Here is a 72,089-nt window from a genome sequence, read left to right as displayed (position 1 = left end):
GAGCGTTCGAGGAGCTTTAAAAAAAAAAACAAATTTACAACCTCGCCTTTCAACCAAAGCCATCTCTCTGTCTGATCCGTCTCTGCTTTCGTCTCTCTCTCTCCCCGCTGAAGTCTACTGAAGCCAAAAATATACACAGATGGATGAGGGGAGGAAGGAAAGAGAGCGAGGGAGGATGGAGAGGATAGAGAGAACAGGAGAACGGAGGGGGAGATTTGAAACCAAATAATAATGATCTATCGATACAGCTGGAGAGGTGGCAGTGAGGAGCGCGTTTGCTCGGCGTCGGAAAAACGAAACAACATGCTTTTTTTTTTTCAGCTGGAGAAAAAAAAAACTCGATGAGGGCAGGGATGAGAAGACAAATGAAACTGTGTGTGAAAGAGGGGTGGCAAAAAGAAAAGGAAAGACTTTTTTAACAAGCCTGGAAAGTCGTGTGGTTGCAACCAAATAGAGAAAACGAGACGCTAGAAGGGAAACACACAAAGACAAAAATGACAAACATGCCAAAATCTCCAAATACCAAAATACCAAAAACTGAAAACCAAAAAAAAAAAAAAACAACAAACGGAGAGAAAAGCTTTAGTTCAAAAGACTTTTAAATCCTGATCTGTCCAGGATCCGTTCAGTACTCCATTCTACTACATGCCAAACTTCATCCATTTCACTCAGGATTTCTGTTTTCTGTTTATTTTTGGTTTATCATTTACCAAACAAATATTTTTCTATTTCTATTGTTTTTGTATTCATCATTCTTTAGGGTGTTTCTTGCCAAATGCATACGGTTTGATGTTAATGTTTTACAGCTGATCCCACATGCAGAATATCTACCTACCTCTCTCTTAACAGCTTTACACTTCTAAACCTACTTCATATCAAAACTGTGTCAGGTGGTGTTTGTTTTAACCAGCCTGGTGTACCAGATGGGTGGGGTTTGCTACATCAGGACTATGCAGAGAGTGCCAGGTAAGATGTCAACCCCTGAAAAGTATAAAAATGTACTTTTAAATACTTTCCTGTGATTGCCTGAGCTTTCTGGCACTTGTTAAATTGTACTATGTGGCAAACTCCACCCATCTGGCACATGAGGAGAATAAAACAAACCATAAAATGTGTTTGCAAACTCCCATCTGACCCAGGTTTTCTTTAAGTTAAAGTTACTACAATGGTCAAATTCATGTTACTTTCATGTTACATGTTACTGTTATATTGTACACAACAATTTATGGATTATTTATTTCTTCATTTTCCTGCCATTTGTCGCTGTTTAAAACAAACGTATTTATCAGGATCTTCATCATCATCATCATTATCATAAACGCTATCAAAATCGTCATCATTCTTTTAAACATTTGTTCCAACAGAAGACATAGTAGATACTCTGAACAGTGTTTATACTGCCTGCAACGAGCATACTCACTCACACACACACACACACACGCGCACACACTACAGACGACCGTGGGGAGGTACTGAAACCAAAATAATTGTCTCGCCTTTCTCCATATTTATTTGCCTTGTTTTTATTTGACATCCTTCCATACATACCCCATACCACCATCACCATGTCATTTTCCAGACTGCTCACCCACCACCAGACAGTCACTCTTGGATACCAAAGCATCGCCTCTGGCAGCGTTGTCTCTGGATTCGCCCGGGAGACGAGTGTCCAGACAAAACCTCAGCAGTGTCAAAGGAAAAAAAAAGCAAAACAAAAAAAAACCAAAACACACCACAAGCATAAGAAAGAGTCCAAACCAAAAAAAAAACAACAAAACAAAGAGGTGAAGCGGCGGCGTTCCCCCTACTGCCCCCAAACCCCTGCCCTCCATCCCTCCCTCCCATCTGCCCCTCTCCTTTGCCTCCAAAGATCAGATCAAAGGGCCAAAAAAAAAAGAGAAGAAGAAGAGGAGGAGGAGTAGCGGTCAGGATGGAGGAGCCAAAGGTATGAAAAGCTGCAGGGGAAACCGAGGGGAGGAGGAGAAGAAGAAGGAGGAGGAGGAGGAGGAGGAGGAGCGCTTGAAGCGGCGGACCAAAAAACCAAAAAGTAAACCCAAACCAAAACCTACTGATACTGCTACTAGTTATGTATGAGTGACTGAAGCGATCCGCAAACCAAACCAAATACAAGACGTGAACAAAGAGGAGGAGGAGGAGGAGAAGAGGAAGAGAAGGAGGCGCTGTCTGTCTGTTCGTCTTTAACTGTGATTGCTGTTCTTGTAATAGGCAGACAGAGAAGAGCTCGCTCCTTCCCTCGCTCCCTCGGCTTTGTTCACACTTTCTTTTCCTGGATGGATAAAATATGGAATAACCTCAACAAACTTTGACTTTAAGAATATATATTTTTCGTTTTTGCTTTCCATAGTGTGTCTGTTAATGATAATGTATGAATTTGTCTCATTGCTTTCTACTTATTATGCGGTGGGTGGGAGGGGTCGGGGTGGAGGGGGAGGGGGGGTGTATTGCCTATTTTCATATCTTCTCGTCCCTTTGGTTGTGCTCTGGGTTTTATTTTATTTTATGGTTGGAAATAACTGTGAAAATGTAGCTTCCAAAAAAAATATGTTTTAGTTGATCCAGAATGTTGTGAAAAAAAATAAGCCAAAACTGAATACCAAAAGCAAACCTTTTTAGACATACAACCATACCAAATAGAACAACCAAACCAATGCACAATGATAGGAGTGGGCCAGCTCAAGTGTGTGCACCTGAGTGTGTGTGTGTGTGTGCGTTTGCATGTGTGTGTATACGCATACGTGCATGTATGCGTGTGTGCTTGTGTGCGTGCGTGACTGCGTAGAGATAGTTCTCTAACATATAAACCAAACCATAAAATACACAACACACACACTCTTTCTGTCACAGGAACGTGTTGGACAAAAAAAGTGGGAGTCATAGCTGAACTGAGAACGTTTAAAGAACCTTCCCGTCTTTTTTCCATCATACCGATCGATTCTGACCAAAACCTCGTCATTTGCTTCACGACAGAGCTGCTAACGTCTTGCTTGCCAGGGTGCGGCTCTCCAATACAGTCTTGTAGGGCCAGTGGACGCTCAAAAAATCTCGAGTCTTTTCCAACATCTTGACACTCTGTAAAAAGACGTACATATTTAGTTTTCAGTTTATCCATGATTTGACAACTTTCACTATTTTGCACTAGCCTACTTTACGCAGCGGAGCATGTAGTCAGGCAGCTGCAGCCGGCCGGCAAAGAGGAAACAAGGAAAGACTTAATGTAAATTGGCCTTATTCACATGGCGGCCATTTTGAACACATATAAAGTTAGCGTTACTTCAACACATAAGCAAGGAGTTCAGATTGACTGAACAGTTCTCAAATTAGCGAGCAATCTTGGGAACAACAACCACAACTTGAATTTAGCAGGGAAGTTAGTTAGCTAGCTTACTAGTTAGCTACTAGCTATCTAGGCTTAGACTAGTAAACATGTGCCAAATATATTAAAATGTGAGCATCCCTGTTGATTCTTGAGATCGATTTGTTTCTAATATGTTTTTCAGTGGAGAATCTGTGAAATGCTAAATGTTTGTGTGATATGCATCTTGGTACACAACAGTCCGACATAGCTGGGCTGGACTCCCACCCCGAGTGTTCAAAATGGCTGCCGTGTGAATAAGCTCAATATAAAAACTTACTTAAACTTCAGTGTTCAGAGAGGCTTAACAGTTATCAAATTAGCCAGAAGTCTTGGGAACAACGACCACAGCGACCGCTTAAAGTCAGCATCAAAGTTAGTTACCTAGCTTACTAATTAGTAAGCTACTAGCTAGCTATAAGCTAGACTCTGGTAGCTAACGATAATGGGCCAAATACATTAAAATGTGTCAATAAGAGTGAGCAATCAATGTGTTGAAAAAGTCACACTTTGGGTGCTTTTGGGGTTTATTTTTGGAGTGTGTATTGTCCCATTAGGCTGTAGCCTATTGGAGAGCCACTACTCAAGTGAGACTTAAGTAGCTCTACAGTAAAACAAGTGATGAGGTTTTGGTCGATAGGATGGAATAAGATGGGAAAATAGCGTCCAGGTCAGAAATGTCCGGAGTTATGCTTTACTGTAAATGGTCACAGGCACTGAAGGCAACCAATGATGAGGACGATGGGGGGAGGGAGTGGGGGGGTGGGGGGGCGTCTAAGCTGGAATAAAGGCTGGCGACGCCCACTTTTAGAGGGAATGTATCCATTAGTTCTTCTATAGATTTTGTAGGGGGAAAATCTATGTTCCACCGCTCTTACTTGTTGCTCATGTATAAAAAGGCTGGGATTTTATCCTTCGATGACGACTGATGACGATGACTTGATTTTAGAACCAAAAGCTTTAAAACTCTTTATCTCTCATGGGCTCTTTGTTGGAAAAAATATTTGTATTTATTGTATGAGGGAGGTGTGTGCTTTTTTCGGGTGGGGGGGGAAATGGTCATTTGTATTTTATGAACTTGTCTCTCGCCTTGTTAATTTATTGATTTAATTTATGTATTTATTGGATTCTATTTAAGGTTTTCTGGATCTTTGTAATAGTTTTGGGGGGTTGTTGTGAGGCTTGTATCTGCATAGAGAGGTGTTCTTGAGATCAAGACAAGAATAGAAGATGCCAAACGAATGTTTCAAACCAAAACCAAACCTAAAGACTGTTGCAACACGAGACGCAGAGAGAGAGACAGCAGCAGGGAAACACTGACGGAGGAAATTACTGTTTTGATTGCTTTAATATTTGGTCTCCGGATGTTCACCGCTATATTTGGAAGATGGACACTCCCAGCTGGTTAACATACTGTATGTATTTCTTGACTTATTTCTCTGTTCAGTGAATTTCCTCCAGTCACGTTTCCTCCTTTGCTCTGGTAAACCTCTCTGATTTCCTCTCTCCCACTTCAGGACGAGGGCTTGACTCATACCTCTGATACTCTGATGAAAAACCAAATAGACATTCAAGCTTTAATTAAAAAAAAATAAACAAAAGACGTGACTTGTCTGAACTCAGGAGTGAGGGATTTGAAACTGGCCCTAGCAAGTTAGTTTGATGAACTAGTTGACAAAAAAAAAACAGAAAAACAAAGATTTTCATTATTACTACCAGTTGTTCTTATGGCTTTAAACCTCAGAATACACCACCACTCCTTTTCCTCTCCTTTTCACTGTGCTTGTCCCTTTCTGTGGCGGAGCCGGGAGTCAGGAGGGGTGCTGTGGATGTATGGCAATGTTTTCTAGAGGGGAGTATGTGTGTGTGTATCGCTGCTGTCGGGTAAAAGCCTCGTAACTCTGATTTTGCTGTTTTTCTTATTTGGTTATTTACGTGCTGGGTGACCTTTGGGCCTTTGCAGCCTGTTAAAAACCCACTCCAGCATTTCAAAACTACGTTTCCGTCCAAATGAAATAAGAAAAGAAGCGTTGATTTTGTCTTCATTTATGAAAAACGGACTTTTTGGAGATACTGTATGTGCTTTTTGATCCGACAGCAGCAGTTCTGTATGTGCAGACTGCTGTGGTGGACAGAGAATGATACCAAAGTTAAAAACTACCACAGTGAGGCGCTACACATAAACGCAACACACACACACACACACACACACAGTCATTCCATGTGTATATAAACATTCAGGACTCTTGATAGGGACTGTAATTGCTAAAATAAAGGTATCCAACGCCTGTGGTTAATATCAAAAGACTGTCAAAATAAGAGCACTTCGGGCCGTGACGGTTTTTCTACTGTAGTTCTTCTGTGGCTGTGAATGTTAACTTTACTACTCTGCGCATATTGATGAAATCCTCAACTTTCAAAGTCACCATGAAACATAAGAGATCCTTTTTTTGGCCTTGAGAACACAAACAAAACGTAATATCTGAATACCAGAACGGATAGAGTGAAAAAAAACAAAAACAAAAAAAAACACGAGAGAATAACTTCAGTCGATATTGTTTGCCCCATGTTATCCTTCATTTATTTGGGAGAAATTTAAAAGAAAAAAAAAAAAAAGAAAACATTTTCCTTTCTATTTTTTCTACAATGCAGCTTAAATCCAAAGGTTGATAAGAGGACAGCAAAGATAGATTTTACTGCTAAAGAAAAAAAAAACCTCAATAGTGAAAACCAAAGAGCTCCACTGTATCTTCTCACCTTAATTTTCTTTTCTCCGCATTGTACAACTCCCACATTTTTATGACAGTTGTAAAAGCAACTCCAAAGGTGTTCTTTAATATAGCCTAATGATGATGATGATGACGACGATGAACATAAAAGATGAAGCAAACACTGCTCTGTAAGCTTTAGTATCTGTTTTTTGGGTCCTTTTCTGTTTTAAAGTATGCTTACAATATGCTGTTTTTTGACCTCAAGGCTCTCTCTGTCTGAGTTGACGATATAACCTGATTCTGTTGGAAATGTTTGGGTTTTAAACTGTTCTCTACTGTCCCTTACTCATCGCTATCTGTGTGCCTGTTGTTTTGGGGCCTGGGGAAAGGGGACAAAACAAACCAGTAAGTGTTAGGAATAAAGTGCGAATTTAGACCAAAGCCTGCTCTTGTGTCTTTTTTTTTTTTTTAATTCATTTACTTTATTTAAGAAGATGTTTGTGTGTAAAAAACAAAAAAAGGAAGGACTGACGATGTAATAGCAAAAAAAAGAGACCGGACATCCAACAAAAGAAAAGAAGAAGAAGAAGTGTTAGGAAATATAATATAAATATATCGGTTTGTCAATATATCGATCTGATATTGGCCTTTTATTACACATTTTAAATCTGATATCGACCAGTCAGTGTCGTCCAATATGATGCAGTTTGTTTGATTATATATTTATTGTAGAATTGATCAATACTACACTCGTTGCCTATGGGAAGCCATTCAAATGATTCTAATGCAACATTTTTATTATTTTATGTATGAATGTGTAATTATTCTGATTATTATGGGTTTCAATGGAGAGTTTTAGTGTCCCGTAATGGTCTAAATGGTGTTTCAGAGGCTTTTCCATCTTGGCAAGGACACTTTTACACTGAATTTTGAAAATGGTCAAATTTAAAGATACCGAATATCGACACAATACATCCGCTATCTGTAGCTCCAGGGGCGGACTTAGTGACTTGGGGGCCCTAAACAAAGGTAAGCATGGGGCCCCCCTGAATTCCAACTCTCTCGCTTATTAATCCATCCTTTCTATATGTAAACTTGGGTAGCTTTGCTTATTTTCATTTTTTAACTTCTCTCTCAGCTACTGATGCAGTGGCAAGGAAAATGAGCTTAAAGTCAACTGGCAAAATCTCAGTAGAAGTGGAATAGCCCACTATAGCTTGACTGAGTAGGGGGGTGACCATGACTCACGACTGAAGTAATTTATTGTAACAAAAAGAGGGGGGTTTTTCAAAAAGCACATTTCTTTTAAATTGATTAAAAATAGGTTTACATTAGTTGTATGCTTGTCTTTTGGGGGGCCTTCTTCTGCTGGGGCCCAAGGCAGTCGCCTGCCTTTGCCTAATGGTAAGTCCGCTCCAATCCAGACATACTGGTGTATCTTTAGATTGGTATCAGATATCAGTCAAACCCTAATTTAGACGAAACTGTCTGCTTTCTTTGTTTCTCAGGTGTTTTAGAATAACATCAACATAAAGTATTTTCAAATGCAAACACGTTCAAACCTAAACACTTTACTCTTGCGCTAACATGGTCAGGAGATTCATTCCCACTGAAGACACCCATGTTAAAAAAGCAGGCCCTCATAGTGCAGTAAGGTGCTTTGGATAAAAGCTTTGGCCAAATGACGCATGTTGTGCTGTGTTGCACATGCAGCTGGTTGCTGTGTGGGCGGAACTGAGGCAGTGGCACAGTGTTTTGGAAAGTGAAATCTAATCTCTCTGACTCCTACTTTCCCCTTCACTTTCACACATGCTTTTTTTTTTTAGAAACTATGTCCAAGTATGTCCAAACCATATCTATTTCAACCACAGCCAACCAGTGGAAGAGGAAAACTTCAAAGCAGGGTCATTCTGTTAGAAACACTATATGTCTTCGTTCTGTCTCGAAGATTTCCCCTCCAGGGTCGTCCTGGTGGCTCAAACATACCTCGTCTGTCAACTATCAAAAACAAAATCCTGTCAAATTTTTTGGGTTTGTTGAAAAGAGCCGAGTCACAAAATGGAGGAATAAAGTAAAGTTTTTTCATTCTTTCAGAGTTCAGCACTGCATTGCTTTGCATTCATACAGTTACAGAGGTGGGGACTCGAGTCACATGACTTGGACTCAAGTAATTGCTTGAGACTTGATCTGATGCATGAAGAGAAGACTTGAGATTTGACTTGACTTGGGTTCTGGTGACTTGGGACTTGACTTTGACTTGACTTTGACTTGTACTTTGACGACTTGAAAAGGTTTCTAAAGTCTTGACTTGAGATCTTGTATTTGTGTAAATGACTCAGATTGAAAGTGATGAGATTTGTTCCACCAGACGACTGAATTTAAATTCTGTTTTCTGAATTTGATTTCTATAATCAGTTTCAGCTTCAATAAATTCAATCATTCCATACAAACTCATGATGCTCTTACCAAGTTTTTATCCTATTAAAACCATATTGCATTGAAAAGTCCAAGATATTTAGTTTTCTTTGAGATATTAAATTGATACTGGACTCTTGATTTGTTCTGACTTGACTTGCTGTTCTACATTTAGACTTGAGACTTGACATTAACGACATGGACTTGACTTGGACTTGACTTGAGTCCTGTGCCTCAAGACTTAAGACTGACCTGGGACTCGAGCAAAATTTCTACTTGTGGATTTTCTTCTTTTTTTGTTCTTGAGTTGGAGCCACAGCTGTGTGCTGCTTTGTAAAATCACCACACCAACCCCCCCACAGCCACAGCACACAGCTCCTCCCATCTAAATCATACCAGTGCACACATCAAACCGACCTCACATGCAAATCAAGCTACAGTATAAATCAGAACTAAGTCTGCACTGTTCATATTATCACATTGCATGTTAAAGCACGGGGTAAAAGTTGCAGTGATGACGGGCGACATGAAAACATTCTGCACTGTTTCACCTGCACATGCTGTTTTGTTGGTCATATGTAAAGTCAACATGGTCTATTTGCACTCTAATATCTTGGTTTGATTTTTTTTCTTCCATTGGTGAGTGTTTAGTTTAGTTTATTTGCACATATAAAAACAAACAAACAAACAAATAAATTAAGAGACTTACCAAAGAAAGAAAGGTAAATAAATGTACATGTGCAGTTGAGGTAAAAAGACCAAGATGAGCTTATATCAAAACCTCACTGAGGTTATTAATGAAGTTACAATCATTGAAAGTTCATTTTAAGTAGTTACTAAAATACAATTACTGAAATGTAGTTACATAACAGAGATTAGTAAACTGGTACAGCAAATATTACTAAATCATATCAATCTCCAGGATATTAGGTAAGCGATCAAATGTAAAACTGAGAGCATTAGCAGCTGTCAGAAATCCAAACCTCTTTTATTTTTCTTTTAAATACATTTAAGGAGGGAGACGAAGCTGCTAAATAAGAAAATTTATTCCAAACTGAACTCCTCTTGCATCTGCAGCCAACAACAGCAAAATAACTCTGCAGACTCCCGGTGAATATGTCTGATACTGGGATGGTGTCTCTCTGTGGTTGGAGTTAGATGATTCAAACTCCCTGTCAGCCGAATCATTGGACGCTTCACCCTGTATTTAGATTGACTTTGTCTCAGGATTATGAAGCGCTTTCTGACGTCAGCTGTCAGCTGTGGTGAAATAAAAGGCAAAATGACAAATTTGAGGTTTCTTTGGGAAGCTGACGATATGTAGCTTGACATTTGTTTGGTGTTGCCTCCCTGGGGGAAGATATCTCATGAACTTATCATACTGGTATTGGTCTTGGGTGGTAAAGGTCTGGGTGGCCTAGTGTGTGTGTGTGTGTGTGTGTGTGTGTGTGTGTGTGTGTGTGTGTGTGTGTTTGTGTGTGTGCGTGTGTGTGTGTGTGTGTGTGTGCTTCCAGTCAGTCCCAGCCCAGATGCTCCTCTCTTCTGGGAACTCTTGTTTATCCTAACATGTTGTAACCCACATGTCCCTTCGGTCGGGCTTCGCTGCGAGGAAGACGCTAACACAATCCACACACACACACACACTCTCTCTCACACACACACACACACACAGTCCTAACTCCCGTCTTCACTCTCACATGCTCAGTAACCATGAATAACCCTCTCTGTTTGCACCTTTACACACTCTGCATGCCAGGCGTGAACGAGCCAAAACCAAAGTGAAACAGCGGCTCATAAACAGCCAGGAAACCAGCAGCTTCAGTTTGACCAGAGAACGAGAGAGCAGCAGAGGAGACGGTACAGTAGATCAGAAAAACTGATTTGTTTGGGGCACCTGAGGATTTTGTCTCTAAAATGCTATACCTCCATTTTGGAAGAAAAAAAAAACCATTACCTCAAGTTTATCATTCAATATCTCTAAAATATAGAGGATCCAATCTTTTGTCAGCCAAGGACTGAGTTACTATAAGTCACATTTTTTACTTTTGGATTTTGTGCTTCCCTTAAACCTGCTTGAGTTTTAGTTTTAGTTTAGTTTATTTGACAATAGAAAGCAAGATAGACACAATAAAAAAAAAAGCATCTCATCTATTTCCATTGTGGTCCTTGAAAGCAGGTGTGACCTTTTTCTTCAATTGGTGGATATTTAATTTTGAGTGAAAAGTCTTTCCTTCATGACCCAGAGAGAGTCACACTGTGGTAATCCTCAGTGTGGCTGGAGGTTGAGTTGCAGTTTCTCTCTCACAGCACCAGGTGGCGCCCCTCACTAAAGAAGCTGATGATGACATGAGGGACACACACATTGTTCAGTGGGGACAGAGCAGCTCCCTTCAGCTGCTCCTGTGGCTCTGTCGGGACCTTTTGTTGCTCCTCATCCTCTCTCTCCCCAAACCTTCCTGTCACGTAACACTGGATCTAGAGCAGCAGAATGCCTGAAAATAACCTTAAAGGTGCTGCATGTAGCATCAATATATCATTATAAAATTAATTGTGGTACCTTGGTATAATTACAGTAAACAAATGAGATCATGGTGGAGATACTGGCAGTCTCTATCTCACACCAGTGGTGGGTCTTTTTTTCTTGGGTCAAAGACTAAAGAGAATCAACATGTTGGAAGAGATTTTTTTCCATCTTGCCAGAAACTCTTTCAGCTTTAGCTCCGTTTGCTCTGGAAGAACAGAACCTCTTCCTGTTTTGTGCCGTAAAGCGATCCAGCAGATTTCCCTCCAGATCCACAATGGAAAATGCAGAGTAGAGGCTGATAGAGGCTGACAGGCTCCTCTGCGATGGTCTTGTTTGTTCACGGTAATTATACTAATGTCTCAACAGTAATGCGGTAATGAGTGATTGATGTCAAAATGCTGATGTCCTCCTCTTCCAAATCGTCCTCCCCTATTCTGTTCTAAATTGCTCTGATCCAGAGGATTCAAAAACACTTTTTACCCTCTGTCCTTAGTTTTTTATTTCTCTTATTCCTTTTCCAAGCACTTCTTTTTTAACCGATCATTCTGGGCTCACAGGAATATAGTCATGGCAGCGTATCTCTGACCTTTGACCTCCATATTGGTGTCATTTAATATTTAGTAATCTAGGAACTGAAGCCTATTTTACTGCTTCACTCATTGTACGTCTCTGGATGAGACGGCTGCAGAATACGAACAAGGGAAAGCACAATTTATACTAATTGATAGAAAGCCATATTTTATATTTTTATGCCATATACATTTTCTCATAGTGACTCATTACAATGCTGAGTGATTATGAGTGAAACTATTATTTCTTTTCCTTTCTTTTCCATGTCAAAGTGAAGGCCAACAACCTTTATCCTTGTTTTTTCTTTTGTTTTTTTTCATCCGTGTTTGAGGCTGACATGGTAGCAGTTGGTGTGTTCTGCTACATTTCACATGTAAATTCTCTCTTCAACAGTTTAACTGTCTGCACCGCAAAACCGGTACAACCGTGTCGTGCTGGTGCGCGCTATTTTGAATAAATATTATAATGACTGGGCAAACAGTTCGGGCTGCTGTTCCACGAGCACGTGCTGTTGATTTTGTTGTTTTTCTGGTGTTTGTTTAGTCAGAGGTGTTTATTTAAGATCTATCTCACGGTGTTTATGCTTCATTTACACAGAGGTGAAGCGATGTGAGGGACGTGTGACAAGTGTCCTGGATTTCAAACACACAACGTTGCTGATGCAGATCCTGACTGTGCAAAGTTTCTGAGAGCATAATGAAGGGTCAAGTGATTAATAGAGTCTTGTTGACAAAACAGATTCAGAACAAAAGCAATTGTTTTCTTTGTTCATACTGCTGGTTGTTTGCTTTATGGTGAGGTGGAGGTCATAGTTTTACCGTTACATTGCCCTCCATAAAGTGTTTTTCCCTTTAATTAGACTCAGAATTACTTTTATTCACAGAGAACAAAGAGGCACACAGGGAATCTGACCTGGTTAATTGGTGCTGAATCTTTATAAGACAAACATGACAGGAGATTAAACACAAACACACTGCAAGTAGACATTCAGTGGAGCAGCATTAATATATTTGTTAACAGGAGTGAGGAGTGTAGTGAGCGTCTGATAGTCCAGTGAACCAGATTGAACCATGATGATGTTTTTATTTAAGTTACTGATAATGCATTTATGTGTTATTATGTATTCTGTAACTGAGAAATTGTCATGTTCGATACATTTTAGAGGTTAAGTAATCCGAAGGTACCTTAAAGTACCTTAGACATTGTTAAATTAGATGAATCCAGTGGTTTAAATTACTGATGACACTTTGAAAGTATCCTTCCCAACCTGTGTCCCAGACAGCTGAAGCCTGGTGGGTGAGCTGGTGGTCAGAGAGACCGTCCCGTCTGTGAATCCCTACCTGCTCACTCTTTGTAAGACTTTTAAAATCCTAACCGATTTTGAAAACGCATTGCATCAAACATATAATGACGGATTTCACAGATTTTCTTTGTCTCTCAGTCAGTATATATGCTCACACCAGACGATTAAGACGTCAGGGCCTCGTAATCTTGTGGGTACTCACACCATCCAGCATGAATCGAGATCTGCAGCTGAAAACAAACCAAAGAAAGAACACAAAGAGAGAGTTTGGGTAAAGCTGCGGCTGGAGAGACTCAGTCACTGTGGGCCGGACACTTTTTAGTGTTTCGTGTTTAGTGTTTTTAGTGTTGTGGTTAAGGCTGAATGTGTAAACCTCTCCCACTACCAGACAATCTGTTTGGACCTTCAGTCCCGACCAAGCCTCAGAGCGGGGTTTCCCCTGCTGATTGTCAGGATGGATGAATGTGGTGTTTCTGGGCCTGATGATCCTCCAGTGCGTCCTCAGCCTCTCTCTGGTCTCTCTGGCTTAGAGCGTCAGCTGCTCGTCTGAAATGTAAACGTACGAGCCGACACGACGCCACATCTGCCTCTGACGTGCGACCGTCTCCAGAGGTTCCACCATCCAGACACCTCCAGACACAACGTCCCTCCGTAACCGCGGTGATGCAGACAGTCGCTCCGTAACTATAGAAACCAAATTGCGCGCTCGGGGTGTGTGGTAGGTGGCCGGCTGCTTGCGGTCGGTCGGTCGGTCGGTCGGTTGGCGCGTTGGTGCGACGTCTGCTGCCATCACGCTCCTCGCTGCAGCCAAGGGGAGCGTCTCTGTGCAGCATACTGCTCGGTCTATAGGCTGCGCTCCAGCCAAACCTAGACAAACACAATGCCAGCCAATCTCAACCTAACTCAGACAAACTCAGTCTCAATCCAAACCCATCCAAGCGCAACTGTGTGCAGCCAAGCCCACCACACTCCACCCAGCCCCAGCCCAACATCTGATATTTTATACTCTAGACACGATTTAGCTGACGCTCTTCTGCGGAGCGACTCGCAGTAAGTGCAAACAGTGGAATAAATCACCATAATTGCAAGTGGCAGGACGGCCCGGTGGTTAGAGAGAGCGTCTCGTAACTAAAAGGTCACAGGTTTGATCCTAGCAGCGACCGACGTTTCTATCTACGGCCGATCTCCTGTCCGAGTGTTTGAGGAAGACACTGAACCCCAACCTGCTCACTCAATCCAAGAGCGTCAGCTATAATGTGAATTGCAAATAGATGAAGAAGTGACAAAGGGGACAAAAATTCAATCCAATTAACTAGAAAAGGACAGAGGGGTGGTTTGTTTTATTAGGGGAAAAACCAAGAGCACTAAACTTAGCCCAGCCAAGCTCAACCTGGGATGTGATTTTTAAGCTTTTAATGTCAGGATTTCAGGGTTTTGGGACATACAACAACCATTCGTTTGTAATTTTTTCCTGCTATTTGTGTTCCTGATAATATTCCACAGGACCAGCAAAGACTCCTTCACACTTTGTCATTTTATTTAAGAAGTTCAGTGAGGAAAGGACCAGGACCAGGACTAGTTTTTTTTTATTCAAACAGCGAAGAAACGGATTTGGGGAAAAAAACTGCAGAAATCAGAATCAGATCGTGAGTGGACAGCAGGGCCTCACATACCTGTATAGTGACAGTGCAAGACAGTAGACTATACATGTCAGCCTACATGTATACACCATATTCAAACAATGAAGACAGGGAAGGTTGAGGTAAAAAAAAAGGTTTAAAAAAAAAAGAAGTGATGAGCTGTTGGAGCGGAGTGGAGTGGAAACAGAGCAGAGGAGGAACAGAGTGATGAAGAACAGAAAAGGGGAGAAAAAGAAGATGAAACAGACGAGGAAGTGAAGGAGGGAAGAGAGTAAGAAGGGAGTGTGTGAGAGAGGAGAGGATAGATAGGGAGACGTGGGAAACAGCGAGCAAGAAAAAGAGCTCAGCAAACCTTCCCAGGAACATAAAGGTTTAAAACGTTTTTCTGATACGCACACAGCAGGAAAAACACACCAAGGTACACACTCGTTCCCCACTCTCCACTTCCCATCCAAGCCACAGACTTCTAGATCAACACCGAACCAAATCTAAGCATCTACTTAGTATTTTGGTTGGCCCGTCGCGACGTTCGCCGCGTCGGCTTTTACATACTTTGCCGTCTCCGCTGTCAACAGACAGTCAAACGGTATGAATTAACAGCTTTGAGATGCTAACAGGCAGAAAGAGAGAGCGACTGTTAGCATCGCTAGCACTGCTACATTTACATTTTTATTTTTTTATTTGATTCATTTAGCTGATGCGCTGAGCCAGAGCGGCTTACGAGTGCTGCTTACATTCCTGAACAACCAACTTAAAGGAAAAATCCACCTGATATCACTTGAACACTGTAAAAAAAAAAAAACAGTTACTGGTGATGCACATTGCATTCCTGGGTCTATTTTGTTGTTTGGCGGTGTATTTTTCTCATTCCTGTGCACAACTAGCCAAACGTAAATGTAAAAGATATTGTTTCATAGCATTTAGAAAGAAAACAAAACTAAAACATCAGCGGTAAACGTCAGGTTTTGGTGTCAGCCCCACAGAATCAAAGAGCGAGGGCTTCTTTCTGGAGCCGCCATTTTGGATCGACGCTCAACAGTCGCACAGGGAGAAATCCATCGTAGAAGAGACAGAGAGAGACCAATTTCTCCTCCCGACAGTATCCTCAATAGACCAGAATGCAATGCAGCTGCAAGACATTTGAGTTAAGTATTTATTTACACGCCCCAACATTTGACTGAAAGCAACAAGTTCAGGCACGTTGGCAGGCAGTTGTCGAAAGGCATTCTGGGAAACGTAGGAACTCACAAGTAAATTACGCACAAAATGACTCCTGGAATGCGTTGAACACGACAGTCTGATGATATCTAACAGAGCATCTTAAAGTGGATTTTTCCCTTTTGACATGCAGGCGGTGTGTCTGTAGCGGGAGGAGGTGCAGCAGGAGAGTGTGTGTGTGTGTGTGTGTGTGTGTGTGTGTGTGTGTGTCGACTGGGGAGTGTATTTTGGGAGGAAGCGGTGCATAGTGCCAATAGGAATAGGAAGAGGGAGTTCCTGCAGTGATAGACAGAGGAGACTGTTAACACATACACACTGAGCTCTATATAGACTGACACCGTTCCACACATACCTCCGCCTCACTCCATAACCCCCCCCCCCCCCGCCTCCTCCTCTTTCTCTCTCTCTTTTTACTCTTTCACACTGTCGACTGTCTTTCCTCCTCTTTCTCTCACTTCTCCCTCTCTCTCCCTCTCTCTCTTTCTCTCTTTCTGCCTTGCCAACTCACACTTCTCTCCTTCGCTCACTTCTTCCCCTCGTCTGTGTACTTTGCCTCTCAGGTTTCCCTTACTCATGTTCCCCCCTCCTCTCCCTCTCTCTCTCTCTCTCTCTCTCCACTCTCTCTCTCTCCATTACAGACTTGGCGCAGAGCCGCAAATAGGTCAGATATAACTCTCGCATTCCTCTCTGCAGTCCCTCTTCCTCTTCAAGGATTGAATGTGGCCTCTCTCTCTCTTTCCCCACATGAAAACTTTATTGAAAGTGCTTCCACTCTCTCTCTCTCTCTCTCTTTCTCTCTCTCTCTCTCTATCTACAGAAGAAGAGTTGACTTGCACCTAATTAAACGCCCGCTTCTTTCAAGTTTTCACCGCTTTGCCGACTCTGGCAGCTCGAGCTCCTTATTTTTCGGAGCAATGAAGAACACTGGAAGACTTTTAATTGATAATGTAAAGAGACAGATGTGAGATTAGCAAGTGCAGTTCATTCTGATGGGATGTTTTTTCCATATTTGGGGGTTGTACCGCGCTGTATGCAGATACGGGTTGAATGGGGCTGTCCTCCCTGAAATTCAAATGAGCCTAAAATGTCCCCTCTGACCTCCCGTAGTCTAATAACAAGCTAATGGAAAGAGCGCTCCCACCCCTCTTTCTTTTTCCCCCTATACATTTGTTTTCCTTTTCAACAGCCACCGCTCTCTCCTCCCCCCTCAACCTTCCCCTTTTTAACCCCCACTCTCTCTCTCTCTCTCTCTCTCTCTCTCTTTCTCTCTCTCTCCTCCCCCATTTCTTCCATGGCTTCATCCCCTCTTCCCTCCATTTCTGTCCTCTCCTCCCTGGCACAAGAGCGTGTTAATCCCATTACACATGTGTGAATACCAGCTGGAGGAGAGAGGGGGAGAGAGAGAGAGAGAGAGAGAGAGAGAGAGAGAGAGAGAGACATAGAGGGGGAAGGCAGAGGGGGAGAAGTGAACAGAGGGTGTTTGTGTCTGAGTGAGAGCAGGACTGTGTCTGCCTGATCCAAAATCCCCTAATGCAATGTAATGAAATGTACGGTAATATAATATAATGTCATGTAATGTAATGCTGGAGGTCAGGTGCTCAGCTAGTGCAATGCCTTGCCGAAATAATAGTATGTATTGTAATGTGATTGTCCATAATACATAGTATATATTTTGAATTGAAGAAAAAATGTTTTAAATTGAATTAGGGATATGTTAAAGTAGGCTGATAATAAATAGCAGTTAAACGAATGTAAAATGTTCTTAAAAAGTGATAAAGTATCTGTTCCACTAGTACAAAATTCAAATATTTTAAAAGTATTTGACTACACTGAATTTCAAATCCACTTAATGAGCCAGAGAGAAACATCAAGAGAGCTTGTTTTGACTCAATTTGAATGCAACATAATTTTTAAGCCTGTTCAAGTAGCTGGGAAGACGAACCAAGCGCTCCTGAAGTCTTTTACATATTACATTTTGCATGTTTTTTTCATAGTTTTTCATTATTTTTTGCTTTCTTTGAGTGAGAGGGCAGGAGGCTGGGATGTTGGGGAGGAGATGAGGAAAAAAGGTCAAAACAAAACAAGAAAACAAGAAATAAGGAGCACTTATTTAGCTGATTTCACTCATATCGCCACTTCTTACACTGTTCAAGAGCTTGGGAAGACAAACCAAGCGCTCCTCGAGTGTTTCAAATATGTGAAACACAGTTTTCAATTATTTTTTGTTCTGCTTGAGTGAGAGGGCAGCCAGGTCGACGAGGAAGAAAAGGAAAACAAAATACAGAAGTGAGAGTCGCACATGGGAAGCGCTTGTTTTAGCTCGATTCTGAACACAGTATTCTCTACTTCTGACATTTTGACACACTGTTAAAGTGCCGGGGGAAGTTGAAACAAGCGCACCTCGAGCTTTTCAAATGTTTGAAACGTCATCTTCCATCTTGTTTGTTGTTTTCTGGATGCTGTGTGGGGCCGGAGGCGGGTTCCGGGTTCTTCGGGGGTTCAGGGTTAGGGGTTCGGGGCCCGGGTGGAGCTAGGGTTCGGGGGTTCGGGGCCTGGGCTCCTCTCCGGGGTTCAGCGGCGGTTGCTGGGATGCCGGGGAGGCGATGAGGACGCGAGCTAGACAGCGCAGACAGCCCCAATGTGGCTCCTGAAGAGTTCAAGCGCCAAGAAAATAAACAAGCCTTTTGATCACAAAGGGCCCATTCACTCTCTCTCTCTCTCTCTACCTCTTTCTTCCCCTCCTCCTCCCCCTCTCTCCCTCTCCCCCCTCCCCCTCTACTTAGCCTTGGTACTCCTCGCTGCCTCTCCTCTCCTGACCCCTCTTTTCTAATCCTTTTCCCTCCTTCAAAAACCTCTCCGTCTCTGTCTCTTCCCTCTTCCCCCCAGTTTCAGCTCTCTTCTCCTTGGCTGCTCGCTCTCTGCAGTCCGTCTTGTTTTGTGTTTTTTGTTTTTTTCCCCCCTCCTCATCTTGTCTGTCTTGTACGAACACTATATCCTCGGGGCTTTTCGTTTCGCTGGAAGGGAAGGAGGGAGACAGACAGACTGGCAGAGAGAGACAGACAGACATCATCTGACCAGCCGATGGGCAGACAGACAGACAGACAGACAGACAGACAGACAGACAGACAGAAACACAGACAAGGGCCTTATTCAGCAAACATACGGTCATGGTGCGGAGCGGAGGAACACGACATGGAAAATGTCTTCATCTCTCCGTCTTTAGCACAAAGCAAGAGAGGGACCAAGGCTCACTTTCCCCTCCGACCACCCAGACACATTCATTACTCTGTGTGTGTGTGTGTGTGTGTGTGTGTGTGAGTGTGTGTGTGTGTGTGTGTGTGGTACTGGTACAATGAAATACAGTCATGAATAAAAGTCCGTCGAATTTCCCGTACTTATTTTGACTCTTACTCTTATTTTGTGTGTGTAAGAGAGAGAGTTTGTGTGTCTGCAAGTGAGTGTGTGTGTCAGTGAGAGTGTGTGGGTGTGTGTGTGTGTGTGTGTTTTCTTATGCATACAGATGGGCTGGTGTGAAAAGGCCTCTCCCATTACAGTTTTGTTGTCAGAGTGAGTGCTGCTCACTCTGGGTGTGGCTGCGTTACCATTTGCCCCCTCGGGCTTGTTTTCCCCTTTAAAACGCTCCAGATTTCCTCAGATAGAAAACACTTTGCCTGATAAAAAAAACAAATAAAAACCGTGAACACATCTCTCTCTGGATGGAACGTATCCCGCTGCAGGACAGGAAAAAAAAAAAGTTGAATCTCTAAACGCAGGAAACCAAGAAAATTGAATTTTCTAAACTTATTTTCTCATTGTCGAGCTTGCATTTTGAAATCATACACCGGGGGTTTCACAGGCTTTAGGGTCATGAACCAGTTTCACCATATAAAGGAACATGTTACTTTTCAGTTCAAGTATTAAAAACATAAAATAATTTGGGGAGTTTCGAGGTTTTAGTCAACGGCAGTGACATCCTATAATGAGATCAAATGTTAAATCCTCGTTAATTAATCCATCAATTCCTCTATTCCTTCATCATCCACCAATCAGCAGTGATTGATCGCTCCTGTTTACTGATTGGGCTCATTAGCACCTCAGTAATGAACTGGTAGTGACTCTGGTGATCAATTAGTCCCAATCACCCCGCCAATTCACACTCATGTGTCCAGCGGCTCCCCTGCTGAGCCTTTGTTGGCGTTGCTTTCTCATGCAGCCGGCCTGCTCATCCCCCGACACACACTCTGCTGCGGACACACACTCTGCTGCCGACACACACTCTGCTGCCCTCCTGCTTCATCACAAAACTATTATTTCCACTATAGCCTTTCATTCTTGGCTGCTTAGTCAGGAGTGCAGTTTCATGGCTGCACTGTTGTAGCCGTCCACAAAGATGTGTCACACTGAAGAGCTTGGTTCCAAAATGAGAAATCCACTCCCACTGTTTTTAGCCAACATAAGTCCAATACAAAAAAAACCCACAACCATAATACAACAGTAGGCCTATCTATCTATCTATCTATCTATCTATCTATCTATCTATCTATCTATCTATCTTCAACATTTGAGGGTGAAATCATTCTTACTTCTGAAATACTGACTTTTTTTTGTTTGTTTTTGTATTGTTTTGTTTTGTTTTCCTCAAAATGAATGTATAGTGTTTTGGCATTGGACTGTTCAGTTTTGTAGGATGTTGCTCACTGCTCAATGTATACATTCAATACTATAGAGATTAACTGATTTGACAGTTAACTGTGACATGAAAAGGTGTTGAGAAACCCAAGGTAATAGGAGATATGTGGTTCGAATTATATTCCTGACAAGAGGTTGGTTTATTCTGGTTGGAGCACCTTCTTTTTGAATTTAGATAGATAGATAGATAGATAGATAGATAGATAGATAGATAGATAGATAGATAGATAGATAGACACACACTAGCTCAGTGATTCTCAACCTTTTTCATATCAAGGACCCCTAATTTAGTCCACATTAGGGCCACGGACCCTCTCTCGGACCCAAATCTGAGAACCTTTTTGTTTGATATGATTTTGTCCAGAAACGTATGACTATCTGTATTGTAGGTAGAGAGATAACAGTGAAAACTATGATCAAAATAGTCATTCTTCTACATTCTCTAATTGTGTTAACTTCTTATAAATGAAATAATGCTGAAGTTTAACAATTCATCAATTTGCTGGGGACCCCGTGGAACCCCCTCAAGGACCCCTGGTGGTCCCCGGACCCCACGTTGAGAACCACTGCACTAGCTGATTTGGCTCTGAGGCGGCTGTTCAAAACTATCTGAAAGAGTTAAATGAACTCTGATATTGTGGACTTAACATAGTGTTGATGTTTAACACTCTCAAAGTTAAATTAAAACACTGAAGAGAAACCATCAGATGTGTGTCAGGCGGACCGGACCGGACTAGACCGGACTGGACCGAACCGGACCGGACCGGACCAGACCGGTTCACACATCAGTTTCTGACGGAGCGAGTCTCAACATGTCTGCTGCTGGAACAACAGGTCAGCAGCAGAGCAGGAACATGACAGTCACACACACACACACACACACACACACACACACACGGACATGCATGTGTATAGGATAGGGAGAGGGAAGGTGTGTGATGGGATGGGAGAGGGAGAGTGGTGAGGGTGAAACGTAGGAGCAGGAGGAGGAGAGGAGGAGGAGGAGGAGGAGAGGAGTTTAAGGGGGTTAGGAGTAGGGAAGGAACCTATGGAGGTTAGGGGCAGGAGGCGAACTCATGGAGGAGTAGGAGACGAACTAAGGGAGGCGAGGAGTAGGAGGGGAACTTAAAGAGGAGTAGGAGCTAATGGAGGAGAGGAGGTCAGGGAGGGGAGGAAGAGGAGAGGAACTTATGGAGAAGTAGGAGAGGAGAGGAGTAGGAGAGGAACTTAAAGAAGAGTAGGAGCTAATGGAGGAGAGGAGGTTAGGGAGGAGAGGAGTAGGAGAGGAGGTTAGGGAGGTGAGGAAGAGGAGAGGAGGTTAGGGAGGTGAGGAAGAAGAACTTACGGAGGTGAGGAAGAAGAGAGGAACTTATGGAGAAGTAGGAGAGGAACTTAGCGAGGAGAGGAGTAGGAGAGGAACTTAAAGAGGAGTAGGAGCTAATGGAGGAGAGAAGTAGGAGAGGAGGTTAGGGAGGCGAGGAAGAGGAGAGGAGGTTATGGTGGAGTAGGAGAGGGATTTAAGGAGGCAAGGAGTAGGAGAGGAACTAATGGAGGAGAGGAGTAGGAAAGGAACTAAGGAAGGGGAGAGGAGTAAGAGAGGAAATTTTGGAGGTGAGGAAGAGGAGAGGAACTCATGGAGGCAAAGAGTAGGAAAGGAACCAAGGGAGGAGGACAGCTGGAAAGGAACTCATGGAGGCGAGGAGCAGGAGAGGAATGTAAGGGGGCAGTGAGTAGGAAAGGAACTGAGTGTGTAGGAGAGGAACTTGCGGAGGAGCAGGTTGGCGGAGGAGAAGCGAGAGGCGAACGAGGGATGTGACAGGAGAGAGGGAGGAGGGAGGAGGGAGGAGGAGGAGGGAGGAGGGAGGAGGAGGGGTTGGCGGCGGCGGTTGCCAGCGCAGCGATGTTTTCTGTTACATTGTTGACGTTATTGTGCTGCGGCGGCGCCTGTGTGTGTGTGTGTGTGTGTGTGTGTGTGTGTGTGTGTGTGTGTGTGTGTGTGCGTGTGTGTGTGTGTGTGTGTGTGCGTGTGAGTGTGTGACAGTGTGACAATCGTATGAAACACTTCACCCACTGGCCTTCACTTCCCACACGCTGCCACTCAAAGTAAATGAGGAGAGCAGAGGAGAGAGAGAGAGAGAGAGAGAGAGAGAGAGTGGCAAGAGCGAGGAGTGAGTGGTAGAAAGGAAGGAAGAAAGGAAGGAAGAGAGGCTACCTTCTTCTTCTCTCCACTTCACTTCCTTCCATCCGCTCTTCAGCTCGCCTCTCCAGTAATTACTGCTCCTTTCTTTCAGCTCTCTCTCTCTCTGCTCCTGCCTCCTCGGAGCCGATGCAAACTCTGAAGGGCCCTTCATTAGAAAGGAGGAGGAGGAGGATGGGAGAAAAAGGAGGAGTGTGTGTGTGTATCTGTATGTGTATGTGTGTGTGTGTGTGTGTGTGTGTGTGTGTGTGTACTGAGCCTATAATGCTAATAAGTCCCCTTGTAAGTCTATGTAAATTTCAGTGTCTCACCTAGCCACCATGCTTCCCCTATGGGACAAAACACCTGTTGATGGCCCGCCTCGCCTTCCTTCCTTCCTTCCTCCCCTCCTCGTGATAAATCATACCGGATGGCGGCTCGCGGCTCCCCCCGGCCGCCCCGCATGTCGCAGTTTACCGGTGAGCGTGGCGCCTCGCAGGCAGGCAGCACCCGCGGCGGTAACGGGTCTCCACAGCAACGCCGTGACGCGCCGAGCGGGAGCGAGCGACAACAACTGGGGAAGAGGAGGAAGAAGCAGCAGCAGCGGCAGCGAGTCCTCATCGAAGATCGTATATTGAGAAGATGAGTCACTCAATAGTAAAATAAAAAAAAATAAAAATGGTCAGGCTTCCAGTGTGGGAAAAGAGGGCGTTAAAAGTTACTTGCTCCTCCTCTTGCGTAATTGATCCTTTTCAGAAACATGGCTGAGGTACTTTCACTTAGTCTTAGCAGGGTATAGATCGATTCTCACCTCCAACTCTGTCTGTGATCACTTATTTTGTGTTTCAACGTGATATAACACAATACAGGTGTCCTATTTCCTGGTGCCACAAATGTCATTACATGGTGTAGTTGGTCAAAAAACAGCAGACTAGAGTCTACTCTCAGTCATGTCTGTAAATTTATTGAGCAGTATGTAATTGATCAAATATATCACGTTATATTATTTTCATTGTTTTACTTTAACAACGAATCTTTACACTTTAACTGTGAATTTTCACACAACTCCCACTAGCCTCTTCTCAGATTCAGAACTGTACGTCACTACCACGCTATATGGCAGCGTGACTGATGCAGATGCTAGCTTACTATTGAATGGAATCATCGTCCAAAAACATAGACGATCTTTGGCGACAAGTGGGCGTTCAGTTCCCCTCTCCCTCCCTCCCTCCGTGGGTCAGCGTGGGCGGCCCCGTGTGGCAGGAGGAGAGCGAAACACGACACCCCGACAGAGGAAGGGGGGTTGAGAACACGAACTGAGTGAGTGAGTGGAAAAAGAAAAGTCTGTGCCGGAGAGAGAGGGAGAGAAAGAAGAGAGAGTTCGGGCTGATAGTTTTTTCCCTTTCAGAGCGCCGTTGTTTTGACTGTCGGCGAGGATGATGTGGAAGAGGAATCGACCATGCGACATCGTTGTAACAAACGGGTTGAAATTTTAGATGCGTTGCATTCCGTCGCTCTAGTATCAACGGCAGCACGACTCTCTCAAACTTCGACCTGCGCCATTCAGACCCGGGCGACTGGATTTTCCCCCGAGGCTCAGGGCAACTTTTCGCCTCAGCCTCACACTTAAAAACAAATACTTTTCAGTAAAAAAAAGTTTTCGAGGAAACGTCGAAGTGTCGAGAAATACGGAACTCCATGAGAACTTAACAGAGGTTCGGCAACTTTAGTGTAAAGCCGAGCTCCTAAACGGGGGGAAGCTTTCTAAGCCACTTGTGAGAACAACACCGGAGGAAGGAGTGGGGTGTCACAGCTAACGTTAACTTCGCTAGCTAACTTGGCTACCAGGCTAGCTAACTAACGTCTAAAGTTACCAGCCGACGGGGAAATTGACTGAACCAGCCCCGCCGAGTCAACAAAGATGAAAACCCCGGTGGACTCGGGTAAGTTGATGGCTACGTATTCTACATAAACTTTTCAGACGGCAGTGTTATTCTTGAAATGGAAACAACAGCAGCGCCTAAGTTAGCTCGGTAGCTAGCTGTTTAGCATGCTAACTAACTCCCCTCCGCTTCAGAGAAAGTGTGACAAATTATGGCGCTAGAGTGGATCCATCCAACTCTCTTGTTATTGTTTCAGCAAACCTAGAAAGCCCCTCCGACAAACGATCCTCTCTTCTTCCAGCTACAGTAAATCAGGAGAGTCACAAAGGCCCTTTTTTACATTTACATTACATTTGATACAAATAGCTGAACCTTCAATCCAGAGCGATTTACAATGAGTAGAATAAGCCTAAATTCCTTGTTCACCCATATTATAAGGATCCAGTAGTAAGGAGTGCAGGGTCAGGACTATAATGCCCTGATAATGCAATAACATTTAGATTTTAGACATTTAACCGATGTCCCTGTCCACAACGATTTAACTTAAATGAGTGCAACAGTAGAGTAAGCTTTACCACTGTATCTTTACGAATATCACATGCAGCAACTACTAAGGACTGCAAGGGTCACAGTCTGTCTTTCCTGGTAATACTCCTGTGAACCTAGATCTAAGGGAGAATTGCTAAGGAAAGCGGTATAATAAGCTAAGGAGAGAAATAGAAGGGATTTTTTTTACATCATGTTAGAGTTGAGATATGGATAAGGGGCCTTATTAACATTTCCTTATCATAGGATGGTTTTTGAGAGCAAATACATTGAGATGTAATGTGATTCAGTGGGGGGGAGGTGAAGTAGGGTACTTGTTGAAAAGATGATTTTCAGTGTATGGTCAAGGATGCTGTGATGCATCCACATTAACTCAGTTTACCTGGCTTTTTAGGCTGACATAGATATAAAAAAATAGGATCTTTTAAGGGGCAAAAGGTATTAATACTTTTCTGAAAGTAAATTTTGTAGATTTTTGTTGATATTGATGGTTGCTTGCCATATAGTGATAACCAACTGTAGAACATGGTTAACCAACCTTTTTATTTACCACGACAAAACTGCCTAGTGGAGAGTGAATTGCTGTCCTGACTGGATCCATTTGATCACTGTTAAACAAAGCTTGGGGAGTTAGTTTATCTCTCCAGGCTAACATGCTAGCTGGCTTGTGGGTCAGATTATTCAGTAAAACAGGAAACATTCCCAGTCTCTCTGTGTTTACAAAGTTCCCAATGTTCCTTGTTTTCTGTGAAGCACTTTGTCACAAACCTGTTTGACCCTTGACTTCCGGAAGATTTGCATAAAAAGTTAATTGTGTTAACTTTGTAGTTCGCAGCTTTTACCAAGCTGCTCTAGGAACTTCAGCAAAGCAAGACTTCAGCCTATTGACTGGAATGGAGCGTTTCTGTTGCCTCAAATTCACGCTTGGTCTGTGGAACAGAATTGTTGTTGTTTATTGTTTTGTTCTCAAATTTTTGGTTTTCATACAAATGGTTATGATTTGCCATCCACAATTTATGATTGCTCCTCCGTTGTGCCTTTAGGTGCTCTAAAACTCTGTCTAGTCAAAAGTTTTGTGTGGTAATCTTGGGCAGGCAAAGTTCCAGTACCCATAATGGGGCATTTAAGAGGGGAATGCCACACCGCAGCGCAACATGGTAATCACAAATATGACTTCTAGAGCTTTGCAGTGCTTCAGGTAACTGTTTTTTATAACAATACACGAGCAAATTTGATTCCACCGTGGGATATTTTGTCATGGGCTATTAACTCTACAGGCACATTGGTGAGCAAACAATTTGTGTCAGAGAAAAATACAATATTAAAATGTGTTTAAATGGGCAAAACTCAGATTGTTGGCAGTTTTATGGTTTGTTCTGAAGATCCGTATGGGGTGCGTGGCCCCAAAATACTACGCCCACTGTAAGTGTGCCCATTAGATTTGTACACCATGACCCATAAAACAACCTTTTTCATCCTAACCATGGAGTTTATGATCCAGATAACACCAAACAGGCACAGGGGCGAGTGAACGGTCTTGATTTACACCCAATGCTAGACTAAGAATTCTTTTTCTATGGGATTTATCCATTAAAAGAAAAGTTTTTACTGTAGGACACAGTTTTATCTTTGTGCAGTGAGACCATAATCTCTAAAAATGCTGTTTTGTGAGAATCTGAATATGCACACATGGCCGTTTCATATTTAGAGCACCACTTAGTCTAACATGTCAGTGTGGCCTATTTCAGACTTCTGAACATTGTATTCTCTTCTAATGACCTCCATTCTCCAGGGGATCAGATTAGCAAGGTTATGCTGCACTTCCGTTTGGTTTTTAAAAGTAGACCGCCTTGTTTTGTCCATGTGCCGCGCAGCAGAGGATAGCCCCCTTTGTCTATTTATAAATGATTTTGTGCTTTAGTTACGCTGTTAGGCCTACATTCAGCTTAGAGGCGTCTGGGGCTTTTGTCACTGTGGCTGCTGGGCTGTTTCAGACATTTAACCATCAAGATCAAGAGCTGGTCAGTGACATTTCTTATGGTAGTTGGTAGTATGGCGTTTATGGTAACTTTTGTACACCTGTTGGCTGCAGTTATTCATTTCAAAACAAATGAAGTCATTTTAGTGTGATTGGGAATTATTTCAAGGAGGCCCATGCTAACATCAATAGACCCCACATAGGGTTCCATGCCATAGGTTGGGGAACCCTGATCTATATCCTCATTCTGTTCTGCACAGCGCTACACAGACCTTTTGTCTGTGTTTCCCGTGGCCGTCAGTGAGCCCAATGCCCATTTTATATATATATATATGGGTCAACCTCCACTCTCTTCCTACCAGGAAGTGAGAAGTCTGGCCCCACCAGCTCCAATTTTCCACTTGTGTTACTCCTTATATCAACAACGCGCCACATGTGAGACGTCACAGCTGTAGACGGCCCAGCTAGCGGGCCAGCCCGCTTTGTTGCACTCTGTGTGTGTGTGAGTGTGTGTTGGAAAGAGCCAAATATACAGTGTGTGTGTGTGTGTGCGTGGAGTGAAAGGAGCCATACATGAGCAATTAGCCGGTGTTAAGCCTGGTTAGGGCATGGCTGCTGTTTATGACTCTGTGTGTGTGTGTGTGTGTGTATGTGTGCATGTGTGTGCCCATATGTCAGTCATTGTGCGGCTCTACCTGACACTGATGTGGTCAGGCTGTATTCACAACAAAGTGACTGTTTGACTTTTACCAGCGAGACCAAATTGCCCTTGAGGAAGACCATTTGGTTGTGGGCAGTTGAGTCAGCCCGTTGTAATTACAGGAAGAACTGCTAGACGTCTTCATGCAAATCCAAATAGCCGTAATAGCGCTGGTTAGACTGAGGATAAGCCCGGAGCTAATGAACAGAGAGCTAATTTAGAGAAAAAAAGGCATTGTTAGTTTCCTTTGGGAAAATCTGTTGTGTCGCTGTCCCACCAATATACCGAAATTATACTGTTGGCACCAGCAGCAGAGAAAGCACAGCTCCACTACACGTTCAGGCCAAGTTGTTTGTGTGGAGGAAGGTTTGACGAGAGGTGCTGGTGACAGATGTACAGGGATGTGGTTTTTCAGTCTTGGTGTTTTTTGGACACACTGCTCCTCTTTGACTTTGTTGAGCTCATTTATTTACACTACAAAAGATAAGAAAAGAAGGGAAAGATAACTAAAGAAAAAATAGATTGTGTAAGTGGGATAAAAAAAACAACAACCACCAACCAAAATGAATCAAGGTGGAAAAAATCACGGCAGAATTGGATAACGGATACTAAATCACAACAAAACTCAACAAAGAGGACAAAATGCCATAACCAAAACAAAATACATAAAAGACAGTGCTATTCACAGGATATAGCTTTCCCCTGGTTTTCCTCCCATAATGACTTGCCCCCCTTTTTTGCGTTGACCTGATCGCATTCCTGATACCTAGTGAACGGAGCCCAGGCAATCAAAGCCTGGAAAAACTACGGTGGAGTGACGTCAGCATTTCTCTGGTGAGTCGTCAAGCCGCTGATTTTCAGACAGCAGCCGTGACCGTTTGATCCACGGCCCCGGTCTGTGCTGCCGCTATCGTCCCTCGATGCTGCGGAAGGCCTCTTTTCCTGGAAGTGTTTGTGTGTAGGTGTGTGTGTGTGTGTGTGTGTGTGTGCAATGGCTCTGGCGACCCGTGCAAAACTAAGAGAATAGACAACCGGTTGCCCGAGCCATGTTGGCCAAATAAACACCAGGGCCTCACGCGAGAGTTGGGTGTAGGTAGACATCCAACATTTATCAAAATTTTCAAGTCAAATTTATTCATAAAGCACTTTCAACAACCAGGTTCTCCGAAGACTGCTTTACAGCGCCCCAAAGGACATAAATGAAGACTTCTATTCCAAAATGCTATATATCGATTTTGGAAAGTTTTTAGTACCTGAAGTTCATCATCCAGTATTTCTGAAATCTAGAGGATCCAATCTGTAAAAGCATTATTAAGCAAACTGAGGAGTTAAGTTGCTGGCTGTCCTTTAAAAAGTAGCATCATTTGTTTTAATTTGGTGCTATTGAATATTTTGTAAGCGAAGCTTTCACTTTTTCACAAGTAACAGATACCTAATTTTGGAATTAAACCCTTCAAATACAGATCAAAGCAAGTGCGAGTTTAATTTAGAACTTGTGAAAGTGTCTCAAACTCCACATCTTTTGTCAGGATTTTAACTTTTCCTGTAGCCCAATGAATGTGGTGCATGGAATGATTTTGACATTAGGAAATTCATATTGGTCCAGAATTTAAAAACAATGATATTTACTCTATGACAGAGCCGTATGCTGTAAACACAAACAGAGTAAGTTTAATCAAACTTTATTAGTATACACAAACGTGAAGCTTGTTGATTTTGCTGACTTATACCCTCCCTGCTAGACACAAACATCTTTACAGCTTCAGCCGTATAGCAGGCACAATCAGAGCTCTTGTGGTTTGAAGTGTCTTGCCTAAGGGAACTACGGCGGTTGTTGTGCAGCATCTCAGAGATATTAAGTTTCTCCCTTACTCAGCCTGAGGTTGGGAAACTGGCGTTAAGAGCCTCGTGGAGCCTAGGTGTTCCTGAGGCATATGCTTCCATGTAATTTTGCTATGAGGAATTCAGGTTTGGATCTGTGAGCAGCAGAAATACAGGTTAGGCTTAGACAAAGTGCCGGCGTCTACTTTATCCCGCGCACTGTCATTTGTAAGGAAAGCGGCAGTTTTCGGTGCAAACGTGCAAAGAATGTGCTCATCGTCCACAAAATGTCTTTGTTTGTTTTGCCCTGCTTGTCTGTCAGCCTGCCTGCTTGCTTGTGCCTGTGAGTATTTATGATTGAGTGTATCTGTGTTGGCTCCTCGTGTGTTGGCTGTGGACCCCCAGCAGGGCAGATGAAAGGACAGAAGGAAGCCGAGTGGAACCAACGACTCGCCCCACTGAGCAGATAAGGAAAGCGTCTGCAGGGGGATCGATATCTCTGCAACACCTGACAGGATACCGGGCTTCCGGCCGTAGCATCGGTTGGGTCACACACCGACGAATCCCCTTTGCATAAACTTGCCTTCTCCTTTCATTTAGTTCAGTTTGCTCTAAGGTTTGACAGCGCTTTAACTAGAATGACTTTGTGCTTTCACATTTAGTCTCCCAGACACCTTTTTGTTATATTTTTAGTGGTAAAATGTTGTGGAAAGCCATGTTCTGAACTATGTGGTCTAGTAGATCCATCACATAAAGCCTTCTCAGTGAGGTGTTTCAAGCCCTTTTGTTCATGGAGAAATGTAGACTGACAGTTTCCCACACTGTTTGCCCTTGGAGCCGTTTTGGAGGTTGAAGTATTGAACCAGAGAGACAGAAGGTGTAGGCAGGACTGTGCTCTGTCTGTGGCTGTTTTGGCTGGATTCAACCTCACTAAGAGAGGTGGGGAGAGTGGCACCGTGTATTATGGCTGTCTTCTCTGGTGAGTGGAGAATGAGTGGCTGTTTTGGCTTCGTTTATGGTCAGAAGGATTTGGGAAGGTGGGGTTTGGTCTCTACCGGGACGGTGTGTCTCTGTGTCTGCCCGCTACCTTGGAGAGACACCGTCGAGAGAACAAGGGGACAGACTAGGTGTGGTCCTGTTTAGCTCTGTATAACACTGCCAAGGTTAGGGATTGCGTTCCCACTAGCCCCCGCCAATGCTAAAGCAGTTACACTCATGTTGCTGTCAACGCAAAAGTGTCCACCAAATGCCATATGTGTGTTTTGGGGTGTCTTGTTTTAGCTAACAAGGGTGGTTAGAGGAAGCATGCCAGGTTATTTTCTGGCAATTAGAGAGACCTAGGTGGCAACGTCTAGGCTGGAATGGGTTTTAGAAATGAAATGGGAGGATTGAAAACTCCCAAGATCCCACAGTGGCATTCACAAGCAATTAGGAAGTCTTCAACAAGAAAAAATGTAGCTCATTTATAAACCAAATGCAAAGAAATTAAGCAAAATAAGTTGGTAATTTTCCTCTAGGGCACCACCTCTGGAGTTACTGAGGGAAAGCCTACAGGTTGCAGAGAGCGAGAAAGTGGCTGTTTGGACTGGGTTGATCCAACCCAGACTTTTCCTACCCATACACTTGTTGGCGACCCACATGTGTTTTTCCCCACACTGCTGGATTGAAAATGTGAAATGTCCAAAGTTTAGAAATGCCGTGTAAATGCTGCATACCCTTTCCCTGGTAAACACCTCTAACAGGTTTCTGTTAGCCTTCTGTTTTCTTGCAAATATGATTCTAGATGCATTTCTAACCACCTAAACCACACTTGCAAGCTAAGAGCATTTTCACAGCTATACTGTGAGCCATGCAGCCTTTAAACATTCATAGAAATTGAATGTTGAATGTAGTTTACGCTGTCTTGTACATATTTAAGTTCCTGCGTTCGATATTAAGGATTGCCTGATGGCTCAGGGCCAAATGTTGACTTGGGCCAGTTGATTGGTCAGACATGGGCCCAGTTGGGTTCTCTGCCCGGGGGAAAAAAAGTTCATGTGGAGCAGGCACGGCCTCGGCTACTTTCAGTCACAAAACGAAAAGTATTTGTAGTAGTTTCCTCCAGTTGAAAATGATGAATCAATCCCATACTGTTTGTACTTTTTAGTCAGTGATTTCTGAGAAAGGCGGATGTAGCCGATTCATTTTCATGCCCACGACAACAGGCAGCAGCACCTAACTTGTATGTTGGGAGAGCGTGTGGTTGACAACCCCTCATCAGGTCCCATTAATGTGCTGGCAAGATGAATGAAATGAGTGGAGAGACTCACCAGCCTTGAATGAATTTCCCCTCTGGGTTTTACTGCTGGTTACACTTACAGAAAAGCCTCTAATAGTTAGTCATTTGAGCTCATCTATGAATACAATGAGTGCAGCAAGGGGCAGTTTATACTTAAAATCATGCATTTCAAATTTATTCAGTCAGTTATTTTTTGTTCTAATTTTTCTGTCAATTTGCCTTAAGAGCAGCCAGTATCATACATTTAACAGTAATAAATTACTTAAATATATGAAAAGTGGTTGTCTTTTTGTCTGCTGGGCCGGTAAAAATATACTAAGGGCAAGTAGAAACAATTCTTTACGCTGAACCCAGGTCTTTGTATGCACTGTGAACCTGAAGACTTGAAGTGTCTTCATAAAGTATAATAATGTCTCTGAACCAATGCCACACACATAAATTAGGCTACTCTGCATTTTTGTACTTGGTGAATGTGCGGTCTGTGGCTCTGTCTAATGCCTGGGGATGGATGGTGTATAGACTGGGTTGATGATGGCTGTTTTTTAGGAAGCAGCAGGATGGCCTAGAGGTTATAGACACCGTCCTGTAACAAAAAAGTCACAAGTTTGATCCCTGCAACAGCCAACGTGTGCCCAGTGTCACTACAACTCGCTCATTCTAGGGTCGATCCCAGCGACAGTGTCACATGGCTAAATGCCTTAAATGAAAAATGTAAAGGTAAATGATGTAATGTTTTGGCACAGTGAGCTAGGAGAGAAGGTTTCGCTGACTCTGCAGGCGGCGGTTGTCTTGTCTGGGACCTTCAGAGCAGAGAAAACCTGTTGGGGGTCGAGGGAATGAAGAGAGAGAGAGAGAGAGACGGACTCAGTCTGTCTTGCTGTCTGTTTTGTCTGTTCCAGTCATCGGGCTGGTGTAGGGATGCAAATTTTCAGAAATTTGCCTAAGCGATCGTTGGTCACGTTAATGACCAATTACTCGATTAGTCATTATGTAAAAAACAGCTTTTGACACAGAAAATAGAAAATACAAAATGTGTGTTTTTACACCTGTCTTTAGGCCTACTCAACAAGTTACTCAACCAAGCATAATTCAAAAGAGTCGGGACCCGCGACAACGGATGTCAGTGTTTCCAACAAGCTGAAAATGTACTTTCTTTAGGGTTCATTACTTTAAATTGTCTTTACATTGTGTCCAACTGAACCCAACTGGCAGAATATGCAGTGAAGTCTCTGCACTGCACTCATGTTAACTTTCTGAGTGTTGAGCAGTGTTAGAATTGTCCAATTGAAAAGTATCAAGTTACTCTTTACCGTTACAACACATGCGAGTTCGGAGAAATTGTGGAATTTTGTATTTATAACGTTTTCAGAACAGGAGACGGACTGTCAGGTTGAGTACAGAGCTACTGCATCGCCAAATGACAGACATGACGTGATGCGCACATTAGACGCATTACAGAGCGATTTAGATCAATTTCTATACATTGATTAACTTTTTATGTTGTACCAGCCGTGCCGATATTATGGCACTGCCACAGTTTATGTACTGGAAACAATGGCACGACAATCTACTGGTTTATTTAAGAATAAGAGCGTATCTCCGTGGTCAGGGATGAGTCCAGTGCGCAGCCTGGTGACAGTCAGTCCATCCTGAAACACACGCTCCGGGGGAACAGCTGTCCCGGGTCGGGAGGCACAAATAGTGTCGCGGCAACTTTGCCAGCCAGGGGAATGCTTTCTCTTTCATTGTGCTTGTAGAGGTAGAGGTGCTGTATTTCAACTTGTATTACAATGTTTACAATGAACACTGTTGTCTTTTCGGGTGTAATGCTTCCACCGGCTTGCTTGGCTTTCTTCTTCCTCTGTATAGGCGGTGAAAGTTAAATTGCGCCCTTGTGGAGGTAAATCATTTCCAAAAAAATGAGAAATAGCACATAAGATACATTATCTACTAATATATGCTTGATCGATTAAAATTGTTAACGGTGATTAATCGGCCGTCGATTAATCATTAACATCCCTACTAGTCTGGTGGGAGCCCTTTGGTTTTCTCTCTCTCTCTCGGCTGTCACAACCTGCCCAGAGTCTGTGCGGCTATCTGTGTGTGTGGTGTGTCTATATTTAAGGGAATGAGTGTGTGTGTGACAAGAGAAACAGAGCAATAAGTGTGTATGTGCGTATTTCATACTTCAAAAAGATAATGTTTGTGTTAGCGGTGTATTCCAGTCCAGCATGTCTCCTTGAACAGAAAAGGCAAAAGACTGATAACTTGAGAAGACAGACAGACAGCAATAAAATTGAGAGCTTTATTCACACCCCTGCCACACACACACGCACACACACACACACACACTCTTTCTCTCTTTCCCTCACACACACCTTCACCCTGAATCACACACTTTCCCAGACATCCACTCAGACAGGCAGGCAGTGGTTCAGGGGAGTCCCCCCCCTCCCCCATAACAAACATGTACGCTCTCTCTTTCCCTCTCTCACACACCCACACACACCTACTAACACACAGCTGACAGGCCACAGCAGATATCTCACCTCCGGGCAGATCAAAGCAGGGATGAGTCGATGAGCAGAGGAGCACAGGGGCGATGGAGGTGAGGAGGTGGAGGGGAGTTTTACAGGTTACAACATCATGACAAAGTCTGTTTCAGCCTGGTCATCAAATGGGATCAGTTACAGTTGCACGATGATAGCTAAAATGATAATCCTGGTTGTTTTGCAAGATAGTATGATCACTGTTATTAGTCTCAGGATTTCATGTTTTTTTTCTTTCTTTTTTCTACATACAGCATACAGTCTTTGCTCTTCTCCTGTTCTAAAACTTTCTCCCTCCTGGCCTCCGTACACTCTCTGACCGTGAGCCAATAAAATCAAAGCAAAACAACGGCTCTACATTTAACAGGCTCCTGATTGGCTTCCTGTTACGCTGCTCTACCGTCAGTCTTGGTCACCTGCCACACCGGCCGGTAACTTTCTGAGACGATAACATTTAAATGCCTCGGTTATGCGAGTGACATAATTGTTTGAACAATGTAGCCTATTTAAAGTACTAATATTTTTTTTTTGGTTACCAATCCTTGACAGCAGGTGAGCAGAAAAGTTAATTTCGGACACTAGTTTCTGAGCACGTCCCTGCACAATCATCTTACATCGCTTACATGCTTAGTTCATATTTTACTATTTACCTTCACAGAATTTTACTTGGCCCAACAGCAAAAAATCTTCCCAGAATGGGGTTCCCGGTCTAATGTAATTCTAATCAGGGGCTCTATATGTGAAAGACTGTAGATTAGAAACCAAATTTAGTCTTTTCACAATTTCACAAGTAGGTTTACGCATCTTAAGTGTTGAGATTAACTTTGAACAGTTGTAGAATCTCCATTAGATTTCATGTAGGATTTAGATTTGTCTGGTAAATCGCTTCAAAGCGAGGCCATAAATTGCATTGGTGATAAGAATGGCACCATTTGACCAGGTCAACACCATCAGCAGGCCATAAACTTGGTCTGCTTTCTCTCCCTCCCTGTGTCCTTCCTTTATCGCCCTCTCCACACACACACACTCGACCAATGTCCTTCACTACATCAGTTTAAAGTTGGATTCTTAAAAATCCTAGCAATTGAAAAGATTTATGTAACCTGCTTGAATCACTTGATGAATTAAATAACAGTAATGAATGAACTAATAGAGAAGGAATGCTTTATCCTTAACCATTGAATAGCAGTCTCCCTTTACATCTTGAATTTATTGAGCTGAAAGAGTTGACTCTCTCAGCCCTCATTCAGTAGGTTCTTGACCCATTTGATGTCCCTCTCCATAGTTTGAGAACCCAGGGCCAACAGCAATGACGAGTGAGTTGGGCCTCTTTTTAACTGAAACTTGAAAGTCAGTTATGCACTCACTCACTCACTCATCTCCCCCACTCTCTGCCACACACACACACACACATAGCAGGCACACTTTATTAGGGGGCCCGGACCCCCCACATGCCATGAAAATGGGTGATGTCTGTGTTGCATTAACACACGCGCACACACACACACACACTCTTTTAATTTTCTCGCTGCAGCTAGCTAGCGAGCGTGCTCATTTGGGCTGCCATCTCCCTGCGGTGACGCCGTCGTGCCTCTGTCTTTAATGTTTTTACACAGGGAGCGAGCCACTCAGTCTAGAGACTGGAAGATCCAGCTTTAATGCAATAGACTAAGGAATTAAGACCGCCGTGGCTCTGCCAATAAGGAAAGACTGACTAACACACCAAGACATGACACATGTAGAAAGTCCCCTTCTCACTCTTTTACATTTTAGGCATTTTAACGGACGCTCTCATCCAGAGCCACTTGCAGTCAGTGTAACAGTGCAAGAAGCTTATAGTCCTAGATCTCCATTTTGAGCAACTACCGGTGTATATTCCTGTGAAACTAGAATGATCATGTATGATAGAAAGGTGCCAAAATGGAGTGTTGGAAAGAATTCAACATAGAGAAGTTGAAAGTAGGGAAGGGAATTGCAACTTATGTCACTTATTAGTCTGAATTTAATGATTGGCTTGTGTAAAGATAGAAAGGCATCAAATGCAGATATAATTGATGCCACTTTCGCTCTCTATGTTGATATTATGTATCGATATCTATGTCTGATATTTTTTTTACTATTGATGAGTACATCGCCCAGCAATGAACTAACTTGTTGTTCCTCGAGCTGTGATCTTAGCTGGCCAGTTGCCATAGCTATTTGTTTCCTTTCCAAACCAAGGGTGTGGTGAAACTGATCCGCTCTGTATGAGGGAAAGAAAAACCTGCAGATGACATTTGGAGATAGTTGGGATCCCATTGTTAATCGGTGTACAAATCAAATCAAATTCCTGCACTTGTTATCTTCTGGTTACATGACAGTCTCTTTAACTGCTAAGTCACCCTGCTGCCCATGATGTGAGTAACGGTAAGTTACATACAATTACCGTTCATTTCCAATGGAAATGCCAGTTTTCTTGCTTTCTTCCACATTATTAATTTTGGATTTTTTTTGTCATGTCACAAACACATCCCTGGGGGAACCTCCTGCATGCTGAGCTGGTTGTCCTACTAGTGGTAATAGGCAGCGGAGCCTCCTTGTCTGTGTGGAAAGATGCTGAAAGGAAAGCTGCATTAGTGGAGAGAAGGAGAGGAAAGGCGAAAGGAGGAGATGAAATGTGATTGGCAGAGAGTACGAGACTGACTCACTCATCTAGTTCCCTGGATTTGGAGCTACGGGGCCTATTCTGGGCTGTGGTGACACTAGTGTGTGTGTGTGTGCGCACCAATGTTCACATGGCTTAATCCAACAGTTGAAGTCACCAAGTTATCGTCGTTGGCCTGGCCACCGTGTGTGTGTGTGTGTGTGTGTGTGTGTGTGTGTGTGTTTGGAGGAAAATGAAAGTAGTCTGGCGAGCAGACCACAACACAGAAGCCAGATTTAAACACAGAAATTTATCTTCTCTCTCTCCCCCACTCCGAAGTCCCCTCTCCAACCACTGCTCTGCCAATCACTCCAGTCGCACAGCGGCCTCTATCTGTCTCTGACTAGTTTATTCACTGTTCACTGTCACTAGCAACAAGTGCCTCGTTCTTCAGGCTATGCATTGATTCTAAGCACCAGGACGATACTTTTTTGTGTTTTTGATGGAAGGGAAACTAAACTATACTGTTAACTTTCACGTCACATTTTCTCCTGCAGTGGTGCTAGTGTTCTTGCTGTGTTGATGTACCACTGCCTCTTCTGAAATTGTACCAAAACCGACACTGGTACTCTCTCACTGACCAAATTTTGTACACGTCAGTATGTTTGGTAAATACATTTGTCAAGTAGCCAACTTTGCATAAACGGTTTCATTTGTGTTGCTTTAGTTAAACAGAGTTGTGCTTCAAAGTAGCTGCGTCAAACCAGCCAGAGAAGGACTGAATAAGACCGGATGTAAAGTGGGTTTACCTTCAAAATAAAAGCATACTTTTTATGGTTATTATGCTAATCGTAAATGTAGTATTTCTGCAACGGGTTTAGAAAAATACACAAATTATTATTACTGCCACCCTGCTGCCCAGTTTGATGTTATTAAGCAGCCAAGCCTCTTGATTTACTGCCTGACTGCTGAGCTGGCTGCTGTGTTGAGTTTGTCACTGGTTGGCTTCAGTCTGATGGGCGTCAGCCTTATTACCTGCAGTTGAACGAACAGACAACAAATCATTATGAAGATCTAAAAGTAATGGTGTGTGTGTGTGTGTGCACCTGTGTGTGTTGCTGTGCAACAGACAGACCAGCTAGACCAGCTGAATCAATGCTGCCTCAATGCACCTCTGGATAGAAACATGATCGCTCTCTTTTTCTCTGTCTCTCTCTCTCTCTCCCCCTCCCTCCTGTCTCTCTGTCTCACACACACACACACACACACACACACACACACACACACACACACACACACCCTTCAAACCAAATTCCCATCCTGACTATAGGAAGTAAGCTTGAGTTATACAGTCAGCCAGTCAGGTAGCCAGGAGCTCATTACAGCTGAATGTTTTACAGGGCCGTCATTTTCTGGGAGGAAGGCATGCTCAGGCGAGTTTCAAACACACACTCACACTGTGTGTGTGGGTGGGTGTGTGTTTTTCCTCTCTGGGATATAGGCATGAAACTGATAAGTCTCCAACCTTGGCTGCTTTTCAGCAAGCGCTGCAGATTACGAGTGCTGATAGAAGTTTGGGCTCTGAGATCATCAGTGATGCGATTGTTTACGATTTTATTTCTCATTAACACAACACTCCTATTCTTTTCTAGTGGAGATTTCCTTTTTTCCTGCTTTTAATCTGTTAGTTCCCACCTTTTTGTCTTGTCTTGAACACATGGTAGCAGAGCTTCCATTCCCTCTGTAGCTGAGTGTGAAGAGCATGTTACCAACACTGCCAGGGTTAGGGATGTTCTCACTGGGTCCACCAACACCTAAACTGTATGCATTGATATTCTAAGGTGCATCCACCAAATGGTATGTTGTGGTGGATCATGGTCATGGTAGATCATGGTGACATGGTTCAGTCATCCTTTATCAGCCATTCAACCCTGAGGGGCTTGCTGAATGCAACAGGAGCTTCTCCTTGTAGCAGAGCATAATAACTGACTTGCGCACACACACACACACACACACACACACACACCCTGAGCCAGGTCTGGCTTAATCACAGCCTTGGCTGCCTGCAACGTGCTGCAGAGTTCCCCGGGACGCGACAGGTTTCTGTCTGGCCAGGCTTGGGCGGCCGCCGTGTCACAGATTAGACTAGCTTAGCTGTCTCAGCTGTAGCAAAGGTGGTTTATGCACTTACAGGCTTCACTATGCAGTCCAAGACTTCACTGCTATGAGAAACAGTCAAACTCCCTACTTGATATTCTGTATCTTAACTCCTTTCTGCAGACTTCAAAACGCAGCATTGCAGCTGTTTATCCTCAAAAACGTCTCAAAGCAAATGGTGAGAATTTGTTTAGCTTGGATTACTCGCGGTGCATGGGAAGCATCATTCACAGCACACGCTATTTGGAAGATGGATGTTTGTGCACCGAGATAGAAAGCAACCACATCATCCCCGGACAGCCTGTGGGCTGATTTAAGCCATGCGTTGCTTGCTCATGGATGGCTAGTTACAGCATCAGTGGCGTTACCAAATCTTCTTTGCTGTCAAATCTAGCATAAATTTTCATTATCGTCAAAAATTTAGCTATTATCAACAAACCTTAACACTTAATCACTGCTGACGAGTCATTTAACCCAAAAGTTAAGCTGTTGCCAACTATTCCTGGCCAACAAATAGAGTTATTGCTAACCAAACACAGATCGCTGTCGAAATCGGCCAACTTCTCCCCACAGTTCAGCTTATAGATGGATCGTCTAGCTACTAGTCTCGTGATTTGCCTATGGCAGGTGTGTGGAAGCTTGGTTTGGTTTTTTTGTATATAAGTTACTAATATAAAATCGTCTGCACTAACAGAGTGTATTTATGCCTTATGCCGACTGGTGCAATGAACATATTTTGTATAAAAAAACATATTTTGTCTTGATTTTGTCTTAGTTTCTGCTGTTGCTGTTAAACCAGGCTGTCTTCCTGCCTCTATCCTTACAATTCTCAGTTCCCCAAGTGAAACCACACACACACACACACACGCGCGCGTGCGCACGCACGCACGCACACACGCACGCACGCACACACACGCACAGTATATTTTTCTCTGTCTCCTTCTGTCTTTCTCTCTTAGTCTCAATATTTCTTTCTCTTGCTCTTTTGGCCTCCCTTTTTCTCTGTCAGTCTCTTTGTCTCTGACTCACTCTGTTAGGAAATGAACACACATACACTTTAACCTACACTCCTTTCCTCTTCCTCCAGTCTAAGAATCTGACAATTTGTTCTTTTTTTTACCTTTCTGTTCCACTTTCACCTCCTCTCTATTCTTCACAAGTTAGGTTCAACCTTCTACTTTGTCAGGAACTCGTTTTCTCCCCCCAGTCTCTGTATTTCTGTCTGTATCTCTCTCTCTCTCTCTCTCTCTCTCTCTCTCTCTCTCTCTCTCTCTCTCTCTCTCTCTCTCTCTCTCTCTCTCTCTCTCTCTCTCTCTCTCTCTCTCTCTCTCTCTCTCTCTCTCTCTCTCTCTCTCTCTCTTTTTCTCTTTCTGTCTCTTTCACTTGGTGTCTCTCTCTCTCACACTCACCCTGTCTCCCCTCCTTCCTCTGTCTATCTGTCTGCCTGTAAGCCTTACGTAATGGAGGGATCATGTGAGAGCCGAGGTGAGGGTTCATGCTGTGCACCTGCAGACGGCCGTCCTCCTTTCCATTTGATCTCCGCTGGAGTGTGTCTCTTCTTCTCCTTCTCCTTCTCCCCCTCTTCCTCTTATCCTCCTCCTCTCTCCACTCTTTTCCACCTGACTTCCCCTTCATCCCGTCTGCTCTGCTCGTCTCCTCCTGGCTTTAAGCCGCTGGCTCCGCGACTCTGAACTCCATCCTTTAACAGTAATTATGAGATCAGCTCAAAGAGGGTTTTAAAACAGTAGTTTGAGGTGCTGCGCTCAGGGCTCCTTCATACAGCAGCATTGGCCTGTTGGTTGTAATTCTGCTGTTGTAGAGGAGTAGATTTTGAAGCAGGGAAAAACTGGGTCAACAGTCAACTAGGGCTGCATGATTAACACACGATCTTATACCACGATTGTAGTTTATTTAAAACTGTTCATATTAACAATATTTAAACGTATCATTTTGTTTAGAAAGTCTGCTGTAGTTGAAACTAGTTATAAGTGTAAAAAAAGTGTAAAATATTCCTCAAATCCTTATGAATAAGAATCAAGAGTAATAACCATGATCACAATATAACAAAATAAACAGGATTTTTATTTTGGCCATGTTTTAGCCTTATAGTCAACTAAAACTAGTTTATATACGAGAACAGAATTGCTCTCCTCCCTGATGGTAAAACAACTGTTGCCATTCTGCTGTTAACTGTCCATTTCATTATTGTCATAAATGAGGGGATTTTTTCTTTGGACACACAACTCCCCCATTCATTTTTAATAGTAAATGACCATTTTCCTGCTTATTTTGTGTTCCTGATCTCAGTCCTGATAATGAAATGGCATTCCCCTGTTTGTCGCCCTTCTGCTTTTAACTGATTATTTCGTAAATCCAGCGTGGGATTGTGTTTGGACACACAGCTCCATTCTTTTTCATGTGGATTCACCATTTTCCGGCTTTCACCCCCACTATAACTTTTTATGTTCTCCATTTCCTTCCTGAATATTACATAGTTTATGTCCCTTGTCATTCTTATAGTAAATGTGTGTTCCCTTTACCACAACCAGTTCAAGTTGAATAATCTGCTTGACATCAAAATGTATCCTAGACCTTTTGATGACAGTTTTTTTTAGCCCTGCTGATCACGTATATTGCTGCCATTCACCTTCACTGATTGTGAGATAGGCTAAGTGTTGGGAACCAGATTGGCTTGTTAAGATGTGTCAGACAAGCGTTGGACTTCTCTCTCTGTGATCATCACCCCACTGAGAATCACTTGACTTATCAGACGTGTCGTGTTGTAATGTGTTGCGTGTTGCGAGGCGTTGCGTTCCATCGACAACAGAAGCAAAGATATGACTGGTTTCCCACAGTCCTTGAAAATCCTTTTAAAGTTCGGATTTGACTAAAAAAAATTTTTGAAAAATGACTGGATCGTCTTGCCGAGGGACCTCTTTCTGTCCGAGGATCATCTCAAATGAAGAAAACCCTTTGATGGAGACTTGCGTTGATATAGCAGCAGTGTTCAGTTTTAAAATGAAGGATTTCACCATGATTTCTTGATTTGACATGATCATGAGTAAAAACATAAGCCTCTGATTTGTCTAATTTTGACCAATGCCATGCCAGTTTTGTCACTGCCAATTTTGAGTCCTTGAATTTCACCAAACAAGACCTGGAAAGTCATTGATAAGGCCTTGAATTTGATGTGTGGGAACACTGAAGTGATTTTTTTTCCAGTTGTTTTTTATTTGCATGTTTTTCCAGAATTGCAGTCTTTTTGGACACAGCAGTCCCATTCACTCCCAGCGGAGATTCCCCTTTTCCTGCTCTGTACCCGTTTGTTTCCTGCCTTTCTGTGTTGTCCCGATCCCATCCCTGATAAGCCCCGACCAGATTTCAGTAGTCAGCCGGCCCGCAGCCATTTAGCTCGGCCTGTTACCTCTCTGGATCCGTCTCCATGCCCCAGAAGCATTAGCCTGCAGACAGACACAGGGCCGACCTTTTCCAGCAGCTAAATATAGACCCACCGAAGAATAGGAGGAAGGGAGGGAAAAATAAATGGAGGGATAGATGGATAGAGGGAACGGCGTGTAAAAAGAAGGGGAGAGCGAGAGACGGAGTGAAGGAGGTTTGTGTTTAGTCTCAGCGGCTGCAGGCATCCTGGACAATGCCCCAATGATGGCTATCTGTTATTAAGAACACTATTCTGACTGCGGTGACGTCAGAGTCCTGAGAAAAGCAGAGTGTGTGTGTTGAACCCCCCCCACCACCCCCTCCTACCCCCCCCACCCACCCACTGGTCACTGCTCCACAGATCCTGTGTTTCTTTTGGAAAAGGCGAATGCAGGTGGCTTGGGACTGCAGGCTAATAGTAAATGAGTTTTTGTAGCCTGTAATTGGCTAGCCTATATATAGGATCCAGCGAGGCTTGAAATGGCGTGTTTCACCTCCGCCCGACAATCAAAAATTCTTCCTGTCTGGAGTAAAACTGGCCAGATCGCACGTTGGCCACCAGGTTCATTTGTCTTTAGCTTTTCCTGACTTGCAGCTCTGCATCCAGACCTCTAAATCAATCAGCGCTGACACATGATTGGCCGCAGACAAGCAAAGTTCAGTACCGGACAGTTTTTCCTCGCAAGGAAACGAGCGCAACTGCGGTCTCACTGGCCAACTGGATCTCGGGCTGTAGAAAATGTATTGGCCTCCAGCGACGAGTTGCTTACAGTGTAAACATATTGTAAAATTTAGGCTGAGCTGGATAGGTTTACCTCCCTCCTTGTCTGAGTCTCACAAGGCCAAACACTGTAGCTCTCTTCCAGTATAATGATAGGTTGTTTTTGACACCTAAGTTTGATCGCTGGTTCCTCACACTGCTCAAGCTACATCTGTGAGCTGATAGTGATTCATTCCCGCTCCATTGCTGTCCCAGTGTGTGTCTCTCTCTTTCTCTCTCTAACACTCTCTCTCTAACTCTCACTCTGTCCATATCTTTTACTCACATTACATGAATCACCAGCTGTAACAGATGCAGATCCAACCGGACCACACTTGTGCATCTGCTTGCATGCCTGACTGTCGGCCTTGCTGTCTGACTTTCTGTATCTGCCTGTCTGCCTTTCTGTCTGACTTTCTGTATGCGTCTGTCTGACTTTCTGTATCCGTCTGTCTGCCTCGTCCGTCTCTCTATCAGCACGTTGATCTGCCTCTTACTCAATTCAAAAAATGACCCTGAATGCGATTGAGCGAGCCTCGTCTGTCTGTCTTCAGAAGCCAAGCGTAATTGAATTTGAGTGTGATTATTAAGTTAACTTGGTATTTGCCTCGATGCTTTCATGTGCTGTAAGTCTACTACTGAGGCCTTCTGTCCACCAAGGCACACCTCTTTTTTTTTTTTTTTTTTTATCTAGTAGCGCTGCACAGATGCTTGTGCAAAGTGCCATTGCTCCTGCTGTTACTAAGTGATTACTGAAAACTAGTTTGAAGCATGTCAGTCTTTTGCTGAAGTTAAACTATGTTCAGCACGCAGCGAGCTGAGCGTTCAAACTTGCTTCTCTCTCAGTACTTTCGGGAACATGCAGTGTGTTCTTTCCATTGTAAACAGTGTGACAGCAGAGGACAGAGAAGCCATCGCTCTAGAGACAGGTCTCCACTGGTCACACAGCCTCAGACATATCACACCTTCGCACTGTTCTTCCCTGGATTTGTGCCTAAACTCTTAACACTTTTGGCAAGTTTCTGTAATCGAATCATATTTTGCCTTGTTTGTCGTGACTCGGCCGTTTATTTTTAGAGCTAAAAAGCTTTCGTTGCTAGGAGACGGGTGTCTTAAGAGAGGGAGCGAGGGAGGGACGGAATGAAAGAAAAAGAAGAAAGGAAGAAAAAGAAAAGAGATGGCGGCGGCGTTGAGGGGGAGAAAGGCGGAATCTGTGAAAGCTGAACGACAAACGAACAGGCTATGAGTCAGCAGGGACATCTGCAACACACATACACACACACACACACACACGGTGGGCATGGTTGCTATTCCTGTGTTCTTTGTCTGTGTGCTCTGTGCACCCACGCATGAACCCACTTACCTCTCCCCACTAACCTATGTTGCGTGTCTGTGTACTGTGTGTGATATTAGCTCGCCCACTCTGATTTTATCCTGCCTCATGTTGTTTGCATCGGTGTGTGTGTGTGTCTGCATTATGTGCGTTGTGAGTGTATATGCACATGCGTATTTTACATTACTCTTGTGTCTCCAGTAAACAGTGTACTTCACACCATTTTACACCAGTATGTTGTCTCTGTGTCACAATGCCTAACCTGTCCCCAGTGACAACAGCCTTATTGTCTGCTGTATGAATCATATGCTCATACTTCATTAGTAATCTGCCTTCAAATGGCTATTATCAACTATCACAGCCAGCTTGTCTGTCTATTGGCTCATTCCCCAAACACAATAGAAGAAGCTCAGATAACAGCATGTGGTTTATTAGTCATCAGGAGGGGGTCTGTGTTTCAAGATATTTTCCCTCTCTCTTCGTTAAAAACATGCCGTTTGTTGGTGAGATTTTTAAAGCTTCAAGTGGAATATTTTTGAGTGTGTTAGTTGAAGCCTTCAGATGAAGAAGCATAAGTTGTGAAGTGCTTTGAAGAGACGCCATATTCACAAATCGAACGTCGTCATGGTCCAAATCATTTGGAAATTATGAATGTCAAGGTGTACTTTATTATATATCTTACAAAAGCATGGCAAAGTCATGAAATACAAAGAGAGATGCATAGCAAACACTTAACCTTGCACTCTCAAACACACAGTTGCCTATCATGTTTCTGTCCATTGCACATCTACAGACACACACACACATCCAAGCACAGTCTGCTGTATCAAGCTCTCCTGTACTCCATTATTCAGAAATCAAATATATTAATACATTAAAAATATATCTAAAAGACAGATTTAGCTAGTGTATGTCCTTATATCAAGAGCTGAAGTTTGAAATCAGAAAATGCCTCCAAACCCATTAAAAAATACCTCCCTTCAGGGGTTATGGATTGGCCCTTTAAATATTGATAAATCTCTAAAATGTTCTCATGAATTGCCAGGGATTTGTGAATTAGGGGATCGATGTATTTTTCATAGAGCAGCTATGAAAAGAATTTTAAAGAATGCTCCTTTGCCCCACCAGAGTGCTTGCAAAATCCGGTGTCTGTTGGACACCGAAACAACGCAGCTTGAAGCTCTTAAATCTATCCTAACGGGGATAGCGGATTGCAGTTACACAACTGGTGTGTGTTGTTGTTTAGCCAGATGCTGATCAGTAGGGAGCTAGCAGCAGTGGCAAGAGGCAACGTGCCTCTGAAAAACTTGGGGTTAGGTTGCTTGCCAACTAAAAATCCCTTTGACACCATGGAGAGTTTGTCTGTCCATGGTGTCAAAATCAAAGAAAAATACCTGGCCTTTTCTTATTGTGGTCACCCAGTAGCAAAGGCACTGGTTATTTCTCTGTATATATTGTTTCTGATGGAATACGTTTTCTCTATGTGAGCAGGGTCCTGATGGGTCTTGGCTGTATATCTGTATCACTTGTGGTGTTTGAGTGATGAGACTTTCCCACTATGTAGCCAATAAACTAATACTACTTCTACTACTACCACCACCTCTCTATTATTACTACTAGCATGGCTTAACGCCCTTCTCAGACACACGGCTGCACTTTGCATGCTTGATAGTGGACTTTGGCTTCTCCATGTCTGACTTGGTTGGTTTTTCCATGACTCACTTAGACTCCATTTACACCTTGTGTTAAAATGCGATCTGTATCTGGACGTCTTATCTGGATGAAGAAAAACGCATGTTAGGCCTAATGCAAGGTGTAAACGCACACAGCCTGCATTACGATTGGATTGTGATCCGTTCTACCGGCGCATTGTGATCGGATCTCAGCTAGTCGGCCTGGTGTAAATGCAGTCCATACAGTGTGTTTGCATTTTATGAGAAAGTACCACCCATGGGGTAAAAACTGACTCTGAAGTTTATCCGGCAGGATCTGCTCTCACCAGTCATCGCTGCTTTCCTTCATCCGTAGTGAAGAGTCACTGTAGCAGCGTTCACAGCAGATGCAAACACTACTACCGCAAAAAACGACATGTCATCATTTCTGTTTCTGTCCTACTAAAGAGTTGTAAAAGACGACCTTTCCTCCTCAAATAAAGTAAATACAGGCTGTACAGTATTGCGTCTAATGACCTCACGCTCGCCATGTTTGTTTTTGCCACCTCCCCACATCTGACATAATGCAGTGAGACAGTGAGAACGCATATAAATACCTGGTGTAAATAAATGCGAAGGGCGTGATTGGATAGCATATCCAGATACAGATTGCATTTTCATACCAGGTGTAAATGGGGCCTCAGGTGCCATAAAATAGTCCCTATGTTGTATCATTGCAGGTCAGATTAGTGGGCCCACACACCGATACACTACTTCCCAGTATTTGGAGGCCTTGACCAGATATGATACGACCATGTTAATATTACATCACCACGCTTGTGTTCTGCAGTGTCACTGTAACTTAGGTCAATAGGCCAAGTGTTGTAGTCTGTCAGCCTTCAGCATATCATTGTTAACAGTTCGCTGTTAATGCTATATAGATACGACCGCCTTTGTTCGGAGTGGGAAACCAGCTGTAACCTTGGTATTTAGGATAGTTTGTTTCTTTGCTGTAACACACACACACACATTGAGACAAAATTCAGCATTGTTGTAGTGTGCCCATATGTTTCCCACCCTCAGCTTTCTCAGCCTGATTGCCAAGGCACATCTGGTACTAATGAGGTGTGTGTGTGTCGCTATGCCTTTGCTATTCAGCCTGGCCTTGTGTTGAAGTGGTGTTGAGTCTTTTACTGCCACCCACTGCTTTACAACACAAAGCCTATACTTTTTACTGTTAGATAATGGTATGTGTGTGTGTATGTGTCATAAAACCGTAGCTTATATTTTGTCTGCAGATGTCTCAAGGCCTGTTAATCTATCTGTTTTTACAGTGCTGATTCTCCAGCTTTGATGGTGATAGTGGTGAAGTTTTGATTTGACTGTGTTCTATGGGAACAGATTTAGCCGTAACACTCATCACCAGCTTTTCTCAAGGCGCTAGATCCGCTCCAGCGCCATAGCAGTGAAAAGAAATCTGTTAGTATTTGCTCTTCCATGTTGTTGAGGCTTCATCCCACCGGCTCCATGCCTTGTGTCCTCTCATAAATGCTTCACTCCACTATTCCACTGTTGTTCCTCTTTTTCTCCTCACACGTTGCCTCATCCTCCTTTACTAATCTCGCTTTCCTTCCTAGAAAAGGTCTGGGACCTGTTCTTCCCCATTTTATTTGTCTTGTGTTCTTTATTTGTTATTCTCCCTAGAGACATAAAAATCAAGTGTCAAGAACACGAGTCGTAAAAAAAAATAGGCTTTTATTCAGTGATTTGTTGCCAACTTTTACGTGTCTTTAAGTACTATGAAAACATATAGATTATTGTCGTTTATTAGTTCTAGACGCAATTACCGCAGCATCCAAATTGAAACTGCAACTTCCACAGTACATACTGATAATGGTGAATTAGATACTGCGCAAAAACGATAGACAGTAGACTGCAGAGGGTTTAGCAGCTGGAGTGAATCCATATCCCTCCTTTGTATAAAATCTATATATTCATTTTCAACCACCTGACCCCCCTCTCTCCTTCTCTGCCACCCCAGGGTTTGCCTTCCCGGAGTGGGCCTACAAGCCCGAGTCGAGCCCCGGCTCCAGACAGATCCAGCTGTGGCACTTCATCCTGGAGCTGCTGAGGAAAGAGGAGTACCACGATGTCATCGCCTGGCAGGGAGACTACGGAGAGTTCGTCATCAAGGACCCGGACGAGGTGGCCCGGCTGTGGGGGGCCAGGAAGTGCAAACCGCAGATGAACTACGACAAGCTCAGCCGAGCGCTAAGGTGAGGCAAACCTGGAGAGTGAAGGAAGAGACGGAGGGCGGGTTCACACTAGAGCTGAACGATATTGACAAAAAATCGAATTCGGAAAAAAAATCGAAAATCAAAATAGATTATTTGACAGAATATTGCAATTGCGATTTAAACTGCGACTCATATCATCACGTTTAATCAAGTTTTTCTTGTCCTAAATTTTTTAGAACTTTAAAATTGTTTAAAGAAAACTAGATGTCAGTGTGCAGGATCTTAGTAAGAATTATAAGAGGTTTTCACCAATATTGTACTTGATTCATGGACCAAAGACTACCTGGAGCTGTAAAACACATTTGTTCAGAAATCTGTTTTGGACGGCCCTCTCTCTTAAGCAATAAATTGCAGCCTCTGCGATTTGGAAATTGCAGAATTTCATATTGCGATTTGCATGTTTTTTTCAATTAATTGTTCAGCTTTTGTTCACACCAAGCGGTTTTTTCTAACTCTGGATCGTTAACTCCTCAAGTTAGGTTCGTTTGGGCAGGTGAGAACAATGCCATTCGAGGCGGATGTTGACATCTGATAGCCAGCAGTTACAACATGCTTGGAAAGCCTAGTCTGGACTGAAGCTCATATTCAGCATTTCTGCAACACCAGAGAAGATAAATTACAGCAGAGAGCACAGACAAGTCCATCATGCTTAGGTAAAGTTACAGGGACTGGAAGCGGATTTATTTTTGATGCTTGTACGGGAATGAAGTAGATGAACTAGGATAAACTCAGTAAAGCGTAGGAGAGCGATTTAAAAAAAAAAAAAAAAAAAAAAAAGAAGTGTCAGGGCGGTAAGATAAGCTCAGCAGACCCCTGAGTAAAGGATGGAGTATGATTCAGCCAGGAGAGTGTGTGTGTGTGTGCATACATGCATACACAGCAGACCTAGGTCAAATAGTATTTCCAAATAATTTCCATGTTTCTCTCCACTGTACACAATCTAAAAAAAAAGCTAAACTGCCATTTGAAAAAAATGGAGGATGGAAGGAGGAGAGGAAAAAAGTGATGAAAGCTCTCATTTTATTTCTTGGCCTCGACCCTTGCTCTCTGTATTCAGATTCTGCTGAGTTGCACTACTGCCAGACTGTAAACTGGGAAATGACGCTGTAGCTCATATGTACATCATCTCTCACATGATCGCTCTGGGGTCACAGGAATATTGTCAAGGAACTGCGGCAATGTTGTTGATCTAGGAGTTTAAGCTGATTTTTCCGTTCTGTTTATTGTAAGCCTCTCCGGATTAGAGTCTCAGCTACAAGCCTGCAGTGTAAAATGTGATGAAAGAAGGAAATCGTGATTTCTCGTGAGCCGCGTGTCTCAGATGCTGGTAGAACTCCAGGGTGACAGCAGATTTAGAAACACACACCTTCACCCTCTGCGGAGCACATGTGGGATGCTGCAAAGTTTTATTTAGCTCCCAGCCTGTTCTCTCATCGTCACGCGCACAGAAACGCACACACACACACACACACATACAGACACACACAGCGAGTCATCGGTGTCACCACCTGTGTCGTAGGTTGGTGTGGGTTATAGTTTGCCATGGTGATGACTTGTTACACTGCCTAGTCACCACACACACACACACACACACACACACACACCACACATATACACACCAACACCTTGTTATGTCAGCCCTCCTCCAGCCCATCTGTGTCTTGTTTGTCACTAGTTAAACCTTTTTTGGGTCTCTTCGACCTGTCCTTATATGACAGCTTCATGTTATTTAATTCATGTTTAGACCTGTATCCAAAGCCACCGAACCAGGAACACATTTTAACATAAATAGTGCCATCAGGCTTTGCTCATATCCAAATTTTAATCTTTAGGCATATGTGTGTCCTACATTTGACCAAGCAGTGCCATTAGTAATGAAAAAATCAAAATTTATAGAGGGATATGGTCATTAAAGCAGCATTGTGACAAACATAAAAGATACATACATAACATACAACATACTGTTTATATCACTGAATACAGTCAAGTCAAACAAAGTATAAAAATTGGTAGTTAAAAAATATGTGCTTAACTTTGGGTTAAGTATAGATTAAATTGCCTTTCTTACCTTTGAAGCTAATAAAAGGACAGCACCGGTATAATTTTTGATCTCGACTCATTTAATTACATAATATAAAGGAATGTTTGATTTATATATCCTCTTCATTTTTTTGTTACAATAATTTACGCCTCTAAAGCAAGCAATTTGTCTCTGCAGGTTGTATTTGATGCCGCTAACAGAACTGGTGCCACACAGATCAGTTTTGAAACATGTCAAACTTTTCAAGAATACTTGTGAATAGACCCGAAATGTATTTGTCCAAAATTAATTGCAGGTTGTAGGAAGAATGGAGTTCAAACGGATTTTAAATGAACATTTAACAGTTAATTTCAAACAGGAACAGTTATTTTCCGTAAGGCCACAGTGAGTCTTTTATATCACGGACGGCCCCAGCTGGAGCTAAACTTAGCTTTAAAAATGCCTTTCTGTGGTTTATAAGCCTCTTATATGAATGAAGCTGTTAATTAATTCTGAAGTCATTGGAAGAAAGCCTTTTCCCTGTTAGATGTGAAGCATTTGATTGATGCTGCTCAGCGTCTTTGAAGTGTGCGTGCATGTGTATGCATACTTGCGTGTGTGTGTGTGTGTGTGTGTTCGTTCATGCATATATATGTGCATGCATGTGCAGACATGCGTGTCTGTGGGCTCGTGTGTTTGTGTACGTGTGCGTGTGTGTGTGTGTGTGTGTGTGTGTGTGTGTTCAATACACTGGGGTGTAGCTTATACAGCCGAACTCCTTTCTAGTTTATTTGAAGCAAGTTCAAATTGTCTTCAAAGAGTTGGAGGCCTCGAGCAAGCCTGAGCCCGGTATGCGAGACTTGGTGTCCCATATTGACTCAATACTTAGTGTTTGAGTGTGTGTATGTGTGTGTGTGTGTGTGTGTGTTCCTTTCACATGTATGTGCCTGGCCTGTTCCCTGACCTGTTCAAAGTACCATCCATCTATCCACGCGTCTGTGAACATTATGTTCCTCCAGGCTTCACTCCACACAGACGCCTGATATCGTAACACTGGCTCACAAGTACTGCCGTTTACTTCCTGAGGGGTGTGAGTGTGTGCACAAGCATTTGTGAGTGTGTTTTTTTTTTTTGGTGGGGGGTTTGCCTGCAGTGTGTGCTTTTGTCTGCCTGTTTACCATGTGTCTGTGCATGTATCTGTGTTATTTGTGTGCTTTTCTGCCTGCGATATACCTGTATGCCTGCTGTGTGTGTGTCTGCCTGCTTGCCATGTGTCTGTGTGTCCAATCGTGTGTGTGTGTGTGTGTGTGTGTGTGTGTGTGTGTGTGCGACTGTGTTAAGTGTGATTGTGTGGGTGGGCGTAGCGGCAGGCTCTATCAGGAGAGGCCCTTCACTCATTGAGTCAGAGCGACTGGAACAGCTCCTGGTTCAAACACTCCTACTCTACTTGGGTCTCTATTGTGCCAAACTCCATCTGTTGGCACCAGTGACTAACACACTGCTCACAACCAAGCAGTACAGTCGTGCGCGATTATGGCTAATATTATAACCCCGATTATTCTGCTTGGTATTGTGGTTATTAACCGCCGTTATTAGTCTCAATGTGAAACAAATTGTTTTTCTGTACTTTTGGCTTGTATCAAAATCTTGACTATTTGCAACCACACCGGATATTCCCTAAATGAAATAAAATGCCTCAGTACTGTGGAAACTAAAATCGCAATGTATGAACATGCACAATTAATTGTGCAGCCCTGTGGCAAGGTACAGGTGCTGCATGTAGGATTTTGGCCAGGCCTATTTTAACCCGCTTGGAGCACCAGATGGGTGGAGTTTAACCACATCGGGGATATACAGATAGTGTCAAATCACAGGAAAGTATCTGTAACTTAATAATTTAAAATGGTCCAAACTCTCTGGCACAATACAATATGTGACAATGTGTGTTGTTTTTTGGATTGGTTTCTTTCTTTTGATGTGAAAAGCTGTTCTCACCTCACAAATATGTATTTTTACTCTCTGCACCATTGTGTTATAGTAGTGTATTTTATTACTTCAAAAGAATGATAAACTTTTACTGTTTATATAGCACTTTTTAAAAAAAAAAATGTTACAAAGTGCTTTACAGCATGAAAAAGGAAAAATCGAAGTGAATACAAGTGAATAAATAAAATCAACGTAGATAGCATTTTAAAACAAGGAAATGAAACAGAGAAAAATAAACACAGGTGCAAGAAATAAAAACAGAACAAGGTAAAACAATAAAAATGAAAGTGGGCAATTTACAAAAAGGCCACTTTCATGTCTCCGTTTTATCAGTCTGGCAATAAACTTTCTAAACCCCACCCATCTGGTTCTCTATAGAGAGATGGATGGATGTGGAAAGAAGGATAGATAGCCTAGATAGATAGATAGATAGTAATGGATAAGTGGACGGACAGAGAGATGGAGGGAAGCTTGGTTAAGACAAGAAAACAAGTCACTGATTTTCTCTGATATTGACAATGATGAATAAGATATAACACTTCTCAGAATGGGGCGGCGAGTCACAGCTGAATGAGAGACATGAGTTTTGAGGCTTCTATGTAGAGAAATATGAATGCAGTTTAGTCCTGAGGCTATTGGTGAGTCAGAGGGAACCATTTTATCTTGTTTTAGTCGAGCTGCCAGCGGCCTGCTATTCACTGCTCCGCGCCGCTCTGTGTATTGACGATGACTAATGCACTCTTACTAATGGAGCGGGCTGGACAACACTAAATCAGAATGGCTGTCCTAATGGCTCGCTTTGTTTAGTGGTCACAATGGGAGTTTGACTTGATTTGCCTTCCAGAACATTACATTGTTGTGACACACCGACATAGCTAGGAAGCGACAATTAGGTAGCATTAATCGACAATTAACAGGAAAAAAAAAACCTCAACATTACCTCACAGCTTACCGTCGACCCAAACAGTGGATGCAGCTGCTGTCTATTGTCTTTGAGATGTTTTTTTCCTGTTGTAGAGAACTGAGAAGCTTTGAATGGCTGGAATCAACTTCTCCATTTTGCGCTTGCCAGGTGGAACTGTTGCTCATGAAACAGAATAACGGGTAGGAAAACAAGGAAGCGCAGAAATCTGATTGGATGTTGATCTTGTTGACTGTCCGCACATCGGCCGAGTTTCTCTGGTCGTTCAGCTCTAAAGGAAACGAATGGACTTCTAGTGACTTGTTGATTGTGTTGGTCACAGTGTGATCTTTGTTGCTGGTCGTTCTCTGTCTTTGTCTCCCTCTACCTCTGTATCTCTCTCTCTGTCTTTTTCTCTGTCTATGTATATTGATCACCAGATTTTCTATATCTTTCTTTATGGGGTGTACACGTCTGATGAGGTGTACTGACTGGAAAACCATTGAGCAACTAAATTTGTTGACTGTCAAGAGTTATGCCTAGTCCACACCAGAACCAACTCAGCCGTGTTTTTTAGTTGTCTGTCTCTCAGAACAGAAACATCTTCTAATCAGTGCTTCATACAGGCACACGCCCTCAGCTCCATCTCAGCGTCTCACAACAACCTGCTGTGCTCTTTTCTTTCTCCCTTAGCATGTAACACACTATTTAAAACCCATTGCAAAGGCTTTTGAACCATTTTCATCCCGGTGTTTTGGTGTATTTTCTCTATTCATCAGACAGTAGCTGTAAAAATGGTTTCTTTTGCATATTCCTTTTGGGTTCAAATAATACATATTCATCATGGGCTGATGAGTGAACATTCCTATTTATGTTTTTCTCTCTATTTTAAAATGTAATTACCTACCTGTTACAGTGGTAGCTTTTGCAGTCTCTTATTTCCTATACAGCGCCAACTATTAAAAAATTACTGAAATAGGTATTTCCTAAGTAAACTTATTAATTACTTTTATGAATGTTAGGCTGTCCAACTCTGTGTGAGAGTTGTTTTTGTTGCATGCTGGAGAAAGTTTGTCTTGTTACATGGTTCCAATAGGAAAAATGCACAAACTAAGCATATTTACCCATACCAATGATATATTTCACGAGGCTGTGTGCTTGATTGACTCGTTGAACTCGCTGAAAGATAACGCTCTCTGTCCCGCTCTCTGTCCCTCTCTCTCCAGATACTACTATAACAAGAGGATCCTCCACAAGACCAAAGGGAAGAGGTTCACCTACAAGTTCAACTTCAACAAACTAGTGCTGGTCAACTACCCCTTCATCGACATGGGCTCTGGTACGTACACACACTCACGCACACACACTCTGACTGACACACATCCATATTCATGCACACACACTCGGGGTTACATATGTACATAAACACCTGGGCGACATCCCAAGTTAATAAACCCTCAGGCGGTCTGTAGCATCATAGACAGCAGTTTTCTTATGGATGTAATAGACGTCAAGGGGTGGTTCAGGTTTTTTAACAAGTCGGTCTGTGTAACAAGTCTGTCTGTCTGTGTAATGACGACCAGGGAGTCGTTTCAGGTCACACAAGAAGCACTCCCTCCGGCGTTTTGGTTTTTGAAAGTATTGTAAGCCAAAATTGTTAGCTTGTTAATTGTTGTTTGTGTGTGTCTGATCAGTTTGAAAAATCAAATCGTACCACCTTTCAGACACCTTCACATAGGAAATGGTAATCTTTGAAAAATCATATTCCCTTCCATATAGTTTACTATTTTCTTTTGTTGTCCTGATTTACATCCCTGGGTAACAGGAATGGATGGCTACTTTGGATAAAAAGAACAGTTTCGAACTTGACAGCGAGGATATGTTCAAGCAGTATTTTCTTGGCACTCCAGCCTTCATGTGTCTGTGGATTAGAGTCCACTTCTGTCTTATGTAGGGTGTTTGTGGGTCACAGCCAGTCTGAAATTAACTTTTTGGCTCACTTTGTCAAGGTTCTGGAAAACTGCAAAAAAAAATGTAATTGCCAAGAATAATTTTTACCAGCCAAAATAATTAGACATTTTGCACAGAATGGGTTGGGTGACAACTACATCTAGATTAAGAGATGAAGTTACAAGAGCAGATTTGGTTTTAATTTAAAACTTGTTCATTCACTTATACAGTGGATCAAGTTTGTAAATCATCCTGAAGTGACTCGTCACATGGGAATAAAGTTTCAACTCACGCTAAGCGCATCAACCATCCAGGCAGCGAAGAAATAGAAGTTTAGACGCCAGCGCTTTGTGCAGAGCAGCGTAACAGGAGCGCGTTTGATACAGAACCATTGTTTTGCTTTGATTTGATTGGCTCACGGTCAGAGAGAGTGTACGGTGGTCGGCAGGGACAAAGTTTGAGAAGAGGCAAAGACCAAAGACTGTGTGTAACGGAGGTGTTCAGATGTCGTCTCAGAAAGTTTCCAGCCAGTGTGGCAGGTTCTTGATTCACTCATGTTAACATTTTGTGTACGAGAAATCTTAAAAAGTTACTACAAATCCATATACATATACAGGAACGGGTGGCGTGTGTGTGCATGTGTAGCTCTGCCTGCTTGCTCTGTGTGTGTGTGTGTGTGTGTGTGTCCTCCAATCTACCATGGTTAGACACCAGTGTGCCACGTCCCAGTTCACCCCTCTCCTCCCCTCCCTCCTCTGAAGTCTCTCGTCTCTCGTTCTGGTCCCGGCCACCCAGTGTAAACACAGCCCATATGGAGCGATGGATACTGGGTGACATAAGTGCAGCATGAAGCTTTTATTATCCCGTCCTTGTGATGTGGCCCACACACTGACATGTTGTGATATGATGGTTAAACACACACACACACACTCTCACACACACAACCCCATGCCAATCTGGACTGATATGCAAGCACACACACTCCTACAGACATATACGCGGCTCACACGCTGTTTTTACTCACACACGCGGCTCTGAGATGTGTACTTGCGTGCACACACAGCCACACACACAGATTTGAGAGAGAGAGAGAGAGACACACACACACACACACACACATGCTCAGTGGTACTGGAAAAAACAGAGCAACCCAACCCATGTTTGTGATGGCAGTAAGAGCGACTTTTCCAATATTTAATTCTGGCACGTGCTCGGATGCCAAGAATTTATTGCAGTGCCACAGTCTCCCTGGCAGGAAAGAGAGAGAGAGGGTGGGAGAGAGAGAGACAGAGGGAGGGCAAGACAGAAAGAGAGAGAAAGAAGGGAACTTGTGGCTTTGTGTAACCCAGTGTTTTCTTTCTGTCTGCTTGTGACCCTCTGGGTAATATTATTGGGCTATGGGACACACACACACACACACACTTTCACCTACTCTTCTTACTTTTCCCTTTCTCCTCAGTTTAAGATTCTGAATTTCTTTTTACTTTTCTTTTCCTTTCCACTTTCATCTTCTCTCCATTCCTCTGTTTTAACCATTTCAACTCAATATCTTTGTTTTAACTAACTCATCGCCTCCCTCCCTCTCTCTCTCTCCCCCACCTCCCCTCCCTCCCAGGTCGAGGTGTCCCCCAGAGCGCCCCTCCCGTCCCGACCGGAGGCACCCACTTCCGCTTCCCCCCCTCCACGCCATCAGAGGTCCTCTCCCCCAACGAGGAGCTGCGCAGCCCGGGCATGTTCAGCAGCGTGGCGCGGCGCATGGCCCGCGGCTCCGTCAGCGACTGCAGCGACGGCACCTCCACCAATTCGGAGCTGGAGGAGGCCGTGGGGGCGGAGGAGCGGGGCGTGGGTCCTGAGAGGGCATACAGGAGCCTGCTGCACCCCCGCCTGCCCCACGAGTCTCTCTACAGGATCTACCCGAACCCGGCGGGGCTCCCCAGACCCGCCCCCAGGATCCACCCCGAGTCCCTGTCCCCGTTCCCCGTCTCCCCCCTGCCCGGCCCCGGGGGCCTGCTGGCCCCGACTCTCTCCCCAGCTCTGTCCATGACCCCCACCTCCCACCTGCCCTACACCCCCTCCCCCTCCCTGTCCTCCCCCATGCTGGGCTCCCACTTCTCCTTCAACCCGGAGGACATGAAGCGCTACCTGCAGGCCCACACCCAGTCCGTCTACAACTACCACCTCAGCCCCCGAGCCTTCCTCCACTATCCCAACATCGTCATCCCGCAGCCCCACCGCCCCGCCCCGGAGAAGCTGGCTTCTGGCTCCGTGACCGGCCCGTCGGCCGCCCATCACCTCCACGGCCCGCCCCTGTCGCTCTCCCATTCGCTGAGCCAGCAGCACGGCGGAGGGGAGGACGGGCCGCAGGGTCTGCAGCACCCGTCGCCGTTCAAGTTCAAGCTGCAGCCGCCTCCGCTGGGGCGCAAGCAGAGGGACGGAGGGAGCTCATTGGCTGCTTCTGGCGGAGGCTCCTCCTCTTCCTCCTCCAGCCAGTCTTCCTCCTTCCTGGGGTCCGGCCTGATCGCCAACTCTGCCTCTGCTGTGGGACCTCCTAAGATCAAGGTGAGACTATTGGCAGAGACTGGGTGTGGTGTTTCCCCGTAGAAATGTTTTTTGGTGGTGTGGAAAGACCTCACAAACATTTGGATGAGGCATGAAAACTCTCCGTTTAAAGCAATACAAATAAAATTCTTTCAGGTCGGTGGCTCCACAAGGAACAGTAGTACTCTCCAGCCCTTCAGTGGAAACACTGATCCAGACCAAGATTACCTTTTTTTACGCCATTTAATCTGTCCAAACATGTATGATAAAACATTTCTTCAACATGGTATTCAAAATTCCTTAAACCAGGGCTCCATAACCTTTTTCAGCCTGGGTGCTGGGTGCTCCTGGGACGCTCCTGTAACATGGGAACCCAAAAGAAAGGGGCTTCTGTCCAGGTAGCGTCCTGAGTCATAGAGTAATAAATGAAATGGCATAAGCTTATTTTTCAAAATGTTCTTCCTCCCAGGTGGAGCCGATATCGGACATCGAGACGGAGGAGGAAGTGGAGGTGACCGACATCAGCGAGGAAGATGAGCTGAATCACCATGACGAGGACGACGAAGGCGACGTCTTCACCCCAACAGCTCATCACCATCATCTTCACCATCAGCGCAACAGCCACCACCACCAGGCCAACGGAACCGGTGGCGGCCTCTTCGCCCCTCCTCACCCTCCTTCTCATGGTAACCCTGACTACGACCCAGAGGACGACGAGGACGTCTTCAAGACCCCCGCCACGCCTCCTCTGGGCGGCGGCGCCCCGGCCTTCCCTCTGATTAACCTGAAGAGCGAGCCGGGTCAGGGGCAAGGGCCGGCTCCCATCAGCCCCGGGGGCACGCGCTGCATCCCGCTCAAACTGCGCTTCAAGCGCCGCTGGAGCGAAGACCAGAAGATGGAGGCGGATGGAGAGAGGGACGAGGCAGAGGACAAGAAAGTGAGAGCAGAGGAGGAGGAGGTGGAGGGGATGAGAGAGGAGGCAGGCAGGAGAGCGAGGGAGGCGGAGAACGGAGGAGGAGGAGGTGTTAGTTTGGGGGTGGTGCTGCCGCCGGCGCCCACCCAGCGCAGAGCGAGCTCCGAGCTGCAGAGGGCTACGGCACAGCTGTCTCTGGAAAACACAGGCTGCTGAGACGCACACACACCTGGGATCCTACTTAGATCGAAGCACGCACCTCTGGGATTCTTACTAACACACACACACATACACACACACACACACACACACACACACACATAGACAGAAGTGCCTGTGTAGCCTCACATGTACTGAGAGACATAATGCCTTTTTTTAACCCAGACACCTTATCCAACACGAACACAGCAGACAGAGTGTTTCTGCTGGGACTTAAAACACTAAGAGATAACCATACTTAGCCTATAAACTGACTTGTATCTTCAGTCCCGTCTTTAACATTAGTGTCCCTACAGCTGAGGAGCCTAGAGAGGGAGCTTAGTTAGGCCCCTAAGATCCCTCCTTCTCGTTGCACACTGCCTTGTCGATGCTTCCTCGCCCTCTTAGCGCCAGTTTTGCCTGTTGAGTCTACTAGTGCTAGTCTGTCAGGGATTGCCGCACATCAGTTACTATTTAAAACTTTCCTACTGAGCCGTCTTTGATGGGATTGGCCGGTAGTTTATTTGTGTTGGATCATCTGGCTTAATGGAATCAATCATATCGTCCCTTAAGAGTACAAAGCCAGCCTGTGTTGTACCGCAGCAGATGAACGGGTTTTAATTCATTTCACACCCATGTGTGGCTCACATGGAGTCGCCTCACCCTCCTCCTTACTCTTCTTCTCCTCTCCTCTTCTTTCCTCTCCTCCACCTCTCCATACCAGCCAGACTGACATCACTGATCCTGATGCTACAAAAAAAAAAAAAAACCTTTAACAGCCCTGATAGAGATTACAGAAGTGCCTCTCTATCTGCACCCCTCACTATACAGTCCTTTACAAGATGGAGGATGGAGAACAAAATCAGGCCTCTTTACCCATGGATCTTATAGACTGAAGAGGGATGTAGCCATTGTTTTTTTTCCTTGAGTTGATTAGAATGAACTCTCCAATCACGGCCTTTTCTCCAGACAACAACTCAAGACACAAGAGACTGTATCGGGGGCTGAAGTGAGTGGTCTCTTCATCATTAGACACTCTTTGACACTCAGCCCGTTCTCTACAGTGTATAAAGACGTTAAATGAGGGTGGGATTGTACATCATGGGGGAAAGACGGACATGCTAAGCCTATGGAAGAAAGGAAGATTTGTTGATGAACTGACTTTCCAGACTTTTCACGACTTTTATTTCTCCCCTCTGAGCTCAACTCAGATGGTGTCGATTGTTTGACAGCTGCCGCGGTCAGCCAGCGAAAGGATGCAGTTCCCCATTGTATAAACAAAACCATCCAGGATCTGCCCTCTCTTTTTTATTTCCCTCCACTGTGGCACAAAGAGTTCTTGGGGAAATGAGGAGCAAAGACGCTGTCACCGTGGACGCATTTTGTCTCCGTTTGTGGACCGAAAGCTGGGGGCGAAAACATCGGGCCTTGAATGAACTGTTGAGAGTTGCCAGTGTCCCTGCGTGACTTCGCACAATCCCTGAGGGGTTTGGAGGCTTGAGGGCATTGGTAGTGTTTTCTCCCACGTGAAAAAAAACAAAACAGATCCACTGCTCTCTTCTGCGTTCCCCCTGTTTTTAAAGACTGTATTGTTCCTCTCTAAGGACACTAGTGCCTCTTAAGGACGTGGACAGTATTTTGGACGCTGGTTTAAGGGCATTTTGCAGTGATCTGAGGGGGGTTTCCTTTGTTTTTTGTTTTTTTTTTCTAAGATAATAGCCTATCTAACTGTTTATATGATATTTTGAGAAGCCGAGACTCAGCGATTTGAAATGAACTGATTTGGCTAGGGAGAACGGGAACCATGTAATGAATGTGGAGCATCAAGGTTAACTCAGGCAAACCTTCACTGAGACGTTTAGCAACAAGTTATTTTTATGACATTTTATTCCTGTAGTTAAAAAAGAACCATTGCGCCCATTTTAATGAACAAAGAAGTCTAAATAAGATTGTGCCTTTTTTAACCAACAGAAGAGTTTTTTTCCAATTACCCCCAGCCAAATAATGTTTTAGCAGCACACACACATACACGCACGCACACACACACACACACACACACACACACACACAGTACCACCTTGCCTTCTGTTTTTGTAAAAGAGAGATACAGAATAAGTAAAACTACACATATATATTTTATTCAAATATATATTGAATTCAAATATTATATTTCAATATGGTCATTTGATACGAATCAGGAAAACTATTTTTAATGGTAAAGATATATATATATATATATTCTAACGGGCATATTATTACCAGTATAATTCAGCCTTTGCCTTCTCACCCTTGCCTTCTCTTGACCGCTGAGCTGCAGAGACAAAGGCCGCCGATATCAGAATTTTCTATTTATATTGTAAAAATAAAAAAAACAGGTATTGTGTATTCAGGGGACCGAGGGTGTGATGGGACGAGGATAAATGAGCGATCATAAACATTTAACCAGACCTGGGACAAATGGTATATACCCAATAATTCTGTGCGTTTGTTTTAGTCCCAGGAGCACCAGGTGGGTGGGGTGCACCGCAGCAGGACAGTCCGGACAGTGTTGGGCAACTTGTGAGTCACAGGAATGTAAATTAAATTGACTTTCGTTTACTTTCAAGTATCTAAACGATTTGGCACTCCTCGCATCGCCCCACCTGGTAAACCCCACCCATGTGGCGCTCACTGCGGATCGAAACAAACGCTAAGAATGATTTGCAGCCGCTGTTTGGGCCAGATCTGCTGAAAACGTGGAGGCGGAGGTTGTGACGGGGACTTGGTCACGGACTTGTGTGTTTTGGAGCGGACGGATTCTGATTGGACGGCACAGATATCGAGCAGGTTTCCAGCTCAGGACCGCAGCTGCCGAGACGAGCGGACTTTGCCTTTAGGTTTGGACTGTGGACTCAAGCAGCTTTGTGAACTTAAGTGTGTATGGGTTGGACTGAACACTACCCATATATATATACATACACTCACACACACACACATACGCCCTGGTTAGAGTGAGGCTTTGCTGTGGCTAGAATAAAGGAACATGACATCACACGTGACATCAGACGCCCCCGCAGTCTCTCTGGAGTAGACTGCATAACCATAGAAACTACACACACACACACACACACACACAGAGGAAATGGCATCACAAAACCTCAGAGTGGAGTGGAGAGAGGGACTTCCCATAATCTGAGTTGTTGATTCTGCTCGGTGTGTGTGTGTGCGTGTGGTTTCTATGGTTATGCCGTACACACACACACACACACACACACACAAAGCTGTGCAGCACAGCCTAGAGAAGGTTGGCCAAATAAAGTCTTGGCCAGAGTTGTTTAGTCCTGGTTTTCTTGTCCAGATTGTCCAACCAGCTCCAGTCTCTTGTCTGTTTCCTAAAGACATTGGCATTTTTTTTCATTTAGTTGGTTGTTTTTCTTCACCGGGCTCAAAAAAACTTTCTACATCTGTCCTTCCACATCCTTAAATTGGCTTGTTAACATGATTAGCATTCCTCGTTAAAAAAAAAATAAGGGTCACACCTACTTTCTAGCTGGCTTGCTGTTAGCTTTGTCCCTTAGTTTTAATGGGGAATGCTGACAATGCCAGCAAAGCGTTTTAGGGAGACTGAAGGACAAGTGCAGCACGGTCGACAAAGTGTCTGGTAAAGAGAAATCCAAACTAAGAAAAACTGAAAATGTCAGGCTGAACCTCACCTGTCCCACCTGTGCTGCCTTGCCTGTCGTGGCTTCAAGACAAAAAGACCAGAAAAGAACTTAGTTTCCCACCGTGTCGATATATATTTTCTCCCCTCGATGTCATCAGTGCTGTTTTTTTATCCTTTTCTTCTATATTTTTCGAGACGTATTACCGTTACTCCTTGTAATTATTATAATATTAACATAACTATTTTTGATTATTTTGTACCCTCTTGCCAAGGGCCCGCCTCTTCTCCATGAATTTTCTGGTTTCTGTGAGTTTGTTGTTTTTTTTCCCAGTCTGCACTCTCCCCCCCCCCCCCCCCCCCCCCATGTACTTTTACTAGTTGGCTTCAAAAACAATTTTTTATTTCTTAAACCTCGCTGATTGGTTTTGTAACCATGTCACCATGGACAAGAGGAGGGTCATGTAATCCCATCGCATTATATTGGAGAAAAAAACAACTGTTGCTCTCATTTTTTTGATCTTGTGTATATATATTTTTTTCCATTTTGAGGGGGGGATTCTGTAAGAAAAAAGCATTGTATTGTTTAACCGTTGTATTATTTTGAAATGTGTCCACCTCTCTCTCTCTCTCTCTCTCTCTCTCTCTCTCTCTCTCTCTGTCCACCTCAGTAGTGAGTTTTCACTCCAGAGGGACAGAGACTCTTGCTTTTATCATGGAGGAACCATCTGTACTTCTGTTTCTCTTCTATCTTTTCATCTTCATTTGTAATTAAACAATAATCAGGGTTCATTAAAAAAAAAAACAGGTAAAAAATGGATGTCAGTTTCCTCTTTTTTTTTTTTTTTTTTTTCTTCATTCATGTATTCCTTGTACTATTGAGTCAGACGAGTCAGCTTCCTTTGAGAGTTACTTCTTAAAAGACTCTGCTTGGCAATGTGTGATGGTATTTTTCAGAGAGCGTTAACGTTCATTTTACAGAAAGAAGAAGAAAAAAAAGCTTGTACTCTTGTCAAAGGAGGCAGGATTAAGAGTCAGTCACCCATGGGAGAATTGAGGATTTGTTGTAGATTCATTGGAAGACACACACACACACACACCCACACACATTAAAGTATGCTAGAATTGGTCAAAATGTTTCCTGGTGACAGCTTGGACTCTCTCAGGTTCTAGTATTGTATTCCCCCCCCCCAAAAAAAAAACAATTGGTTTTGCCTGGAAGCTGAAGGCCGTGTGTCTGTGAGACGCTTCAGTTTCAGGACTGGAGTCGTCGTGTCAACAGCTAGTCAAGTGCTGTGCGCTCGACGAAAGAGACTCGGCGCAGGTGTGACCGCCACGTTTCACGAAAGAAAAGCTTTCTCGCGTTCTCACTTCGGCGACAATAGCCTTGTTTATACTCTCTGTGAAGGAGAGTTGTTTGTTCTCCACCTGGCAAACAGCCACAGCCAGAAGTCCTTGACGGGAAGTATTTGGTTATGAAAATGGAAATAATTCAGTAGTGTGTGTGTGTGTGTGTGAGAGTGTTCCACATTATAGGAGAGTTTGCGATGATCTATTCTGTAGCCAAACCTCAAAGCTTCCTATCCACTTACACACCTATCATTTCCCTCATTCATATAGAGAGACTGGAGAGAAGTTCAGGTTTTAATATGATATCGTGCTTTTGTTTCTGTAGGGGAAAACCATGGCACACACACACACACACACACACACACACACACACACACACACACACACACACTCCCAGCCCAGGGTCAGGGCTTTAATCGCTACTGGAGGCTAAAATGCTAGAAGTGTTTGTGTTTCATGATGCTGGAATATATTATCAGGGTTCCCATGAGCCTTGGAAACCCCTTGAAGGCTTGTGGATGTGAGATAAAAGATAAAATAGGGCCTTGGAAAAAATTTTGAATAACGGCCAAATTCATCGATATGGCTCACCCCTCTCCGTCCGAGGATCAACACTTCACATCCTGAGGAGAATCCATAGTTTTAAAATGAAAGATAACACCATGGTGTCTTAACTTGATGAGTAAAAAAATGGGGCCTCTGAGTCACGTCTTTCCCCCGAAACATGACGATTCCACCAGAAAAGGCCTCGAAAGTCATTGAAAATCCTTGAATTTGATGTGGAAGTGAGTGTCATGTAATATGAAATAAGAGCATGGGCACACAGCCTCACTCAGATATTTGACATCTAAAATCTTTCACATGTAAAAATCCACTTATTGTTGATTTTCATTTGTAGTTTTTACATAAAATTTGATCCAGACAGACTTCAAATGAGTGCAGCAGTAGAATATACTTCTATTCCCACATCACCAACATTAGTAATGAGCCGTGGTAATATTCCTGTGTGAGAGAGAAGTGAAATTTAGCTATGATGACTAATTGTCATAGATCTACTTCAATAATCCGCCCACCTCATGTTTTAGTTCCTTCCACAAGACAATTGTGCATTCTCCAGGGGCTGTCGCAAGGCATCTTGGGAAATGTAGGAACCAGCTAACTGAAGTAGAAGTAGACGAGGCAGGTTGAGGGAAAGTGGGTGCAACACTAAAAGTAAATTACCACAATTCATCACAGAATAACTCCTGGAAGGCATTGAACGTATCACAGATTGATATTTAACACGAGGAACAACAGAAACAGGCTCAGGAGCCATTTTGTTTTCTGACCTGTTCTTTATTCATCACGTCATTCATTCATTCATTCATTCATTCAAAATAATCAGTTCATAACCAGAAAGCGTCCAGCAGCCAGTTGAAGTCTCTCCTGGTTTTTAAGTGAGACCCTGACTCCCTCTGCTGTCGGTTTTGCAGTACTACCTCGGCTCTGCAAAGTCTCGCGAGACTTGTCAAGGCCGCGTGAGATAGCATGTCAAGCCAATAATGGCCTTATAATTGAATGTTTGCCTGAAGATTGTTTACATGCTGATGTAAAAAACACACAATTATGTCTAGACTGATCCGCCGCCCGTCTGGAAGCCTGTGCAGTGTAGAAACAGTCACTCATGTGGAAAGAATGGGGATGAAAAATATAACAAAACAGTGTCTTAACCCCCCCTAACTGTTTCACCATGCACTTCAGTTGTGTATCAAAAGGTACAATGCTGAAAACAGAAAGCATGTTGTCCATCTACAATTCACCTTTACATTACAAACAATGAATTTCAATATCGTAGCATCTGATATCTCATTCATAATTCAGAATAAATAAAAATTCCTTCCTTTCTTTCCCACACCTTAGAGATATATTAGATGACTTATCTTATTATCGTTCAACTTCATTCTTAGATCATTATATAAAGGGCAATAAAACATAAAGTGAATTTCATTTTCAGTCTCATCTACGCCGCAGGATGAACGCTCTTCCTCTGTGGTGTTATTGTATCGTCCCGTTTCAATAGCAAGGGGTGAAATGCACCTGATCTCAACTGTGCACATAATGACCTGTTGCCTTTCGTTAGATTGTGAGTAACATATGGTTCAGGTACAAACTGATGCTTAATGAGACTGTATGTCCTATAAGTCAATCTTTCAGATCAAGAACACTATAAATCCATTTCATTGTATTTCAAAGGAGTAATCGCCACCTGAACACTTTTAGTTGGAGTGTTGTGTGCATTCCTTCAGATGGTGCAAACCCTTCACACTCTAAATAATAAATAATTGGGATTTGTAATACGTTTCCAGTTATGTTCAATGCCCTGTAAAAACTAATTTGGGTCTTCATGTGAATGCTCCAGTTCTTGAAGCCAGGCCTGTGTTGTGGAATACAGCGTCAAAACAGGTTAAATCAGGTTATGTGGGTTCAATCTGCTGCGGGCAAACTAAAAAAAATTAAAGGATAAATTAGCATAAGTCCTGAGGAAAACCCCGGGCTTAGAATATGTAATGGTGTTTATTTGTATGAATAAAATAAAAGGTACACTATGTATTTTGTTATACCTGCATCAAATAGTAGTTATAGGGTTAGTCATCAAATCATTCTTAACATTAGTTTTAGCATGCAGCAGGCAGGTGTGGTTTTCTGCACCTTTCAGACACTTTCTGTGATTGCCTGTTGTCTTCAGAGGTGGAAAGTAACTAAGTACATTTACTCAAGTACTACTCAAGGACAGTTTTAAGGTACTGGCACTTTACTTGAGTATTTCCATTTTGTGAGACTTTATACTTTTTACTCCACTACATTTCAGAGGGAAATATTGTACTTTTTCCTCCACTACATTTATCTGACGGCTGGAGTTACTAGTTACTTTGCAGAATAAGGTTTTACATGCAAAACATACCATAAGCTCATAAAATATGTTGCATAGTTAGAGTATAAATTCCCCAACAGTACATGGAGCAGTTAGACTGACAACATTAAAATACTTCTTACAGGTTAATGCTTCAGTAATGTAACACAAAGTTATGAGGACTTTTACTGTTGATACTTCAGCACATTTCACTGCTAATACTTATATACTTCTACTTAAGTAAATGTTTGAATGCAGGAGTTTGACTTTTACTGGAGTGTTTTTCCATTATGGTATTGCTGCTTTTACTTAAGTGAAGGATTTGAGTACTTTTTCTACTGCTGGTTGTCTTTTATGGCAAATCCCATCCACCTGGCAGCTATTTGACCCATAGCTAACTGTAACAGCTCATCTTTCTCTGTATTGTCTCTCCTGGTTCCTACACAGCCCCTAACCCTAACCCACATGAACCCAACCTTTGTAGCTCTCTCTCTTTCTCTCTCTTTTTCTATCTGGTAATCATTTCATCCTTTATTTCCCCCAGTCTCACTGCCAGCTGTCACACTCCCCTCCATCACTCCATCTTGTCCCGCTCCTCTATCCCTCTCTCTCTCTCTCTCTCTCTCTCTCCTCCAGTCTGTTTTGAGCCATTCACTGGCTGCCGCTCTCACCGGGGGGGCGGGCCGTATCAAACAGAGGCTGATTGACAGGCTGCTTGGCCTCCCGCGGGGCAGGATTGTTGTCTGGCTGAGGGACGAGGTCAGAGGTCACGGTCCGGAGAGGCAGAGACAGAAAGCAGATAACAACAGAAGGCTAATTATCATGCGATGTTGCTCCTGCTGAGACTCGGCCTTTACTTTCACCAGAGAGTCACACCCAACATTCAGACCCTCACTTCTACAGCTTTATGATTTACCTCACAGTTACTAAGTGACCGAATGACTGTGTGTGTGTGTGTGTGTGTGTGTGTGTGTGTGTGTGAGAGAGAGAGTAATAGATTAGTCTACAGGTAATCTGATTAAAAAAGTGAGTAACTCTAATCATTACAGTTACTGTAAAATAAATAACATTGTGATTGGATTAGTAATAGTTAAAACATTTGAAATGAACTTAAAAACTACTTGAAATACCTCAAAAATAAATTTGATCTTAAAATAAATCTTAAATCAGCAGAATCAATTATTTATTTGTTATTGATAGAAATGATTACAATAGATTATTTTGAAAAAGACACTAAAATTGACACTAAAATACTCATTAAGTATAATTATTTATACAAAAAATAGATTCCAAAATATTAGTTTGCAGATATAAAACAAAAAACAAAATCAATTCCAGTTACTTTTGAAAAAATGATCACTTGTTGGATTACTTATACATGTTTGCATGGAAGGATCTAAGATTATGAGATTACAGACGATACACAGTCTTTCCTCATAACTTTCCGCTGGTTGCAGATGAAGATGATAACTATAATATTTGAAATTACAGCCTGGAAAAACTGGAATAACCGGTTCATTAAACAACCTGCTGTACTCTGCGGGTTTTGTCAGAAAAGTAATCCAGAAGTCAAGTGAAACTAATCAGATTACTCCGCTGAGCGCTGCAGCACGGAGACTGTAATCAGTAATCTGCTGAGGATTACATGCTGCAAGTCAACTGAGTGTATTTCTGGAGGCAGATTGGCCCGGAGGCTCAGTCAGTGGCGTCAGTAAGAGGGATTCATTATGTGTGTGTGTGTGTGTGTGTGTGTGTGTCACGTGAAGAGACAGATCTGCTGCCTGGTCATCAGGTACGAGTCCACTGCTTCCCAACCTGAGGGTCTGAACCCCCTGAGCGGTCATCAGATGATCTGGAGGGGGTCACAGTATGGTTTAAGGAATCTTAAAGATGCTGTGCTCCTAATATACAAATATATTATCATGTTTGTGCTCCTTATCATGAAGGGTTTTTTTGTGTGAATTCATCAATATTTGCAACCTCTGCCCTTCCGCCAATGATCATTAAGTGTAAACTGCCTGAAAAGTGTAAAATAACAAGTTAATAACAATATTCAAGCTGGCTAATATAACAGCTTAAAGTATTAACCCAAGTATATTAATTGTACATTCACAATTCCCAGTAATTCCCAGCATAATGACGACAACACAAAAAAAAGATAAAACTCAAAAAGACACAAGGAAAGCTGCCATGATTTTAGCCACAGAGGAGACGGCGCCATCTACTGACCAGCAGAGGGAGCTGACACAGATATCAGTGAATGAAACCGAATAAGCATCCAAAATGAATGGAAGTCTGTGAGCATTGTCCCCAAAATAGGTCATCCTTACAGACAAACCCACATATACAGGCTCTCCACCTAGTGGCGAGCTTAAAAATCATTGTCTGATGTCAGCGCTCTGTCTGTGTGTGTGTGTGTGTGTGTGTGTGTGTGTGTGGGTGTTGCAGAGACGCCTCCCTTTAGAGTCATTCTGTTCACTTCTAATGAGAAAAGAAAACTAGGGACAATGGTGATGATGACAGTGGATAAATTAGAATAGAATATTGTGATACTTTATGTATTCCTCCATTGGGGGAATTCTCTTTTCGCCTCCAGGGAGGTCAGAGGTCAGAGGTCAGGCTCAGCTACAGAGCAGCCCCCCCCCTGCAGCTGGTAGGGATTCAGTGCCTTGCTCAAGGAGTGAGGGTTTGAACCCGGGTGCTCGGGTTGAAGGTCGGCTTCCCTACTCACTGCACCTCCCTACCATGAAGAATAGAACAGGGCGGCTTAATGTAGGGCAGGGTAGGATGGGATAGGGTCGGGTAGGGTAGGATAGGTCAGTGATTCTCAACCTTTTTCATATCAGGAGGACCCCTAATTTAGCCCACATTAGGGCCACGGACCTCCATTTGATGAGATTTTGTCTGTCGGACCCAAATATTTTTATTGCTTTTGTCCAGAATTCCCTGACTATCTGTGTTGTAGGTAGAGAGATAACAGTGAAACTATGATCAAAACAGTCATTTTTCTACATTCTCTAATTGTGTTAACTTCTTGTAAATGAAGTAATGGTGAAGTTTAACAATTGATCAATTTGCTGGGCACCCCCATGGAACCCCCTCAAGGACCCCTGGTGGCCCCCTGGACCCCACGTTGAGAACCACTGGGATAGGATATCGTAGAGTAGGATAGGCTAAGTTAGGGCCCCAGGATGTGTTTGATGGATGCTGATGTGCAGCAGGTGGCCAAGTTCAACTTCAACAAATTTTCGCAATATAACCAGTGGAGGAAGAAGTACTGAGATCTTTTACTTAAGTAAAAGTAGCAATACAACAATGTAATAATAATAATAATTCCTTCAATTTCAATAGGGCTTCGCACGATGTCGTGCTCGGGCCCTAAAGATACTCCATTACAAGTAAAAGTCCTGCATTCAAAATCTTACTGAAGTAAAAGTACATAAGTATCAAAGTAAACGTACTCATTATGCAAACTGTCCCCATTTAGTTATATTTTTCATAAATTATTGGAATATTAATACTGATTTATTGACATACATGTACATGTAAGCAGCATTTTAAAGTTGTCAACGTGAAGTTAATCTTAACAATTTAGCTATACTTTTGGGTAGTCTAATCTATAACAACGCTATTTTATAGTTATTTTATAAAGATGATCAAATGTTTTAAATATAAAATATTGATCTGAAAAGTAACTAGTAACTATAGCTGTGAAATAAATGTCATGGAGTAAAAAGTACAATATTTCCCTCTAAAATGTAGTGGAGTGTAAGTACAAAGTAGCATAAAATGGAAATACTCAAGTAAAGTACAAGTACCTCAAAATTGTACTTAAGTACAGTACTTGAGTAAATGTACTGAGTTACTTTCCACCACTGAATATAACACTATGCCATGATTAAAAAACTCATATTAAAACACCTTTGTTTAACTCATATCAGAAAGATATTTAGGTCCTGATGTCACAGAACGATACAGGTGGCAGCGATGGCTCAACTATCAACACCTGTCCTCAAATCCGGTCCATTTCTCGCTCTTGAAACGTTTAAGCTCTGTTAAACACACACACACACACACACACACACTCCGGTGTCTTGGCCGTCAGCATTTCGCTCCTCCCCCACAACAGCATGAGGAGGGAGGAGAGAGCAGAAGGGCGGAAGGAGGGGGAGGCTGAGGAAAATTCCATTAGACTGTGAGTGTGTGTGTGTGTGTGTGTTGGCACTGCTTGTGTGTGTGTGTGTGATTCAGAGGGATTAATCAACCTTGGGGTGTCAGTAGAGTAGACTGTGTCTGATGGCATCCAGGGTTAGGGCTCTAATTCATGTGACACATCACTTATCAATCCCCTTCAGTCAATATCCAATTTCAAATAAAACAGAAAGACAAAAGACTTGTTTTTCACATTTTATTGCATTTTTGCCATAAGTAAAAACAGAGTTAGAGTTATTTTCTATAAAATATGAATGTCAGCTTCTTCCTTATTTTTACTTACCCTTTTTGCTCCCTAAACATCAAAATAGAAAATAAGTCGAAAATATATTGAAAGGTGACTTTTATGACCAGTGTCAAGCCAGCCAGAATAAAAAATAGGACTCAAAACTTTCATAATAATACCCTATTGAAGAACACATATTCAGATGTTTATTTAGTAATTCAAAGTACAGATGTGATTAAAACAATGTATTTAAGGAGGATAGCAATGGGGAAATTTTAAGTTACCTAAGAACCTTTTATCCCCATTACTAATAGCTTTAGTTCCCTGGACTTAGCATCCCTTGGGTAGTAGGGGCAGTACCTTGAAATCATCTCTGGCAACATTCCAGTTGAGAACAATAAAGGCCCCAGAACTGAACCTTGGGGGACCCCATATTTCACCTTGGAGTTGTCAGAGCTAGAGTTGCTATAATGGACACTTTGTTTTCTGTCCGACAAATACGACCTGAACCACAAAAGAGCGGAACCACAGATGCCAATGTAGGCAGTAGGTGATGGTAGCGAAGGCTGCAATTAAATCAAGCACAACCAAAATTGATGAGGAACTGGAGTCAGAAGCCATTAGCAGGTCA

At 43.2% G+C, this 72,089-nt stretch overlaps 1 protein-coding gene across 1 annotated transcript; it reads left to right on the top strand.

Annotated features, from left to right (window-relative positions):
• Positions 1–23,951: 23,951 nt before the first annotated feature.
• Positions 23,952–63,583, top strand: LOC139667154 (ETS domain-containing transcription factor ERF-like). Its single transcript, XM_071546573.1, has 5 exons — positions 23,952–24,562; positions 48,379–48,613; positions 54,768–54,880; positions 57,107–58,050; positions 58,499–63,583. Exons 1-5 carry the CDS (start codon positions 24,541–24,543, stop codon positions 59,156–59,158), a joined length of 1,974 nt encoding a protein of 657 aa, XP_071402674.1. The 5' UTR covers positions 23,952–24,540; the 3' UTR covers positions 59,159–63,583.
• The last annotated feature ends 8,506 nt before the right edge of the window (positions 63,584–72,089 follow it).

This window comes from Centroberyx affinis, unplaced genomic scaffold (genome assembly GCF_046629955.1).
Source record: "Centroberyx affinis isolate AG114_WGS23_722 - 3 ecotype Tasmania unplaced genomic scaffold, CSIRO-AGI_Caff_v1 ptg005327l_1, whole genome shotgun sequence".
Lineage (NCBI taxonomy): Eukaryota > Metazoa > Chordata > Actinopteri > Beryciformes > Berycidae > Centroberyx > Centroberyx affinis.
The sequence above is the reverse complement of the archived record's forward strand: the minus strand, read 5'-3'. Positions and strand labels throughout refer to the sequence as shown.

Bases quoted from the DNA above. Each gene is read 5' to 3' on its own strand.
- LOC139667154 (XM_071546573.1), top strand. From the start codon at position 24,541: ATGAAAACCCCGGTGGACTCGG. The intron at 48,614-54,767 runs GTGAGGCAAACC...CTCTCTCTCCAG, and splicing joins AAGCTCAGCCGAGCGCTAAG to ATACTACTATAACAAGAGGA. The intron at 54,881-57,106 runs GTACGTACACAC...CCTCCCTCCCAG, and splicing joins CTTCATCGACATGGGCTCTG to GTCGAGGTGTCCCCCAGAGC.